The 72,089-nt window shown below is 36.9% G+C and overlaps 1 long non-coding RNA gene across 1 annotated transcript; it reads right to left on the bottom strand.

Annotated features, from left to right (window-relative positions):
- Window positions 1-37,648: 37,648 nt before the first annotated feature.
- On the bottom strand, window positions 37,649-62,854 carry LOC309671435. The gene is made up of 3 exons (XR_014269135.1): window positions 62,820-62,854; window positions 49,676-49,775; window positions 37,649-37,663 (listed from the first exon to the last, which is right to left on the bottom strand). It is a non-coding gene; the product is annotated as an uncharacterized lncRNA (long non-coding RNA).
- Window positions 62,855-72,089: the final 9,235 nt, after the last annotated feature.

Raw genomic sequence — 72,089 nt, 5'->3', positions numbered from 1 at the left:
ATACAAAACTCTTCATTACCTTTTCACTTCATTTTTACATAAATCTACACATCAGATACGGCAAATGATTTGCAAGACTTTTTGCGTTAGGTCCTGTATAAAGTCATTTCAGGAGTTGCTTGTCCTTACGATATAAACAAGACAGAAAATAAAAACATGAGCATGAGAAATCAAGTTTGGTGTCCAAGGTCACTGAAGCATATACCAGGGTCAATAGAAGAAGCTAGGTTTCCTGTGGCTCAACTTAATGCTCTATCATTGAATCATGATGATTTTACTTATTACAGTTTTTTTTTGTTTTAATAAATGCTTGCAATATGATATAAATAATTTTGTTTACAAGAACAGAATTCTCACCCTGTCACAACATCAACATGAAGACTATTCAGAACCTCTGCACCCTGACATTTCTATGAAACAATAAGGGAAGATGCATAAATCATTGGAAAGAAGGTCCCTAAAGCAGTTACATACCTGTCAAAACTTTCTCTTTTCCTAGAGAAAGAGCTCATGTCTTCAAATCTTGGCTGTCTTCAGAGCACTTGAGAATGATGTCAGTGTCCCAGCAGAGTATATGACATCTTTTCCCAATGACTTAAAGCCAACTAGTCACTGAATCAAACATTACGAGATGCCTCATGGATGATGTCTTTTAAGACTCAGTGTTGCAAATCTGAGTAGACTGGCCCTAGTATAGCAAAACACCTATTCATTTAAGTGGCCCTATTGTCTTCTAATTTTATTTTTTTCTTTTTTTTTTTTTTTTTTTGAGTTAGAAGGCTGTTGCAAGCACAACCTAAAAATATTTTTTTAGAATCTTAGAATCATACAATTATTTAGGTTGGAAAAGACCTTTAAGATCATAAAGTCCAACTGTTAACCTGGCACTGCCAAGTCCACCACTAAACATCGCCCATAAGCACCACATTTACCCATCAATACCTCCAGGGATGGTGACTCAACCATTCCCTTGAGCAACATGTTCCAATGCTTGATAACCGCTTCTGTGAAGAAATGTTTCGTAATATCCAATCGAAACCTCCCCTGGTGCCATTTGTGGCCATTTCCTCTTGTCCTACCACTTGTTACTTGGAGAAGAGACAAACCCCCACCTCACTACAGCCTCCTATCAAGCAGTTGTAGAAAGCGATAAGGTCTCCTCTCAGCCTCCTTTTCTCCAAACTAAACAACCTCCGTTCCCTCAGCCGCTCCTCATAAGACTTGTTCTTTAGACCCCTCACCAGCTTCGTTGCCCTTCTCTGGACACGCTCCAGAACCTCAATGTCTGTCTTGTAGTGAGGGGCCCAAACCTAAACACAGTATTCGAGGTGCGGCCTCACTAGTGCCGAGTACAGAGCGACGATCACTTCCCTAGTCCTGTGGTCACACTAAACCTGATACAGGCCAGGGTGCCGTTGGCCTTCTTGGTCACCTGGACACACTGCTGACTCATATTCAGCTGGCTGTCGACCAACACCCCCAGGTCCTTTTCTGTGGGGCATCTTTCCAGCCACTCTTCCCCAAGCCTGTACCACTGCACGGGGTTGTTGTGACCCAAGTCCAGGACCTGGCACTTGGCCTTGTTGAACCTCATACCATTGGCCACAGCCCATCAATCCAGCCTATCCAGATCCCTCTGTAGAGCCTTCCTACCCTCAAGCAGAATAATACTCCTGCCCAACTTAGTGTGATCTGCAAACTTACTGAGGGTGCACTCGATCCCCTTATCTAGATGGTTGATAAAGTTATTAAAGAGAACAGGCCCCAATATTGAGCCCTGGGGAACACCACTTGTCACTGGCCACCAACTGGATTTAATTCCATTCACCACAACTCGTTGGGCCTGGCCATCCAGGCAATTTTTTACCCAGTGAAGTCTATACCTGTCCAAGCCATGAGCAGATAGTTTCTCCAGGAGTATGCTGTGGGAAATGGTGTCAAAGTCTTTACTAAAGTCTAGGTAGACAACACCCACAACCTTTTCCTCATCCACTATGTGGGTCACTTTGTCATGGACCCGCCTTTCATGAACCCATGCTGACAGGTCCTGATCACCTTGCTGTCCTGCATGTGCCTTGTGATTGCACTCAGGATGATCTGCTCCATAACCTTCCCTGGCACCAAGGTCAGACTGACAGGCTTGTAGTTCCCTGGATCCTCTTTGCAGATCTTCTTGTAGATGAGCGTCACATTTGTTAGCCTGCAGTCAATTGGGACCTCTCCAGTTAGTCAGGACTGCCAATAAATGATGAAAAGTGGCTTGGTGAGCACTTCTGCAAGATCCGTCAGTACCCTTGAGTGGATCCCACCCAGCCTCATATATTTCTGTAAGTATAAGTGGTGTAGCAGGTCACTAATCATTTCCTTTTTTAATGTTTTGTTCACATCTTCACCCTGGTTTGCTTTGCAAACCGAAATTTCTAGAGGACAATCTGAACTTCTGGACTTAGTATCTTTGGAAAACTCTTCAGGTTCCTCAGTTTTTATTTTTCATTTTTCTTCTTTCTTTTTTTTAGACCTATATTCAGAAAGTCATGTCTATTAATAACTCAATTATCATTGTTAATTAGTTGGCATCAGAGAAGTTATTATACATTACAATTGTGCATTGTTGACCTTTCTTAAGGTTTCAATTTTCAATGTGAATTCTTTGAAAAGCAGTAAGTACTTTTGTGAGTGGGGACTAAAAAAAACACTTTCAAGACTGGAAAACAGTGCCTGGACCCTGATTTTGTAGCAAAGAAAAAAATAACAATAATGAGGAAAAAAAAGAAAACAAAAAAAATCTGCAGTCATTTCAATGGTTTAAAAGCTGGAGTGATCATCAGAGTAACTGGGTTAGGAGCTCTAACACCAGCTAAATGTGTTTGATATAGATTTTAAATATTCATGACCAGATCCAGTTATTGATCCAAAAATACCAAAAAAACCTACAAGAAAAAAAGTTGTTTTTCATAAATACTACTGGCTAAATGTGACTCTTAATGGCTGGAAATGGTTTACAGATCTCGGTTATGAAGGTCTATACTATTTTATTTATTTATAGATATATGCTTGGGAAGACTGGAAAATCATGGAAAAATGTTAATTAAAATCAATAAAGAAAGAAAATAGCAATCTGGAAAATATGGCAAACAAGAAAATTTAAGAACATTGATAAAGTGTCAACATCAATCAACATCAACATCAAGTCTTCACAAAGTTACAGTGTCCTTATTTTGGTTGATTTAGGTTAAATCCCTTTCGGATTAACCCAAAGACATTCTGACTTAATTGACTTAAAATGACTCAAAGGCAAACACTGAATGAAGTTTTAATCTATGATCTTTTTGTCCATAATGAGCTGCAGTATCGTTTGAGTAAAAAAGATTTTTTTCAGAATTGTTATGCATTCTTTTCAAAAGGATTTTAGAAATATGACTCTAATTTCTACTAGTTTTCAACTCCCTTCTCAACTTCTTTAAAAAAATGTCTTTATTACCCTTCAATTAACTTGTTTTTTGTTTGTTTGTTTGTTTGTTTGTTTGTTTTTTAATATATATATATATTTCAAACGTGTGTTTAGGATTCCCTACCAAGTTTTCACTGATTTAACTAAGTTTCACTAACCCTTTGATACTAAATATATCCCTCACTGATTTTTTTGGTCATTTTTTCCAGCAATAAAATAGTTGCCTGCTAGAATACTAAATCGTTTTCCCAGGAGACATCCCAATTATCCACTTGTCCCAGACCTATGTCAGCTATGTATACCCAGTAATATTTTAGAATTGTTTAATCATTTTCTTTGTTTTACACGTATGACATCAGTGCAGATGCATATGACAAAGTGTATTATAGGACACAATATAGACTTGACTTTACAGATCTTTTCAGAAAAGGAGTGTGTGCATCAAGCTGCAGGAAATTCAGCTTATGTACCTTGAATATATAAAGTTGAAGGATTCAGCTAAACCTGGCTAGATTTGATCCTGTGGGCTCCAGGGAGATTAAAGATTTCAAGGTACTTGCTCACACTGCTAAGCCATCACCCTCCAGAAAAGGCTAAATATTCCACTGTTGTTATATCTGTCTGTTCACTCAGTTCTCTTTAAACTCACTTTTACCCCTGAAGAAAAATCTTTCTGCTAATCATTACAAGTATCCTAGTCTTTTCAATCCTCCTTGGTTTGAGTCAGTAAGAATCTCCCATTACTTTGCATTCTCTGACAGAGGTTAAAATGAGAATAAAGAGAAGGGCATGTAACCCCTACCTCTGTTCTTCAAGATATTAAATTTATGGCATGAATTATGATTACATAGTACTATATACTTACATAAAATTATATACTTATCTGTAACTGTTGATTAAAAGTTGTGATAAAAAGAATGGTTTAAATCTGACAGACAAGAAAATAAGATTGTGTACTGATTTCCTCAAAAAACATTTATGATGAACTTATACAGTCAAGCAGCCTCAAAACTTTCAATGCTCATTTCCCAACTCTTGTCTACTCTAGAGGAAATATATTTGTATATATGTTTATTGCAGAATTTCTCACTGGCGTAATTTAAAGTCCTGATGGCTAAAAGACAAATGCCCTTCTTTTCCCCTACATCTATGTTGAAACCCACCCAGAAAAATAAGTAAAATGTAACAGTAACTGTTAATATTAATAATGCCTTGTCATGTTTAGAATTTATCTCCTTCATTATTTTAAAGAAAAAATGGTGTTAAAAAGAAAGGATAAAATAAAATTCCCACGTAAATGTTTCCAAGATTAAACAACATAGAAATTATCAAAATTTGCATGACTTATAAGAAAATTAATTAGATGGGTAAACATAGAGTTAATGTTAATTGATGACTAAAATTATAATAGCAAAATTATGACAGAGACTGAATTTTGTGGAAAGAACTCACAATATAATAGAACATTTAAAGTAAAAATTCTCAAAGAGGTAAGTGCTACCCAGTCTATTCTAGTTATTCATGAAGGCTTTTATGAATAGATAATACAAGAGTGTTTTGGAATAAATCTAGGGAATAACGCAAAAGGCAGTAAAAAAACATCAAGAACCCTGTAATGTCTACAGCATTATGATCCTTGAATACCATAAGATCATTGTCTTAAATATACTGTAATTTTAAGCAATATTGCTACTGATTTTAAACCATAGTTTTCTTATTTTGTCCCTTGAAATAAGTTAATAAAATAGTTTAAAGCAATAAAGACAGAAAAGAGAAACAAAATCCAACAATATTTTGGTTAAAAAAAACCCAGTTGGCTAATTAGTGAAAATCCAACTAATATATTTGTGAAACTTTTAACAACTTTATTCTTCACAGTTTTCCTTGAACATTATGATAAGTGTTACAATTATTTTAAAAAGTGACAATATAGTAATGTCTATTACCACACTGTGCCTGTATTTGCTCATTTCAAAAAAAGCAAAAAAGATAGACTTGAATACTTAATTTATTAGATTAAGAAAAGATGGTTCATAAATCTGTATTATATGTACAGAATAAACCCTAAAACTAAAATAACAACAAATAAAGTAACAGTTATGTAACAATTAAATTTTTGCTTACGACGCTGCTTCTACTGGAATTTGCTCTTCTACAAGATAACAAAAAAGAATTGAAACTTAATTTCTCTTGCACTGTTTCCTGTATTCCCTGACCACAAAGCTTTGGGATACACTGAAGCTTCATAAATCTCTCAGGATCTCCTCTAATAGCTACCACATTTGATGAAATTTATCAGACTTAAGATTTTCAAAGGGATCATAAGCATTTATTTTTCCTAGCCACCAGGATATAGAATTACACATATACTGTAGCTCTGTCTTAGTATCTAAATAAATATAAACCAGAAGATGACAGCAGGAAAGATTAAGAGAACATCAGCTCATAAAAGCTACAATCTGAAGGTTAGAAAACTCCTTTGAAAAATAGGAAGCTGAAGCTCAAAATTTCTGTCCAAAACCAAGAAAGGTTTTTTGAATCCTCCACATTCAAACAAAAATTTCAGCCAAAAGGGTTAGAAGTGGGCTTACTTCTTTGTGCTAAACCAGAATCAAACCAGAAAAGCAGAAATATCAATACAATAGTAGAAAAGATATTTAATATTATCTGATCCAGAGGAATACAATCTATAATATATAAATATTTTTAACTACTTTTGATCATAGAATGCCACACAATATATGCAATACTTAATTTTGGGTAATTGCCTACTTACATAATGGTTTTCTATTATTTTAAGAGAAGCAAAAATTTGCTTCCTTTCAGTAACTGTTGAGTATTGGTGGTTAGTGTTAAACTAGTTAAGCTGTACCTGAGTTAGGCAGTTAATCCTGGCTAATATCAGGATTAAAGAGCCAAATGTTATCTATCTGGACTTCCATAATTCCAAAGAGTTACAATCAGTGACTCAATGTCCAAGTGGAAACAAGTAATGACTGGTGTCCCTCAAGGGTCTGTACTTGGACCAATAGTGTTTAATATCTTCAACAATGGCAAAGACAGTGGGATTGAGTGCACCCTCAGCAAGCTTGCAGATGATATCAAGCTGAGTGGTCCAGTTGATACACTGGAGGGAAGGGATGCCATCCAGACAGACCTTGACAGGCTGGAGAAGTGGGCCCATGAGAATGTCACAAAGTTCAACACAGCCAAGTGCAAGGCCCTGCACCTGGATTGGGGCAATCCACAGTATCAGTACTCAGTAATGAAGGGACTGAGGGCAGCCCTGTGGAGAAAGACTTGGGGATACTGGTGAATGAAAAATTGGATATGAATTGGCAACGTGCCCTTGCAGCCCAGAAAGCCAACCACATCCTGGGCTGCTTCAAAAAAGGTGTGGCCAACAGGTCCAGGGAGTTGATTCTGCCCCTCTTCTCCACTCTTGTGAGACTCCACCTGGAGTACTGCATGCAGCTCTGAGGTCCCCAGCACAGAAAAGACATGGACCTGTTGGAGTGGGTCTAGAGGAGGGCCACAAAGATGATCAGAGGGATGGAGTTCCTCTCCTATGAAAACAGGTTGAGAGAGTTGGGGTTGTTCAGCCTGGAGCAGAGAAGCTTGCAGGGAGACCTGATTGTGACCTTTCAATGTACAAAGGGAGTTTACAAGAAAGATAGAGAAAGCTTTTTACTGAGGCCTGTAATAACAGAAAAAGGGACAACAGTTTTAAATTGAAAGAGGGTAGATTTAGATTATATATAATGAAGGATTTTTTTATTATGAGGTTGGTAAGACACTGAAACAGGTTGCCTAGAGAAGTTGTGGATGTCTCATCATTGTATGTGTTCAAGGTCAGGTTGGGTGGGGCTTTGAGCAATCTGATCTAGTGGAATATTGGGTTGGAACTATATGTCCTTTGAAAGTCCCTTCCAATCCAAACCATTCTATGGTTCTACAATTCCATATTTACGTGTTTTTAATAAAAGGTATACTATTCCTTAAAGAACCTAAAAATGATTTCCAAGTAAATAACGTTTCCAGTTAGTCTAAACACTGATCTTTCTGCTGTTGGACCCTTAGCTTACTTGCACTATATTTATTTCTTTCTATGGCCCATTGAAGCCAATCTACAACTGTCTGAAGTCCTAAAAGTCCAGTGTTATTTAAAGTGATACAAAAAATAAAAAAAATTTGCAGTCCTGGCCTTTAATCTCTAGAGGAACAGAGAGAATTTTCCCCCTTTCTGCTTGATCTGGTAATAGTTTTGCCAGTAAATAAGAACTGTTTATTTTTTGGAAGCATATGGGATAATTGTTCCATGCTGTTAATTTATAGCAGCTATTCTTTTCTTGGAGCTTCTTAAAGCAAATTTGTTTGAACCCTTTGAACCCTAGCTTGTTTTATTTATTTGTCTTGAAAGATTTCTCATCTATTTCTTGAAATCATGATGCTTGGATTTAAAAAAAAAAAAAGAAAAAAAAAGAGAGCCAGGGATAGGCATTGCAAAATTACTCAGATTAACAGAGCCAACTTTCCTATTTATAAACTCAATAATCAGCTTTGTACTTTATAATCATACTTCACAGGTACGTCAATTACTCCATTACTACTTCTGGAGACAAGAAAGCAAGTATATTAAAAAGCCACAAAACACCACAATAAATATCCCTTCCAAACAGCCTTATTTCTATTCGCTAAAATAGTATGAAAATGAACATGAAAAACAAACTAGATTAACTTCAAACAAACAAACTGGCAAGGACAAAAGATGCAGCCACACTACCCTTGACGCAGAATGCAAAGACGAGGATTGGGAAAATGGAGAACCGCCCACTGTAGATGAAGATCAAGTGTGAGACCACCCGAGGAATCTGAAGGTGCACAAGTCCATGGGACCTGATGAGATACATCTGCGGGTCCTGAGGGAACTGGCAGATCAAGTCACTAAGCCACTAGCCATCATATTTGAGAAGTCGTGGCGGTCTGGCAAGGTTCCTGCCGACTGGAAAAGGAGAAACATAACATCGATTTTCAAAAAGGAAAAGAAGGAAGACCCAGGGAACTACAGGCCAGTCAGTCTCTCTCACCTCTGTGCCTGGCAAGATCATGGAGCAGATCCTCCTGGAAACTCTGCTGAGGCACGTAGAAAACAAGGAGGTGATTGGTGATAGCCAGCATGGCTTCACCAAGGGCGAGTCATGCCTGACAAACTTGGTGGCCTTCTACGAAGGGGTTACAGTGGCAGTGGACAAGGGAAGACCAACTGATGTCATCTACTTGGATTTGTGCAAAGCGTTTGACACCGTCCCACACGATATCCTGGTCTCTAAATTGGAGAGACATGGATTCGACAAATGGACCACTTGGCGGATAAAGAACTGGCTGGACGGTCGCACACAAAGAGTTGTGGTCAACAGCTCGATGTCCAAGTGGAGAGCAGTGACAAGTGGCGTTCCTCAGGGGTCGATACTGGGGTCTGTACTGTTCAACGTCTTTGTCAGCGACATGGACAGTGGGGTTGAGTGCACCCTCAGCAAGTTTGCCGATGATACCAAGCTGTCACGCTGGAGGGGAGGGAGGCCATCTAGAGGGACCTGGACAGGCTGGAGAGGTGGGCCCAAGACAACTTCATGGAGTTCAACGCGGCCAAGTGCAGGGTCTTGCATCTGGGTCAGGGCAATCCCAAGCACAAATACAGGCTGGGCGGGGAATGGCTGGAGAGCAGCCCTGAGGAGAAGGACCTGGGGGTGCTGATTGACAAGAAGCTCAACTCTAGTCGGCAATGTGCGATCACAGCCCAGAAGGCCAACCATATCCTGGACTGCATCAAAAGAAGTGTGGCCAGCAGGTCAAAGGAGGTAATTCTGCCCCTCCACTCTCGTGAGACCCCACCTGGAGTACTGCATCCATCTCTGGAATCCCCAACATAAGAAGGACATGGACCTGCTGGAGCGTGTCCAGAGGAGAGCAACAAGGATGATCCGAGGGCTGGAGCACCTCTCCTATGAGGAGAGGCTGAAAGAGTTGGGGCTGTTCAGCCTGGAGAAGAGAAGGGTCCGGGGAGACTTTATTGCGGCCTTCCAGTACCTAAAGGGGACCTACAGGAGAGCTGGTGAAGGACTTTTTACTAGGGCATGTAGCAATAGGATGAGGGGGAATGGCTTTAAACTAGAAAAAGGCAGGTTCAGATTGAACCTTAGGAAGAAGTTTTTCACTTTGAGGGTGGTGAGGCACTGGCACAGGTTGCCCAGAGAGGTTGTTGAGGCTCCATCCCTGGAGGTGTTCAAGGCCAGGCTGGACGTGGCCTTGGGCAACCTGGTATGGTGGGAGGTGTCCCTGTCTATGACAGGGTGGTTGGAACTTGATGATCTTCAAGGTCCTTTCCAACCTAAACCATTCTATGATTCTATGAAATTAAGCAAAATATTTTTTTATTCTTTTGAATAAGTTAATCTGGGTATGTAATTACTGCAAACTGAACTCACTCAATTCTTACAGAAGACAAAAACCATACAGCTCAATCCTTCCTCATCTCATATGACACTGTATGGTAGGGAGAGTCCCTTCATTAAATGTCAGATTTTGTTCATGTCATCATGCAGTATTTCTCTTACTTTTCCTTTAGGCATATAAAGCTGCAGAGACAAACTGGATCAAGGGTAAACTACACCAAACCATTCTTCCCCACGGGCCAGGCATAGGTATGTTGCATTTCATACCAGAAATGTTCAAAAATACTATCCATTCTCTTCAGAGAATGTACTGATTGACCTAATTGAAATAATTTTCCCTCATTTTTCTTTGTGGGTTGCTGCTTCTATGCTGGTTGTGTATGCTTGAAGTTCTGACCCTGTTAAAGTGAGTGTGAACTTCTTTAAATGCTGCTTAGCTTTATACAGATGCACCGTGTTTCCAAGGATAGCAGCCTTTGTTCCATGTTCTTTTGTGATACAAAGTGAATGATAACTAAAGAGAAAAGATGATGCAGGTGGTATTGGTGCTAAAAGAGCAGCATTCCCAGAAACAGAGGGGCAGAGCAAAGAGGGAAAATTCAAAACAAAACCAAAACAAATCTCCCAAATCTCCCCCCCCTCCCACCCTCCCAGCAACACAGAAGGCTTGGAAAGGCTAGTATATGGTGAATTATTTTTTTAAAGCATCAAAAAGCGTGACAAGAAAGACAAGAAAGGTTATAAAAAAGAATATGTGGTAATGGGGAAGAAACACGTTTGTACTACACGTTACTCATTTCACAGTTTGTGGTTTCATGTTTTAGCACAGTTTTACGGACATTTCTGAAGTGCACCACTTGAAACATATTTCCCTGTCTTCTATTTCTGTTTAATGCTGCTGCAGTTCTAGAGGAGCCTAAAGTCCCGAAATGAAAATTATTACCAGTGTTACTAATTTAGCAGATCCAATTTTTGTTAGGAAACTAAAAGCTCTTTGCTCACCTACAGTCAGGGGAAAAATGGATAAAGAGTCGTATCTATGCTTTCACGCAAGTATAAATAGAATTCAGACATCACGCATTAGCAGATTTTCCCTTGTTAAAACATAATGTTCTCGCCGTTTGACCAGAGTGCCATTCTCAGCCTGCCATCTGAAGGGCAGCTGCTTTAATAATTACTCTTTGAATGTAAGTTCAGAATTGAAAACAAAGTTCACTAGCTGAGTTTGAACTACATACATAGGCCATTTTTAACATCTTTGAAAACAGTCTATGCAGATATTGTTTCCTTCTCTGTTTATTTGAGAGTCTGAAGTGCTGGTCTCTTTCACTAAGGGTTAATTGAATATACCATATGGGAAATAACTGAATTAGAGATCCATTAAAATTGTTAATTGTGCAGAAGTTAATTGTTCAAAATTATGACTTTGTTTTGACACCAAGTTTTCATCATTTTATACTAGGTGAAATGACTATTACTTGTCTCATGGGACTTGCTATTTGTAGTATTCTCCTGCGGTTGAAAAGAAACCTGGTGGCAGAAAGAAAACAACTTTGCATTCAGAGTCTGAGTTCAGATTCTTTTTTTGATGTGGATCAGGGATAAATTTTACACAACCTGGGAAAAGACTCAGAGAACTTAAAATTATCTTAGTGGGATTTTTCCTGTCCTCAGGATATAGGAAGATAGGAGGATATGACAAAATCCAGAAGATAACAAATGGCTGACAAAACAAAGCTACCCCTTTTTTCCCCCCCAGGAGTTTACCCTTAAGACATGATTTTTACCAAGTACTGAACTCCAATTGAGTAGCCAGAAGCAATATCCTCAGGAATAAATATAGTAGGGGGAAAAGAAAAAAAAAAATAAAAAGAAAAAAAATAGGCTTTAAACTAGTGAAAAAAAAAGGTCTAAGCTTTAAAGTGAAGAATGGCTGGAGTAATTCAGAGAATTTTCAGATCTGATATAAATATGCAGGAAGTAAATGACAACATTGCCATGGAGAATTTTAAGGGAAAGAACTGAAATTGATCAACACAAATCAGGAAGATATTTCATCCAGTAAATTGGCAAGGGGAGATTAGAAACAACTACAATGTATATATACTATTTTGAGAAGCCTTGGAAATAAAACAGAGAATTATTAATTCTGATTCAAGCCATGAAATCAAACTTTACAGAAAACACTAATAACAGCCATTACACTTGGACCAGAGTTACTGAAGGCTCAACTGTTTAGGAACAAAAGAAACAGGGGGAAAAGTAGTTGAATAATACCATACATGAAAGAAGGGTTTCAGCATTAAAGAAAAAAAAAGGTAACAAGAATAGAATAGAAACTCTGCGAAGCACCTATTAGTGATAGTAAAAATGGATCATTTCCAAGACAGGAAACCTTCTCTAGATCTCTGGTATAGGCTACCAGTAATGATATCTATGGGGCAAAGAAGCAAAAATAAAAAATATGTGGCAATAGGGAACTTTAATTTCCTAGATATAAACAGAAAAGACACCATCTAATTTATAGATAGTTCCGGAAAACAATTATAAAATAATCAACACGTCAACTGCAAGGATTACTAATTTAATCTTAGTAGTGAGTATCCTATCAAAGAACTACTCACATACACAAAAGCTGAAAAAAGTAGTTCTTGTTATCATATTGAACTTCTCGTTTTAGTCTAAAACAAATCTATAATTTATTGCTTATATTCATAATGTTGCAGAAAGAAAAACTTAGATTACTTGAGGAAACATGTAGTGAAGTTGATAGAAATGGAGACTGAGTAATATGATCCCTTTAGGAGAGTGTAGACCAGGGCAAACTGAGCTTCAAAAACTGCTGCTTGCAAACAAAAATGCTTGCAAAAATTGTCAAAAGTTCAAAAATTTTTCAATTTAAATGGGATCTGGCCTTAGAGTTTTTGGTACATTATACATTAATCATGCTTTTTTTCCTCTCAAATTCTTTCAATTATTTTTTCTGTCTTAATCTTGTCAAAATGCATACCTGCTTCCTCTGACATGTATGATAGTATTTCAGCATAAAGGAAGAAGGATAAATTGTTTCTTTGTATCAGTAAAAATGTTCAGGAGTTTAGTGATAAATCTTCCTTTAGTTTTCATCAGTTACAAGCACCAGAAAGAACTATAACATTGCCGTACCTTAGATTAGATAAAATTGCTATAGATTAAAAATAAAAATAAAAAAATGTGGATTGAAACAAGGTAAGAAAAGTAGACTTCTTACTTTCTAGAATCCTCCAGATATAATTTTTGGAAATTCCCTATAAATTTAGAATACTATGACACTAAGGAAAACATGACTTTTTTTTTGTTTGTTTGTTTTTAATCTTTTATCTTTAAAAAATCTCCTTGTGGCTTATAGTTTTGGATACTCTGTGGTCTCTTCCATTATGTAGGTTAAAAACTATTAGTTATTTGTTTGTGATTCCACAGAACTTGGCTTCATAACCCAGATGGCCTCTGTTAATCTCATGTTGTACATTAATAAAAAGTTAATATGTTGAAAAACATAAGACAGTTCTCAAAATAGTACACTCTTTATGAAAAAATGTTGCGCTTTATATTTGACAGTAATTTGTTAGTTACATGAAAAATTCCTGAGTTTAAGTCATCAGTAGATATAAAAGAAATTAATTTAAGAAAGAGGAGTTGGTGTTTTAATTCAGGTGTTACTTCATGTTATTTTGAGATGTTATTTTAAAATTATTTAACAGAAAGGCCAGGAAAACTTCCTGTTTCAGATGAAGCAGGAAGACCAAATGCTGCAAAGGAATTGTTCACCCAATACCATCAAAATGTAGATAACATTGAAAGGTGAATCTTATGAAAATGCAGAGCAATTTTATTTTAGAACTTAAAAAGAGTGCCAGGCATGCATAAACCATGATTCTTATAACATATTTAAATATTAAAAAGTCGAAATCCTTCATTTGACAGTCTGACCTTTAAGCTGATCTGCTCCTAAAATACATTTTACCTATCAAGCAAAACTTTAATCACTTTCTCATTTCAGATATTGAAAGAAAGATTCCATTTAAATCAAGCAAAGGTCATCTTTCTTTCAAATATAGATTACTTACCTGCACTTTTTAAAGAAGTGAAGACTGGAGAACAAACTCAGGAGAAGCAGCTCTCTCTCCGCATTGACAAAGCACTGAGTCAGCAGTGGAAAGGATTAAACATAATTATGCATAATTCCCAGAGACTGTAAGGTCCAGCCCAGAAACGAAATGTAATTCAGTTTCACTTCATGTAGTAAAAAAGAAATGAAATGAAATTCTATATTCTTCAGTCTTTTTGAACTACTTCTTAAACTGCAGTTAGGTTAAAATGGCACCAGAAGCATCAAGAGATAAGAACAAATGGGTAATTCGTCTGAGACCACTTGGGATTAAGACAAAGTTTTCCAACCTCTGTTTGATTACTTAGATGTTGAGTAAATGATCAGTTTCTCTTAATTTTTATATACACATTTATTTTACTAGAATATTGTATTACATTTTAATGCTTGCCCCCAAATATTAGCAAAATTCCAACATATCTTCATATGTGTAGGCTTTGGTGTTTCAGATAAAAGAATATCTCTCTCCTGATTTCCAGGAGAAGACATGCGTGTTGTTACTTTGTATGTTGAACTAAGAGTTCTAGCTTTAAAGACTGTTGGTGGCAGCATGATTACAACCTCTATAAATGATCATATACAAAGTAAAAAACAAAATAATAAAAAATATATACAAAAATGGTTGAAAGATAGAAATCTTAAATGACTTTCTGTTGTTTTTATGATGTTTTTCCTGTTCAGGCTAAACCTCTGGTAAAACCTTTGATGATGTTGTCCTCATCTCTATTATTGTTACAGAAAGTATAAATTACATTTGAGGTTTTGAGTCAGCATAGGTAGTTCATTAAAATTCATTAAATAAAATATGTCTGTGTACTATTAAACTCTCCAAGTACCACAGGTAAAAAAAAATCAGTGCAGAAATCTCTTTAAAATGAATAAAGCCATCAGCAATAGACTATTAATACAAGAATGGACAATTTTAGCAGCTGTTGTTTCATTGCTGTTAAAGTTCCCCGAACTATAAGCAATACAAAACAACATCACCTTGGTCTAACTTCCATAGACTAAATCAGTACACATAAAAACTTTCTCAGTTTTTAAGGCTCAGTTTAGCCAACAAAAATACGTATTTCCACAGAAAGGTTTATCTTTTCTATTGTAATTAATAGTTTCTCCTACTGTTGCCCTCCAGTAAGGATGACTTGAAATTTATGCTACATATAAGTTAGAGTTAATCCTTTTCTATCTAAGCATATTCACATTATTTTTGTATTGCTATCTAACATTTATCAGACCAAACATCTGTTTAGATTCCGTGGCCATAAACTAAACTCATCACACTTCAGCATTGGGGATGATCTAAGAACTGAATATATGTATCGCTGGTAAATCTGAACACTCTAAGGTTTCCCAGCCTCGGTCCAAATTGGTTGATCACCATGTTAATACTGGAATTTGATCAACCAGGACTCTGCTGTCAGTGATCAGATGCTGTACATACATGCACAGAGTTTTGGAGATAAAGACTGAATATTATATTCCATTATTTGAGTATGAATAGCTTGTCATTTAATTATGGACTAGTCAGGAAACCAATGATTTCTAGTTTGTATATGTAACATTAATTTTGTCATTTTATATCTTTTGAATGTCAAGCTATACAAGCTATTGTTTTATTAGCATATTGTTTTAATAAGATGTAAATAAGGAAAAAGGTAAATGTTGGATGCATGTATTATTTCAGCTTGCAAATTGTCCAATTTTTCATCATCCAAAATGCATAAGAAATATGCAAATATTTAGTAAATAGAACCATTAAATTAAAGGAAAACAAATCTTTATCACACCATGGAGCTCATGAAGTTCGCAGTATGTAGAATTCCTCTGTTAATACTGATACATTTTGGAATACTAATACATCTGGTACAGGGGGATTTTAGTCAATCACAGCAGGTGAGCCAAAAAGTATTTTGCAATTATATTGGTGAAGTTTCTTTCTGATGGCTTCACCAGTTTATCATCCTTTTCTTTAACTTCAAAGAATATAATTATTTAAAAATAAGAAATGCTTTTGCCTTTCTCAGCAAAACATGAAATTTTCCCTACTTGTGAAGAGTTTCCTGCAGTTACAACTCATAAAGTATCCTGATTTTTAAAAAGTACATGAGCTACTCTAAGTAGCTACTCTAAGAAGTGTAACTCCATAGTTATGAAGGTAAAGATGTAGTCTGGTCTAGGTCTATGTCACTCGTGTAAAACGCCCAAGTATAAGCACAGCTATATAAACACGAAAGTAGCTCACACAGGGAAAGTATAAACCGTGTGTTGCTGATGTAAGTGAAAGTGTGACTCAACTTCACCTTCAATAGCGACATAGCTATTGCTATGATTAACTAAAGGGTTGAAAATAATGTGTGTGTGTACACTGGCTGCAGTGGGTTGACTCCAACCAACAGCCGAACTTCCACCCAGCTACTTGCTCGCTCCCCTGTTCTGCAGGTTGAGGAGAAAATGCTGAGGACAGCAAAAAGAATTGTGGATTGCAATAAAGACAATTTGATAACAAAGGAAATGTTGTGTGCACAAGCAAAGCAAAAAGAGGAATTCCTTCATTACTTCCCATCAGCAGGCAGATGTGCCACTTCCTGGAAAGCAGGGCCACAGCATGCATGACAGTTGCTTGGGAAGAAAAATGCCATAACCATAAATGTCCCCCCTTCCTCCTTCTTTCCCTGAGATTTCATTGCTGAGCATGACATCACGTAGTATGGAATACCGCTTTGGTCAGTTTGGATGAGTTGTCCTGGCTACATTTCCTTCCAACCTCTTTCCTGCCCCAGCCTACTCACTGAAAAGAGTGGTGTAGTGGAAAGCCAACACTGTGAATACACTCTTCAGCAATGGCAAAAGCACGCTATTTTAGCCACAGATCCAAAGCACAACACTGTAAGTGCCGCTACGTAGAAAGCCAACTCCATCCCAGACAGACCCAGTACATGAGTGAGTGAGGTAAAAATGGGGAAGAACATTTTTCCCTGTATACTTCAAGTTGGTGTTCTGTGTCAAGTTTCAAGGGAGCTAATAAACAGATTACTCACATAGGGCTTTAGCTACCTCAATCTGTCAGTCAGCTTTGGTTATCAAATGAGTAATGCTCAGTACACCGTGCTCCAGCCATGGCTTACCACCCTAAATGTAAAGAATGATGAATTAGCTGGCTTCATGTCCTGGTTTGAGGTAAAACAGAAACAATGTTCTATTCAGTAAGTTCAATTTTTAGCTAGGCCCCTTCTACCTACTGAAATTAACTGCATATTGTTCAGACAATGTTCACTCTCTCAGAGAGATAAGACCAATGTTTATAGCTGATGCCCAGGCATGGGATGCAGAGAGGCTCCTGCTTATACTTATTGCTATAGCCCCCAAGGCCAACCAACTGTGTTATTTGCCCCGTTGGAGGGTTGGAAGCGAAAAAGCATAGTGGGGTCCCACCTGCAGGGAGGAGTGGACAGGACAGGTGACCCAAAACTGACCAACAGGGAATTCCATCCCATCTGCCTCATGCTCATTATAAAAGCTGAGGGATCAAAGGGTCAGCTCTCTCTTTCTTCAATGGCCGACGTCTGAGGAGGACTCTGTTCGTCTGCCTGTGATCCCGGTCCTGAATACATATCTGGAATCCAGTTCCTGTCCGTCACTGAGTCCAGCCTGGGACTGCCCCAGTGCCAGCCGGTGTCGTGATTGTCATCTTGGGAGCTTGATACAGTTTTGTATATATTTCATTATTTCCTTTTTATTTTATTATTGATATTTCATTAAAGTAGTTTCGTTCCTTCTAAACTCATAAGTCTCTTTCTCACTCTTGCTTCTCTCTTCCAAGAGAGAAACATGGGGGGAGCATCTGTCACTCACCCAGTGGCTGGTCTGGCCCAAACCATGACACTTCATAAACATTTTACCAGGCAGAGGTACAAAATTTCAGCAAAATGTTTTATATAAGCATGTCAAATAGACTGATAAAAAATAAACAATCTAGTCCCATGACAAATTAGAAAGTGTTAGTAATATACTTGAGAGTCAGGAAATCTGAGTTCTGATTATACTATAACTTTATAAGACTAATCTTCTGTATCATCGGCCAAGGCATTCAATTTTCTTAGAATCCAAATTCCTGGAATACCTCATAAAATGTTTAACATTGTAGTAAGAAAATTATGACTTATAGAAGTCAAAATTATAACTATCCAAGTTATCCATTTTTTATATTATATCAACATCTTTGGTATAATATTAAAATTTGGGTACCCTGGATAATTATTTTAGATACATATTACATTAGATATATAATATATATTGTATGTTATACATATTATATATGATAAATAATAAAATATAATTTACTTATTAATAAATCAATTACTTATAATACGATTAATTAAGTTATCATGGATTGTATATATATAAACCAAATATATATATATATATGTATAATCAGTGCTTCATAAGATTATCAGTGAATTCACTCAGAGTCTTACTTTCTAAGAACTGTTATACTCAACCTAAGGTATCCTGCAAAGAAAATAAATAAACATCCTTTAACAGTTCTGAAATACACATCCATATTTCTCTTTTTCCATTTGCACACATGAGCATCTCTGAGATTTGTTTTATCACAATTTTGTATTTGTAATTCCATTTATATTTTATTTGGTAATGAAAGGTGATATAAGAATTCCAATAGACAGTGTGTTTCTATTTTTATATTAGTGCATATAAATAATGTTGTGTAATTGTCAATGTAAATAGGATAGATCTGTAAAAGAGGTTACAAACCACTTAGACAATATGTTTTTATGAGGAAAAAAAAGGAAAAAACTGTAATAAACAAAGGAGCACGCTTGATTCTTTACAAAATCTTTGTGAATTCTCTAACAGCAATAGAGAGCACAAATATCAGAGGGATGAAGTTTTGTTCAGTGATTACATTTATTCAACATGCGCTCTTCCATACTTCCCCCTTACCCCCCCTCCACTGAGAAATCCTGTGTAAAAACCAGTCTCTATTCATGGAGTTTCACTTAATTTAATTTATGGCCTGTTAAGCAAACTTTTCACTTCTTTTTTGGATATTGAAGGGAAAAGGGTCATTTAAACAAATACTTAAGGACATGCCTTTCTTCCCCTTCCCCCAGGCTCAGCTCAGTGCAGTACATCTCCTCCACCCTTCCTCATCCAAACTCCTCTTATTTTCATCACATCTTATGTTCGGTTCCTCTCAGCTACTTTCATGAACAATGGGAGGTGCAGAAGGTTGATATTGCACTCTAGTGGTTTCTTCCAACTGCTCCTCACTACTTACTTCTTTTCCTCAACTGCTTTCTTCTTACTGCTCCTCTTCTCTGGCATGGGTCTCCTATGGGCTGCACTCCTCCATCAGGAAGATAAAGTAGAAGAGGCCTTCTTCAAACAACTGGAAAAAGCCTCACATTCACAGGCTGTGGTCCTCATTGGGGACCTTAACCACCCTGATATCTGATGGAAGGAAAACATAGAATAGAATAGAATAGAATAGAATAGAATAGAATAGAATAGAATAGAATACAATAGAATACAATACAATACAATACAATACAATACAATACAATACAATACAATACAATATAATACAACATTTTGGGTTGGAAGTGACCCTTAAGGGTCATCTACTCCAACCCCTCTGCAATAAGCAGGGATGTCTTCAACTAGATCGGTTGATTGATACCGAGGGTTAACAGAACAAGATATTAAGAAGGAATTTTTCACTTTAAGGGTGGTGAGACACTGGATCAGGTTGCACAGAGAAGTTCTGGATGTCCCATACCTGGAGGTGTTCAAGGGCAGGTTGGATGGGTCTTTCTCCCTGGTCTAGGGGGAAGTGTCCCTACCCATGGCAGAGGGGTTGGAAATAGAAGATCTTTAAGGTCCCTTCCAACCTAAAACATTCTATGATTCTATGAACTCCGGCCTCTATGTATCCTCTGTTACCAAGGCACCCACCTCATTCAACAGCTGGCCTACATTTTCCCTAGTCTTCCTTTTGCTACTGATGTACTTGAAGAAGCCCTTCTTATTGTCCTTGACATCCCTTACCAGATTTAATTCCAAACCGACCTTTGCCTTTCTTGTTGCACCTATGCATACTCTGACAATGTTTCTATATTCCTCCTAAGTGGCTAGTCCCTTTTTCTTCATTCTGTAAACTTCCTTCTTCCCTTTGAGGTTTTCCACAAACTCCTTGCTCATTCATGCAGGTGGCCTGCCTCCTTTACTTCTTTTCTTACTTTTAGGGATGCACCAACCTCGAGCTTGGAGGAAGTGGTGCTTGTATATTAACCAGCTCTTTTGGACCCCCCTTCTTTCTAAAGCCCTAACCCATGGGATTCCCCAAGTAGGTCTTTGAAGAGGCCAAAGTTAGCTCTCGGTATATAATGCGTTCCACATATATAGTAGTATATATTACCCTCTTGAGAGTAGCATGCTAACTGGTTGTTTTCCATATCAAATATGAGGTGAATTATTTTCCTTGCACATTCTAAAGATGGCAGTGTGGTTCCCACTTTGAGATACAACACACACAAATGATATATATGGTGTGTCAGCATGAGAAAGAGACACCCTGAAACCAAACAGAGACTGTATTTGGTATCCTGACTCACTCAGTGGCTTTAACACTGAGATTAAAATGTGCTGAAATTTTTAGCTACAGAATGAAGATTCCCAAGAGTGTATCATTACAGTGAGTTGTCTTGATTCTTTGTTATTAGTTTGATCTTGCAAGTGAGTATATTTAGCCTATGTATGTTATTCTAAAACTCAAACCTACAATATTTAGTATTTGTTCTGAGTTTAGGTGACTATCTATAGATGTCACTATATATGTATTTTGTCCACTTTCACAGATGGATATTGCAATGTAGTCTTAAAATATCATGAAGTAGGAGCTGATTGGAATGCAGTCTCTCTATCTCCCACTTCCATCTGAGTTATTTATCTTCTTTTTTTTTTAATTACTTTCTGTTCACGAGTATTGAATAGAAACCTGAAAATAATAGCAGTGCAGTTAATACGAACATAAAAAGGAATCATTCATCGCTTTTTAATCCATTATTTCAAAAAGCAGTCAATCCAATATTGCATTTGTGACAACCATTGCAGACATCTACTTTTTTCCTGTCTTAGCAACTGATGACTGCACAGTCAGTGAAAGTTTCAGAATACAGACTGAAGAATGGTCCTGCTACAAGTGAAATAGATTTACTCTTCTAGCAAATACAGAGGTCTTTATCAATCAGCATGTGCACATCAAAAACGGTTTACCCTTCCAAACAGAATTTGTTGCCTAACATCTGAAAAATTCTCCAAACTAATTAGAAGTTCAGCTACATAATCTAATTTTCTTAGTTTAGAATCAAAATAAATAACAAATGAACATAATTGGCAGAACTGGGGGGGTTGTTCTATAGTTGTTAATATTCTAAACTCCTTTTGCTTTGAGTAACACGTAACCTTGTTGCTGGACCTTTTCTGTTGCCTGTGTCTTTTCTCACCTTGTTTAGAAAATAGAAAGTTTCTCAGTGTCTTTATTCAAAGTACTGGGAATACAAATCTCTATGTTTCACAAATCGCACACTTTAATATTTATTACAAAACCAGATAAGGGGCTCAGAAAAACACAATTGGAAGAAAACTAACTTCTGCAGCCAAGTTTCTAGAGGACTACAAATCAAAGTGCAGACCAGTCAAAAAATTTGAGGGCAGGGCTGCCATCCAAAGGGACCTACGCTGGCTGGAGGAACAAGCCACCAGTACTGCAAGCTGATTACAAGCTGGGCATGAACCAGCAGTGTGCCCTGGCAGTAAAGAAGGCCAAGAGAAACCCAGGCTGTGGTAACAGGAACATGGGCATTAGATCGAGGGGAGGGGTCATTTCTCTCTCCTCAGCACTTGTGAGACCACATTTAGGTTTCTGCATCCAGTTTTGGGGGGCCCTGACAGAGAGAAAGATGCTGATCAACATGGGTGATTTCAGTGGAGGGCCACCAAGCTGGGTAGAGACCGGAGCATTTGCCTAGTGAGGAGAGGCTGATGGCGCTGAGCTTGTTCAGCCTGGAGAAAAGATAGTTTTGGGTGGATCTAACAGCAGCCCTCCAGCTGGGGAGGACGTTTAAAGAATATCTTATAATGAAGACAGAGAGAGGCCCTCTACATTAGTGCATCGTGAGAGGATGAGAAATAACAGTCATGAATTGAAATGAGAGAAATTGACACTGGGTACAAAGAGAAACTTTTTCTCTATGAGTACAGATAGGCACTAGAACAGGCTTCTAAAACATTTGTGCACTCTCCATCACTGAAGGTTTTTGAGATCCAGTCAGATCAAATCCTAAGCAGGATCTGACCTCACAGATTACTTTTTTGGGAACCCTGAGGTCCCTCCCAACTTGAATTTTCCTACAAGCCTATGGTTTTTCCAGTATTTTGCCTCAGAATGCACTGAAGGAACAGAGCCTCCTAGCGCTATTTTAGCAGGAAAAGGAAGTAGGATTGAGAATGATTGTATGCTTCCTCTCAGTGAGATGAATTGCGATATATGCTGCAGAATAAACTGCAGCAGTTCATCATGTTTCTGAGGTCCAAGATTGTACGAGAGAACTAAACTATAGATGAATGTGAAACATAGAGCCTGGATAAAATTCTAGCATGCTGAAAGGTGATGGCAACCCCCACACCGACTTCAATGGAATAATTTTCTATTTTCCACCTCTGAATTATCATAATTCAGATAGAGTCCAACTGAGAAACCTAGATATGAAAACAATTCTAACCTGTATTTCCCCACAGTTTATATACGCATAGTGTTAGAGTTCATTACAAATGACATTATAAAAGGTTAAGCGTATTGTGTTCTTAATGGAAGTAGAACTTTAGAACAGCAATTATTTAAATACAGGTTTGTAGGGCATGTGAACAGGTCACTTCCTTCACTCCTGTCTTCCCATAAAATTACAGAACTGCTCTCTCTTCTATTTTTATAAAAATACCACAATTAACACACAGAGAAAATATATTTTAAGTCTCATTTTTGAAATCAAGTGGTTTGAGAAAGTCTGTGTAAGATTTTAGGCACTATGTTTTTGAAGGTAAATTCACAATAAGATAATCCCCAAATTCTATGTTAAATGTTTTTTGGAAGAAAAACCCTCCAAACAAACAAACAAACAGCAAAAATTCCACACTGTCTCTCCCCTTATCCTCTTCTTGCACATGTTTACATTTTTATTTGCTGTCTGATCTCATCGACAGGACCCAATGATCTGATTCCTGATACCAGCAAAAAAGATACAAAAGTCTCCTTTTGTGCCCATCAGTGCAGTGAATGTTCTTGTATTAAATGATGCACTTGCTAGCTATGCAGTGTCTTCATTCAGATAAACGTTGCATCTGTCCCAAGATGTAGTAGATGATTGAATTATTTTCGCTTTACATTGTTTTGTGCCATACATATAATACAAGTCTATTTTTGATAGCAGTTCTTCCAAATATTGTGATACCACAAATATCCTGTAATCCAAATACACATCATCATAGTTCACTAAAATCACATCAAAGTTTTCTGTGAATTTACAGTAGAAAGATACCATAAAAGAAAAAAAGATAAATACACCCCCCCACCCCCCCACCCTCTTCCTGGTAATACAAAGAAAAGAAGCACGTTGGTTGACTTTAGTAGTTCTTACACTGAAAATCTGCAGGGTATTCTTCATCTCTTTCCTTTTTATGACTCTTTTGCCCAGCACTCTACCAGGTAATTATGACTCCAGAGGACTGATGTTATTTTAGGACTCAGTTCTTAAGAAAGTATTCTAAGGATTTATGGATCTTTAAACAGCAGTAGGCTATAGATAAGATACCTGATTCATAAAGAAGAAAAGCACAAACTGAAATTCAGAAATGAAATCTGAGAACAAGAAAACAAAACAATGAAAATATTCTATGTTAGTTTTAGACCATTGGTATTATCTATAACATAAATTTGTGATCATGTAAAGAATTAAATACAGAAAGCATGCACAAATTTTCAGGATTTAAAAAAAAAAAAATCTGTACTATTTTCAAGTCCATAAGCCTTAAACTGATAATAAAAGATGTGTAAACAAAAATAAAGAAAATCGTACACCAAGGTATGATCTGCCTCACACCAAGGTATAATCCACTCTAGCAGTCTAACAGTTAGACATCCAGTTTAGCCAAGGCTGTGGGTGACCATCCTGTGGTCTGTTTTTTGTCTGCATTTGGTGAAAAAGGGAGTGAAGAGAGAAGAATATGCTCTCAAAGAGTCATCTCAGCTTCCTGAGATGCAGATCTTAGGATATGATAAATGATGTAAAAATTTTTTTTTTTATCATGATGCATTGCATATGCAACATACATACATAGAGTTCAGCATTCCATTTCTAATACTAGGAAAACTTCTATTTCACAGCTGGAGACTGACAGCATATGCAGACATCATATTCTTTTGATTTCTCTTACATGGCTGGCATATGTAGGCTTTTTGCTGTAAAAAGGCATTCTCCGTAGATGCCCGCTATATTATCATCTCCAGACGGCATCAGGTACAAAGACACACATAAGCAAACAGATCTCTCCATTTTCCCCCAGACCAATGGTCTGACTTGCACCTCCTGGCCGCTCCAGAGCCAACTCCCAGACTCTGTTCTCTCCAGTATCCAGCCCAGATTTATAGCCACTTCAATACGATGGTCCCTAAGTCTCCTACCCTACTTTCCAGCTACTCCAGCCTGATTTTTGCTTCTGACTACGCATTAACATCTATACAGTATGCATGTACTCTGGTCTCTGGCACCACAGACACGCAGGCCCTCTGACCTGTGGTCTGTCTCCGTACATGCATGTGCCTACACAAAAGAGATCCCCTCATCCAGGAAAACTGTTAATGATAGAAGACAGACTATGATGAAATGCGCAGGCACAGCCTGACAAGCATTCTGATCAGCAACATTTACACGCAACCCAGCCTCTTTTCTTTTTTTCTCTTTATCTACCCATTTCACCATGTGTGTTCCTCCCCAAACCACTTTGACCCCTCCTTTTCCCCACCTTTCCCACCTTTGGTTCATCCTCTAAACACCCCATAATAAGTTTTGTGCAACACCAAGAGGTTTTTCCTTTGTATCTCCTAAAAAGTCCCACACTGCCAGGCAGGGATCCTCCTCAATTTGACAGGACATCCTGAGAGCTGCTCCCCTTGATTCACTTGGTGGGTCTCACTTCTAACCCAGGGGGCTCATGGCTCCAGTGTGACACCTCAAATGCTTTGATTAGGTTTTTGGGTTTCTCCCACCTGCCATTGTTCTTTTCTGGGTGGGTTTTTTTTGTGGGTTTGGGGTTTTGGGGTTTTTTGTTCATGTGTGCAAGTCTTTAATCACATAACCAAAGAGAAACATTTTATTTTATAAGCATTTTTTTTTTTTGTATAAGCATATTGAGGTAGTTTCCTTTCTAAGCAATAAAGTTTTGATCACAAGTATCATACATATATGCTTTTCAATATAAATAGAATTTGGGTTAGAGAAAAACACCTCTTTGGAGGTGTATTATAGTTTCTTTGTTCTTCTTTTTTATTGTTGAAAGAACAAAAAAAACCCAAAATCAACACTTTAGATGCTGAGCTGTAGAATAATACTGTTAAACAAATTACAACATGAAAATGCCAACAGTAAACAATAGATTTAGGCATGTAAATAGTAACAATGTAAGTAGTACTTACTAATACATTTAAGTAAAGTGCATTTGTCTTCTAGTGCGTTTTTTTAGTACATTGTTGAATATTTTTCCAATGTGTCACATCACATGTGATTTCTTTACTGGCCATATAGATTCATAAATCTCTGAAAGGTTAAACAGCAAGATTGAGTCCCATATATTTTAGATCATTAATACACAAAAAACATTATAATTATTATATGCTATATCTACAGAAGATAGTGTCCTTTAAAATCACATTTGATGCCCACACAGAATCTGCAAAAAGTCTTAATTATGAACAAAGAAGGCCACCAATGTCAAAGACCATTCAAAAGATATTTCGTCTTTTATAAAGGCATTTATCTGGGTTCTCCTTTCATTAATGCAAGAGTCTTGAAAATTAAAGTTTGACGATATGTTTTCCTCCTTTTTTTCCCTAGTCATCTTCAAGGAAACAAACAGCTCTAACAATGCAGAAAACAAAACAATATTGACAACACACAGGCACAAGAAAGGTCACCGTACCAAATGCAATATTAGCTAAATTAAATAGAAACTGACAGGTCAATATTAAGACAGTAAGGAGTAAACTGGTACATTTCTTATTGTTGACTCACTTTTTTATTCCATATTGAGTCATACTTCTTTGAAACCCCTTTTTATTTGCACATTGTGGTTCATGCTCTATTTTTTGATTCCTACATGATCCTTTCCCCTGGAGTTGGTGTGAAGCTACTGCTCTCTTAAGTGTAAGGCTGGTCCTGGTGTAGCCCAGGGGACCTGATTTTTTCCACTACCGGGAAAAGCCACAGGCTTTGCAGTCACCTGACAATGCCGGCAGAAAGACTGAAGAAGCCAGAGAAACATTTGCAAGGAAGATTCCACAGAGTTAGTAAGAAGCTTTAGGTAATTAGAAGCCTTAGAAAGAAATAACTTTAAATATTTTTCCATTAGAAATTTTGGGTGCCACACAGAGAAATTCTGAAACTCCAGAGCATCTACCAAGTGGATGTATCAAAAATCAAGTTGCAGAGGAATCTTCCCCCGTTACTGCTGTTAACTAGCAGCTCACTTTCCTTATGTTTCTTTCAAGCATGACTGAGTATCTGTATCCATCTCAATCACCTTTTTTTTTTTTTTTTCTCCTTTGGAATTACGACTGCCTCTTTTCCATTCCTTTAGTCACACAACTGTAATCAAAGCATTCCATCACATAGCAACCTGCGCATTAGAGGAGGTTTTGAATCTGAAGACTCATATATGAGTTCATATTTGGGCCATACTTTTCCATTTTATAGCTATCTCCACTCTCTCCCTGCCAAACCAACAGAAAAACAAACCAACAAAACAACACCTTTTAAAAAATTTCTGTCCATTCATTTAATCTTGATGAAAAGTACTAACTATGGGCAGTACCATTCCGTGCAATGATTCTGTTGTTCAACTTTCAGCACAGCAATAGAGTCTTTAATTGACAGGAGGAAAGTATATCAGCATAATTACTAGTGCCATTTAAAAATGTCAAGCTAGTCTGAGAACTGAACGCAGCTGAACAAAACGTTTTTTATATGGTTAAAAACTTAAATTATTACAGTTATTTGTTTTTACCAAAAAATCCCTTTTCACTTAGAGCCCTAACATCGTTATAGGATAGCATGTAAAGAGCAAAATGGTAAGATAATTGTGGAAGGCTGCATAAAGAAATAAAGGTATATGTTTAGTAAAATATTTCTATTCCTTCCCAACCTGTTGTATTTGTTATTTATAATAATAGGTAAAATTCACTATTTTTTAAAAAGCTGTTTTCTTGTTTGCTAGCTACTGAGTTACAAATTTTCTACTACCTTTTATCATCTTTACTGTCTTTGTGTGGCATCGTATATTTTTTTTTTCCTTCAGCAGACCTACCAACATTGTGGCAGAGAATTACAAAAATTTACCTATGACCTCACTTTGTAGAAAAAGGCAGCAAGCGGTCAAATGACAGTTGTTGAGGAGGAAACATCTTAAAATGTACACTGGGACAGAATTTTCCTACAGCAGCATGTACTTCAGAATCTCCTTTATAGAACACTACCCAGAACAGAAAATGATTTTCTTTTCCCATTGATCAGAATGCAACATGCCACATTTCAAATGCAGTGGACCTCAATAGTTGAGGAAACCCCAAGCTGGTATTAAGTGGCTGAATCCAGTCCAAGACCGGGTTTCTCCTCTATTGACCTCAGTCATTGAACTATGCAAAACTGAAATATTTGAGCTGTCCAGTGGGAACATTTGTGAGTGCTTTTCTATCCTGAAGGAACAAACGTAAAACGTAATTGACTCCAAAAGCAAATTGCAAAATAACTCGGCAAACAGTTTTAGAACATAAATGTGATATACAGTTCAAAAAGTGATTTTATTTTTGTTTTTCCTGTTGTGGTTTTGTTTTATTGCTAGTAGAAGGCCTAAAAACATACAGGTTTTCCTGGTTGAAGTTCTGCTATTTCTGTAAAACAACAAACATAGCAGAGCACTAATATGTCTTAGAACTGAAATGTGAGATAAAATGTAGCATTGGCAGATGTTACTCACAGTCTTTATATAAAAACTAACAGCATATACTAGTTTATACTTGAAAAACCATTCGCTTAGCAAGGCTCTCTGCCAGTAGCTGTTATTTTATGTTCTGAATGATTGAGGTTTATAATAATAAAAGATGACATGTCATAGTTTTGTCAGTACAGCTCTTATTTTGTTTCCTCCATTTGCATAACTACTAGGTTTGTAAGGAAAGAAAAAAAATAACAAAACCAGGACACAGAGCAACAGCTAATTATTTCTAACAGAAAATTGCTTGTAGACATAGATAATTTCAGAAACTGAAGCAGTCCTTGACCAGTGTCATGTAAAGTTTTCTTACAGAAGGTATGGTATACAGTGAAGACAGGTGCACTATAAGGGAAAAGCAAACAAAACCAAACAAACGAATCTCAAAGAAACAAACAAACAACAAAAAGTAAAGGAAAAATAAAGGTTTGAATTCTCTGAGTTGTAAACTGCCACACTGGGATCTGGAATTGCAGATTATACTCTGCTAATCTCACAGTATTCTGTTTATCATAACCATATACTATAATAAAAGGATAATTACCATTATTCTCTGTATTAGTGGCCTACAAAAATATAGGAGATCATGACTACTGAAAATTCTTAAAGAGTACTGATCACTTTGTTGTAGTTTTTACATATCTCAGTAAAAGGTTTCTTAGAAGGACATGCTTATCAGAAGAAATTAGGACATTTTTTAATGTTAAAATGATTAGCCAAAAACTGAGGCACTTCACAATATTGATCATATTAATTTAGTAGATATAGTATCAGTTAGTTGTAAAAAAAAATGGATTTTTATTTTTATGTCTTAAATGGAACATAGACATAGCTACATTGTTCCAATCCCTCACTCTTTCAAGTATTTTTATACAGCCAAGAACTGAAGATTCTTGCTTGTGTCCCATCCTAAATTAGAGGTTCTTTTTCTGTTTATTTTTTTTTAAGCATTCTGTTATGCCTATGATTTATCTCCCAGTGTCTCTCTTCTATTCCAATTAAAATTTCTGCACATTAATATTTCATTTGTCCATGGGCTTGTTTTATTTGTGGGGCAAGTGGGTTATGCAAAGAAAAATAGTCAGATAGGTTTTCCAGTATCTGGATGGGAGCTTTTTCAGATTGTTTTTATTATTACTCATTTGACTCCTCAATACCTGTTGTCCCCTTTCAAAACTTTCTTCAGATTATCAGACCTGTTGAGCACATGACTGGATACAAGACCCCTGCAAAACAGAAAACAAATTTGATTCCTGACTTTCAGAGCTTTTCATTGCTTTCTTATTTATATATTCTGTACCTCCTTACTTGGGGAAAAGAAAAAAAAAATAATCTGAAAACCACCACAATGGTAGCAAATTTCATTAAAGATTATTGTTTTCAGAGACATGCATCAGAATAATTTAAGATGGATTTTAAACCACTATAAGTTTAAGCCACTGATTTGAAGGAAAATGTGTACCCCATATTTCAGTATGGGTTAACTGCTTGTAAGTCAGAAACAATAATAAAAAAATCCTATTCAAATGAGAACTATCTACCTAGCTAAACTCGATGAACCAAACTGGTTTTAAGCAGATACGAGTTAACATTACGCAATTTCTCAATACAAACAACATTGAGAGGAGAAATTGACATAACAACATTAAGAAATGCTAAAGCTGATATTGCACATTCAGAACTCCTAAGACAAGCTGCAACTTAGGTAATTTAATTATATTGTTTTAATACATCCTCTCAAATTTTTACAGCTTCTGTGCATATTTCACGTTATTTCATCATTTGCAGTTGTAATGGATAAATGTTTACACTGTTGTAACCTGTGACTGGGCTTGTATGTTATAGGAAATACTATACCAGGATCCATTCAAACCAAAGGAAGATGAGCCTTGCAAGACACCAGGCAAGTACAGTGATGACCCAACCTGAGCTGTCTTCAGCACCCAACAACTCAGCACAGTATGAGGTTTCTCCTATCCTGAGTGATCACCATAACAGATGGAGCCCAAGACATGGACTAAATGAACTCATGGGCTTTTATGGACATTTGATGGCCATTCATTTGATGGAGGTAGCCCACAAAGGGAATGATACCACATCGAAGGACAGGGAAGGAGGTGGTGGTTCATGTATTGGATAGTGCAGGACATACGAATGATACCAATGGTATGGAATAAAGGATGGAGATTGTACTGGTTCTGACTGGGATGGAGTCAGATTTCTTCTTAGCAATGTATATGGTGCTGTGTTTTGGATTTGTTAATAAAAGTGTTGGTAACAAACTAATGTTTTGATGATTGTTGAGCGCTTTGCTCCCCCAGTCCCCCCCCCCACACACACCCCACTCCACTAAGTAGGCTGGAGGTGAGCAAGAACTGGGAATAGAAACAGCCAGGACAGCTGACCTGAACTGACAAAAGGGATATTTCATATCATATCATATGTTATGCTCAGCAGTAAAAGCTTGAGAAAGCAAGGAGTAAGTGGGGACATTCTCAGTTATCATGTTTGTCTTCCCAATTAACTGTTACATGTACTCTGATCCTTCTTTCCAGGAAGGACCTGAGATCTGTCTGCTGAAGGGAAGTGGTGAATAAATTCCTTCATTGCTTTGCTTGCACATGCAGCTTTTACTTCACCTTTTAAACTGCCTTTATGTGAATCCATGAGTCTTCTTGCCTTCTTCCTATTTTCTTTTCAAAAGAAAGAAAGGAAAGGAGAGCGAGTGAGTCATTCTGTGGATGTTTGGGTGCTGGGTGAAGACAATCCACCACAGCAGTTTAGTAGCAACAGTAGCAATTACTTTAAATATAGGAATATGGGATTTTATAAATTGCATTTTCTAGTATAGAGAGACCTGAACACGAGAAAGTATAGGGAGGAATGAGTGCTTTTTTTGCATTTATTCATGCAAAAGTACCATTAAATATTGCTGAACATTAGTCTTTGCAAGAATTGAACGAACACAGTTGACTCCTCTGGGTACCTCTACAGCAACGATGATGTCAAATTATTAAAATAGAGCTCTACTACAGTCCCTGATATAGTTACAGGACAAGGCAAGATACCAAGTTACCACAGGCAAATTTTTTAACAAGTCAGATTCTGTAATTGTCTTCTGTCCTCAAGAAAGCAGGACTTTTTACATTATTACATTTTTTTTTAAGGTTGATTAGGTTTTCTATTAGAAAATAACAGTTAAAGACAATTCTTTTCAAGTTTCTAATAATAGCCTGGGTAAGACTGGACTGTTCTATCCTAGTGAAGGAATAACCTTGTAAAAGATCTGCTATGGCCATACTGAAAAAATGCGTGACCCAGGTACCAGATAGGAGACCTTCTTTTCTTGTTCTCAGAATTTTTTTCATGTATTAATCTATTTAAGCAATGTGTCATTATGCTACCAGTAACATTACATGATCCAATCATGTTTTGGTCTTCAAGTACAAAACTTAAAGAGAAGCCGATGCACTTAGCAGAAAGCTGGTCTTCAAGGAAACATTGGTTATTAGTATGTTTTGAGATTTGTGAATTCTTCTTATCTGACTGCAGCTGCTTTGGAGCAGGCCCTGAAAGATTTCTTTATGATCACTTTCCTTCCATATAATAAAGTCTGAGAAAATATCATCGTTTAAAATACTGAAATACCCAGATACTCAATGTTATTTTTTTAGAGTGAACACTTAAAGCAACTAGTCTAACATAAACCTGTGTTATTTTTGTCTATGAAAGCAGTGGGAACAAATTGTAAAGATCTGGATATTCGTATTCAAAATGCAGATAAAACTTACAAGAGTAACTACCCAGATACTCTTTTTTAATTTCAGGCTGGAGGTTGAATCAGATGGCTTCTGAGATTCCTTCCAAACAATGTTGCTGTGAGTCTATGAAGTGCAGGAAACCAAAAGCAAAACAAAGAGCCATGGATGGACAACTTAGTTGTAAATCAAAACAAAGGAGGCCTCCTTCCTTGTACTGACCCAACAGTGCAGAGTCTCAGGGATGGTCTGGGCTTCCCTTGTTCTGAGCCGTTTTTACATTGTTTGAACAGCTGGCTGGTGGCCAAGTCACCAGTGAGGCATCACCTGCTTCAGCTGAAATTCTGTGAATGCCAACCATGATAAAGACTTGGCCAATCTTTATGTCAGTCTAGCTGAGAGATGGTAAGAAGGAAGCAGATTGATGAGAAAATACATAAAATAACTTCAAGTGGACCCCAGGACTAAGGGTGAAGAAACGTGCTCCATAAACATCCTCCTCCTCTTCCAGTGAAGAATGTAAAAGAGATGATAGCAATTTATTGCAAGGGCTGGCTACTCCTCATGAGAAGGTGAGCTGAGTGCCAAGAGTCACAGCAAGACAGGACGGAGAAGTGAAGTCACCTGCAAGGATCCAGGATAAGGAGCCAGAAAGTCAGAGTCAGGATCAGGTCTGGCTGGCAACAGAGTTCATAAATTCCTGATTCTGCACCAAGACAATGAAGTCTGCCATTATCTGTATTTTCTGATATTTTTTATTTTTTTAAAGTTTTTATATTTAATTACATTTTAATATGTCATGATAATAACTACAATTACAAATTATAAGGCTATATACTTATAAATTCTTAAAATTATAATTCAGATACAGAAATATTCCAGACTAAGATTTCTATGACACAGTGCCGAAACACTGCAAACATTTGAATGGATCATTTGTCATTTAATTACACATATGTGGTTGGTTGACCTTGACTGGAGCTTGTCTTTGGTTCCCACAAAGGCTACTCTATCATTCCTCTCCTCAGCTGGGCAGAGAAAAGAAAATACAACAAAAGGCTCGTGGGTTGAGACAAGGACAGGGAGATCACTCAGCAATTACTGACACGGACAAAACAAATTCAACTTGGGGAAAATAAATTTAATTTATTACCAGAGTAGGATAATGAAAAATAAAAACATATCTCAAAACACCTTCCCCCCACCCCTCCCTTCTTCCTGGGCTTTACTTTACTCCCAAATTCTCTACTTCCTCTCCCCCAGGCAGCAGAGGAGGACAGGGAATGGGTGTTGTCATCAGTTGGTCAGCTGATCACACCATCACACGTTGTCTCTGCTGTTCCTTCCTCCTCACTGTTTTCCCCTGCTCCAGCGTGGGGTCCCTCCCACAGGGTGCAGTTCTTCAGGAACAGACTGCTCCAGCGTGGGTCCCCCACAGGGTCACAAGTCCTGCCAGCAAACCTGCTCCAGAGTGGGCTCCTCTCTCCATGGGTCCACAGGTCCTGCCAGGAGCCTGCTCCAGCACAAGCTCTCCATGGGGTTCCAGATTCCTTCAGGTGCATCCTCCTGCTCTGATGTGGGGTCCTCCACAGGCTGCTGGTGGATATCTGCTCCCCTGTTAACCTCCATGGGCTGCAGGTGGACAGCCTGCCTCACCGTATTCCTCACCGTGGGCTGCAGGGGAATCTCTGTTCGGGTGCTTGGAGTACCTCCTCCCCCTCCTTCTTCACTGACCTTGGTGTCAGCAGAGTTGTTTGGCTACAGTTGTGCAGCAGTTTTTTTCCCCTTCTTAATTATGTTATCACAGAGGTGCCACCACTGTCTCTAATTGGCTCAGCCTTAGCCAGCGGTGGGTCTGTCTTGGAGCCAGCTGGCATTGGCTCAATCAGACGTGGGAGAAGCTTCTGACATCTTCTCACAGAAGCCACCCATGTAGCCCCCCAGCTACCAAACCCTTGCTATCCAAATCCAATACAGCATAGTATCAAATGAAAAAACAATACTCCAAATGTGGAAAGACAAAGCGATAAGAAACTTATTCAAATACCAGCATCCTGGAAACTATCTTTATAATCTTATGGATATTACAGATCCTCAGAATTACAGTGTGAAATTTATGTGCTAAGTATGAGATAACATCACTGTTGTTGTAAGAGTGACCAAATGAAATACATCCAAATCCTAAAATTCTGGATTACAGAGGCATAACTAATATAATAATTCTGGTTTCTCTTAATAGATAACTGTATTTTCTTGGTCCTGTGGTTCTGAAAAATTCTGAGAACTTCAAAATAAAATTAATTCTGAGATAATGGTACTTAGCATTGTATTTGATCTTGCAAAATTAAACTCCTAGTGATATCTTTCTTAGGAAAAGGGTGAAAAAAGATATGTAAGTAAAAAAACAAGTCAAGCGACATCATGCAGGAGTTCTGCAGTTTCTATAGTATCTGTGTTGAGACAGTATCTTTATTTTCTATAGTTAGCATTAACTACAAGTAACATTTCTTTTTTTTTTTAATTTGAAGGAATTAATGTTCCATTTGCATATTTATAAAATTCCTAAGAATATTTAAGAATATATGAAACTATTACCTCCAACACTGAAAAGCAATGATTCATATGCCTGAGAGTTTCTTAACCTTCACCTTGCAAATATGAAGCTATAATAAAATCTAAAATAGAATCTTCCCTGAGTCCATAGGCCTAAGGAGTATCCTTATTGCAAATGAGATTCAGAATATCACGCTCCACTCATTGCTGCAAGAGATTTCTATTTTTAGAAATCCAAGAATTTAAGACATTAATTTTAAGAAAAAAAAATCTCTGACAAATTAAGAAATATTTCCCTCTACCTTTTTCCATATGAAACTTTGAAACAACTTATTGCTTTTTCTTTTTTTTACTAACATTTTCTTCCAACTTCTTGCTATTAATCAATAAATATTTTTAGCAGAACCAACTTTGTAAGAAGCATAATCAGTCTTGATAACAGTATCATTTACTGTGCCACTGTATAATAACAAAAAGCAGACATTACAGTACTGCAATTCAAAACAATATCTAAATGGTGTTTTCTTTTTATTTTTGAGGGATTTTAGCAAACATTTATTAATATAGCAGTATGCTGTGTGGCACTTTTGAAATGTCATGCTATTAAACTTTTGTGAACTGCTGCAGAGTTTTGTACAAAATCCTGAAGACGTAAGTCATAGAATCAGAACCACAGAATAGTTTGGGTTGGAAGGGACCTTTAAAGGCCATCCAGTCCAATCCCCCTGCAATGAGCAGGGACGTTTTCAACTAGATCAGGTTGCTCAGAGCCCAGTCCAACCTGACCTTGAATGTTTCCAAGAATGGGGCATCTACCACCTCTCTGGGCAACCTGTGCTAGTTTCACCACCTTCATTGTAAAAAAATTCTTCCTTCTACCTAGTCTAAATCTTCCCTCTTTTAGCTTAAAACCATTACCTCTTGTCTTATCACAACAGGCCCTACTAAGACCTTTGTCCTCATCTTCCTTATAAGCCCCCTTTAAGTACTGAAAGGCCACAGTAAGATAACCCCACAGACTTCTTCAGGCTGAACGACCCCACCTCTCTCAGCCTGTCCTCATAGGAGAGGTTCTCTAGCCCTCTGATCATTTTTGTGGCACTCCTCTGGACTTGCTTCAACAAGTCCATGTCTTTCCTGTGCTGAGGGCTCCAGAGCTGGCCACAGTACTGCAGGTGGGGTCTCACCAGAGTAGAGTAGAGTGGCAGAATCCCCTCCCTTGACCTGCTGGCCACACCTCTTTTGATGCAGCCCAGGATACGGTTCGCCTTCTGGGCTGTGAGCGCACATTGTCAGCTCATGTCCAGCTTTCCATCCACCAGTATCCCCAAGTCTTTCTCCACAGGGCTGCTCTCAATCCCTTCGTCCTCCTCCCCCCTTTATTGATACTGAGGGTTGCCCCGACTCAGGTGCAGGACCTTGCACTTGGCCTTGTTGAGATTCACATGGGCCCACTTCTCAAGATTTTCCAGGTCTCTCTGGATGGCATCCCATCCCTCAGATATGTCAACTTCACCACTCAGCTTGCTGTCATCCAGAAATTTGCTGAGGATGTATTTGATCCTATAGTTTATGCCATGGATGAAGACATTAAACAGTCCTGATACCAATATGGACTGCTGAGGGACACCACTCTTTCCTTGTCCACTGATGTAGTCATTCCATCATAGAAGGCCACTAGGTTGGTCAGGCAGGACTTGCCCTTGGTGAAGCCATGCTGGCTGCCTTAAATCACCTACCTGTCCTCCATATGCCTTAGCATAGCTTCTATGAGGATCTGTTCCATGATCTTCCCAGACACAGAGATGAGGCTGACAAGTCGGTAGTTCCCAAAGTCCTCCTTTCTGTCTTTTTTGAAAGAGTGCAATGTTTCCCTTTTTCCAGTCACCGTGGACTTCACCTGAGTGCCATCACTTTTCAAATATCACAAAGAGTGGCTTGGCAACTACATCAGCCAATTTCCTCCGGACTCTGGGATGCATCTCAGCAGGTCTCACAGACTTCCGTATCGTCAGATTCCTCAGGTGGTCATGTACCTCATCTTCTTTTACAGCGGGAGGGACTTTTCTCCCCCAGTCCCTGCCTTGCAGTCCATGCACTTGAGAGGTGTGTGGAGAGAGGTTGCCAGTGGAGACTGAGGCAAAAATGTTTTTGAGTACCTCACCCTTCTCCTTATCTGTTGTTACCAGTTTGCCAGTCTTACTCGTCAGTGGGGGTACATTTTCTTTGACCTTCCTTTTTTGGCTGACATACCTGTAAGAAGCCCTTCTTGTTTTTCTTTGCATTCCTTGCCAAGTTTAGCTCCTTGGCCTTACTGACCCCATCCGCACACACAGGCAGCATCCCTATACCCTTCCCAGGATATCTGTCCCTGCTTCCACTGCCTTTGCATTTCCTTCTTGCCCTTTAGTTTTACCAGTAGGTCTTGAATCAGGCATGCAGGTGTCTTGCCTTCCTTTCCTGATTTCTTACACCTGGGGACTGAGAGCTATTGTGCTCTAAGGGAAGCATCCTGAAAGATCTGCCAGTTCTGTTCTGCTCCCTCATCCCTGAAGGCAGTTTCCCAGGGGGCCTTATTGACTAACTCCTTGAAGACCTGAAAGTTTGCTTTCCTGAAATTCAAGGTCCTGACTTTACTCTTCTCCTGGCCCATATCCCTCAGGACTGCAAACTCCACATGGTGCATGATCACTGCAGCCCAGGCTGCCTCCAATCTTGACATCACCAATTAGCTCACTTGCGTTGGTGACCATCAGGTCCAGTATCACCCCTCCTCTGGTCAGGCTGTTTATTGCCTGGCTTAAGAAGTTACCCTCAGTGCATTTTAGGAGGCTCCTGGATTGCCTACAGCTCGCCGTGCTACTTTTCCAGCAGGTGTCAGGGTGGTTGAAGTCACCTAGCAGGATGAGAGCTTGGGAGCGCAAGTCCTCCTGGAGCTGGAGTAAGAAAATTTCAGCCACTGAAAAACAAGGGAAATGAAAGCTTAACTAAACACCAATATCTGGGCAACTATCAAATATGGTGTTTATTAGTAGTGTTTTGATTGTTTTGCAATGGAATTGTAAATCAGAAGAAAATAACTACAGGAAGTTAGAGACAATTTCAATACCATGTATCAAAGAAGTATAATTGTTCTGGACTATGTCCAGACTTTGGCAGTAAAACTGAATTTAGATGTTTTGAGGTAATGATGTTACAATAAAGATTCAACGTGATATTTATAAAAGAGATGCTACCTAGTTATTTTTTGTTGGATTGTAAAATATGATGAAGCTATTTGATATCATGACTTTATAATGATATTTTACAGAAAAAACCAGTACATTTATTGTAAGTATTATGAGCTCATACAATTATAAATAAGCTGTCTTGCTGAAAAACCTCTGCTAATTTCTTCAAGAATAGAAACATTCCATGGTTAAAGGTGTGATACATCTGTCTTAGTTAATGAAAAATATAAATGTTTACACAGCATTTTTCTACTGTGCTGGTGATGTCTAATTCAAACATACTTTAATATTAATAGAAATTATAAATATTTCTTCTAATGCAAAGCCTTAGTTTCTAGATGAAATTTTCACTGTTTCCACTGATTCCAGTGAAATATTTAGGACTTGGATCTCACTACCCTCTTAAGTCATGCAAAGAATCCCAGCTTGATCAAAAAGTTTTGAGGTGAGTCTTCATTTACAGAAGCAGAGATATCCCACTCAGATATGAAGGTTTTTGACAACTCTGGTGCACACAGGTAGAATTTATCCTAATGAATTTGCTAAAAATAAACATTAAAACGCGAAATTTTTCTGGGTAAGGAAATCAACAGCAACAGAACAATGCAATATATTCAGCTAAAAATGAAAACTGTATATTCAAAAACTTTTTTCTCACTGTTTATGTTCTAATAAATTATTCTACCTGGACCTATGAAAATAATAAAAAAATATTTTTTTATAATTTGAATTTTATAATCAACATCTAGACTACTGTGTGGTGGACATTAAATGGCTACAGACAAATGGGTTCTTTCATGTGTGATCTTACCCCAAGTGCCTGTAAGCAACATAGTTGAAGCTTACAAATGTGTTTATGTTATGAATCGTATTCTGTCCATGAACCTACTTAGAATCCCTTTGTTATTACACTGACTATTTACGTAGTCCACTCATTATATTCAGCTCAGTGGTGGCCAAATTAGAACCTTGATGTTCTGTAGGCAAATAAGTGTGACACTTTTAAAGGGTATTCTTTCTCTGTAATCTAGTAATCTTTTCCTACGTGTATATTTTCACATAGGAATGTCATTATAAAATATTAATTGCAAGGAATTTTTCTTTGTTATTAATTCTTTCACTGGTCCTCCTTTTCCATGCAAACTGAATTTTTATCTGTGCAAAACCATTACTGAACACACTGAAAATGTATTTTTTTACTTTATATTTTGAAGTGTGAGCAGCAGTAGTGGTGGAGTGATGTCTGCTGCTGAATATAGTATCTGGAGTCTTGACTCCCACTGAACCACTTCCATGAATAAAAAACAGGTAGAGAGCAAGCCTCCTTCCTCCTTCTCCCAAGTACTTTGTAGTGTTTTCAATAGATAATCAATGCAGATGTCAAAGGTATATGAAAGGCCTTTAATTATCGTCTTTTTTCTCTCTCTCAAATTGCCAATGATTTCACAACTACTTTGGTTTATTTCCACTGAAGGTAACCTTTATCACTGTAACTTGTATCTGGTGAAGCAAGAAAACTCCAGGCATCCATTCATTTATTCTTCTAATTCAAGATTACTAAATTGACCTTTTGGTTTCATTAGAAATGGACTCTTAAAATAAGCTTTAGAATAAAATTCTAATCATTGAATATCAATTGTTTCTAGATTAGGAATGAATGTATTTAGACCACCAGGGAAATTGATCCTATACATCTAATACAAACCAGTAACATTTTTACATTTATCTTGTTTAAAGTAGATGAGGATTTGACTAAACAGGTTGCTTTTATTACTGTATCTCTAGAATTGCTAATTATGTATTATATAGATGTGGTGTTTGTTCCAATATATTCTTCATTGTGATTATTCCCTACAGGCACCTAAACAAAGACATCTTCATCATTCTTATTTCTTTCTCACCTCATACAGCTTATTTCATTCATTTCTTTTTCACTTCTCCCACAAAATGCTTTGATCAGCTGAATGATAAGCGAGTTCATGAATGTCAGTCTCTTAGGAAAAAAGACAGTGCTTTCTAAAGTATTTGTATCATGTTAATAGTTTTAGGACTCAGTAAATAATTTAGGCTTTAGGATTTTTTGGCTACATCAAGAGATGATGACAGATCAATAAGAAATATGCACCTGAAGAAATTCTTCAAGGCTATTCTATTATGAAAGAAATTTTCCTTCTAGAGAGCTTTCAATTCAGTCTAGCTCCCTTATTACAACCCAAATCAAAATGGATAAAACAATGGGTGTGGAATTGGAGCACGTATAGCAACTATAATTCAGACATTGATGAGGATCTTTAAGCATCATGATATTACCAAAACTATAACAATAATTATATCCTTTGAGAATATTACTGATTGCAAGTGAATGCAGTATGTTCCAATTCAGCTCCTTTAATTTGAGACTTCAATACTTAAAAATATCTTTTAGGAACTATTGGGCTGGAGAAACTCAGTAGAAGGATATTGGGAGGAAAAACCCCATGCATGGAGACATGCTGGGTGATGACTGGCTGGAAAGCAACTTTGCTCAGACGGACCTGTGGGTCCTTGTGGACACCAAGTTGAAAATGATCCAGCAATGTGTCCTCGTGGCAAAGGTGGCCAACAGCTTCCCAGGCTAGATTAGGAGTCAGCCAACAGGTAGAGGTGGGTGATCCTTCCCCTCTACTCAGGACTAGTAAGGCCACACCTGGAGTGCTGTGTCCAGTTCTGGGCTCCCCAGAACAAGAGAGACATGGACATAATGGAGAGAGTCCAGCACAGGACCACTAAGATTTGGAAGGGCCTGCAGCATCTCTCATGTGAGGAAAGTCTGAGAGAGCTGGGACTGTTTAGCCTAGAGAAGAGAAGGCTGAGGGGGATCTTATCAAAGTGTACAAATACCTGATGGGAGGGAGCAAAGAAAATGGAGTCAGACCCTCCTCAATGGTATTCAGTGGCAGGTCAAGTCACAAACCAAAGCACAGTAAATTCCCCTTAAACATAAAAAATACCTTTTACACTTTATCACCCTTTATCAAGGGTGGTCAAACACTGGCACAGGTTTCCCTGTGGAGTCTCCGTTTGTGGAGATATTAAAAACCCAACTGGACACAGCCTGTGCTAGCTGACCCCACTTTGAGCTGGGGGTTTGTGCTATAGTACAAATGATGTCCAGAGACCCCTTCCTACCTCAATTAGCAACAAAGATGGTGAGGGGTCTAGAGAACAAGTCTTATGAGGAGTGGCTGAGGGAACTGGGGTCTTGTAGTCTGGAGAAAAGGAGGCTGAGGGGAGACCTTAATGCTCTCTACAACTACCTGAAAGGAGGTGGTAGACAGGTGGGGGTAGATCTCTTCTCCCAAGTAACAAGGGATAGAACAGGAGGAAATGGCCGCAGATTACATTTCTTCACCAAGATGGTTGTCAAGCATTGGAACAGGCTGCCCAGGGAAGTGGTGGAGTCACCATCCGTGGAGGTATTTAAAAGATGGGCAGACGTGGTGCTTAGGGACATGGTTTAATGGTGGTTTTGGCAGTGTTTTGTTGATGGTTGGACTTGATGATCTTAAAGATCCCTTCCAACCTATACGATTCTATGATTCTATGATTTTAATTCTATGATCCAATAAAATGATCTAACATGTTCATAATTTTTTTTTTTTGATAGTTCCAAGTAATTTTGTACTAAATTGAATTTACCGAAAATTATTAAAAAAAAATAATTTTTATTCTCAATGTCTATGATACTCATTTGAAGTGATAAAGCTTTGGGGTGGAATTTTCAAGGATTTAAGGATATTTACTTCATAAAGTCTGTTAAACTTATGAAGTAAAAAAGCTTCTGTTAAGTATTCTTTCTTGGGAAAAAATCTCAGGATACAAAAATAATTTTAATAATTAATTATTATTTTAGCCAATAAAACATCTTGATGGCATGTTTTCTATAACTGATGCACCTTGAAATTGAGTAATCTTGGATCAAGCCTTTAAGTTTAATTTCCTGAACAGGCACTCCTCTTTTATTTTTTTCCTGTTCAACTTTGAACTTAAGGTAGGGCTCATATATCATCTTGGGAGTCCACAGGACAGCTCGGTAACTCAGTGAAATACCACTAACAACCCTTCTTCCTAGCTCTAAAATCTTTCTAATGTCATTGTTATATATACTTTCCTCCAACACCATTTCATCCATCAAAGTGAATACCAAAGAAAGCCTTATTTGGGGATTTTGGACCCACCTCCATAGAGGACATAAGAGGAAAGTTCCTATACACTGTATACGCATAGGAAGCTAACCTGATTCTCATACTGTCTCAGTAGCTGATCTGGGTAGTTCCTGTATCTATATAGTACAATATAGCCACTTTGCCGCCTGGTGCTTACTAACGGTGTACATCTTAAAGTGCAGATGAGATTCAAGAGGTGTATCCAAGTAAGCAAAGGATGCAAAAGCCTAGTATTTTCTGCTACTTGGAAAAACTGCAAACAAACATCCTTAACTATCTCCTCCAAATCATGAAAAGAAACTGTTCCACTGGGAATATATTCCTTGATATGCCACTTCCACAGTCTTGCAAAAATATCACTAAAAATCATACAAGGAGGGACTTTCAGAAACATATCCACCTAATTCATTGTCGTCAAATTTCTATTGCAAGTTCTTTTAAAAATTTTAATTTTTGATTACGCAGATTAAAAATCTGTTAAAACAAAGTTATTTTTTGGCTTTGGAGATTAGTTGTTTTCAGTACGTTTTTATTTATATTTCTTACTCACCAATCTAGCATACTTATGCAAATAAATCTGCTTCTTATTGCAACACTTGTATATATTAATTTCTCATTTACCTCAGGGTTCTTCACAGTGCTAATAAATATTACTTTATAATTTCCATGTTCAATAACACTGTCAATTGAGCTGTTAAGCTGCTTCATGCTTATCCTAGCAAAAGAAGTCAGTAAGCAGCTTTGAAACTTTTGGTAAAGCTGCAGGAAGATTTCTCGCCCAGCATTAGCCCCCTACCTCTTTCTATCCCCTGTTATTTTGTGTCATAATGCTTCATTACAGACTGATGTTTGCTTCTGTACAAGTCAGCAAAAAAGAAATTGCATAGCCCACACTGGCCTCTTTTCTTTACATTAACTCTGTCAGTTTTGATTTGTTCTTTTTCAGAATGTTTCAAGCATTCCCAGCTTGAGGGATTTTACCTTTACAGAAAAAAAAAAATTCTTTAATTTGGGGGGTGGAGGTATTAAATTTTTATTATTACTTCCACACAAGTGAAAAAACAGATTAATACTGCAATCTTGATCTTTATCAATAATGGTTTATACAAGATACTGTAAGATAGCATGTGCTGTGTTTGTAATAAAGGTTTTTCATGAGTCTATATTCAGCTTTTCTTATTATTGATTTAAGACCAGTGTTTCTCTGTTTGTTTTCAAATAAATATTAGAAAATACTTAGACAGAATGTTAGCAGACTGAAATATATTTAGTAAAAAACCCCCTGAGATACACAGTACACACATATGACATTTAATTTAGTCATATTAATAAATATGGCTGTGTATGAGGCTATTTTTTGGATTTGTGCTGAAAATAGTATTCATAACACAATGATGTTTTAGTTATTGTTGAACTTTGCTTACACACTGTTAAGGTATTTTCTGCTTCTCACACTGACCCACCAGTGAGTAGTCTGAACCTGCACAAGAAGTTGGGAGGGGACACAGCTGGGAATGTTGACCCTAACTGACCAAAGGTATGTCTCATACCATGTGACATCTTACTCAGCAATAAAAGCTGGGGGTAGAAGGAGAAAGGGGGTCACATTCAGAGTTGTACAATTATAGAATCATTTAAGTTGGAAAAAACCTTTAAGATCACCGAGTCCAGCCATTGACCTAACACTGCCAAGTCCACCACTAAACCATGTCCCTAAGCATGTTATGGCATTTGTCTTCCCCAGTAACTGCTACATGTGATAAAGCCCTGCTTTCCTGGACTTGGTTGAACACCTGTCTACCAATGGGAAGTATTTAATAAATTCCTTATTTTGCTTTGCTTACGCAGTGTTTGCTTTACCTATTAAACTGTCTATATCTCAACCCACAAATTTTCTCACTTTTACGCTTCCAACTTTCTCTCCCATTCTACTTAGGGGAAGTAAGCGAGCAGCTGTGTTGTGCTTGGCTGCCTACTGGGGTTAAACACAACCTCTGTTCACAATGGTGCCTAGGTATAAGTATCTAACTAGGTAAGGTAGGACTGGGGTAAGGTAGGACTGGCAGAGAAAATACTGGACCTTTTCTCTTTTTTTCTGGACAAAAAAGATCCTTCGTATTTTTTTTTTCCTTTGTGAGAATTTACTATTTTTTGCTCTGTGAGTGTGGAATAAAGAATGAATTTTTATTAAAATAACAAATTGGATAGATTATCTCAAGGCACATTTATAAAAAAGTTGAAGATTATCAAGTTACACCTTGCAATACAGCAATTTCAATAATTCTAACAAAAAGTAGGTTTGGAGCAAACTAATGGAGGGACCATTAGTGAGAATCAAAGGAAAGGCCTCTTACGGGAGAAGAACAGGGGAATAAATCCCCCTTACTGCTCTTGCTGAATCTACCATGATGGAACATAGTCATTAGTGTTGCAGTGAAGCTCAAAGTACCTCACAGACTGAAGCAGAGTTAGTTGGGCTTCTAATTGACACACAAGAAACATTTGACATTAATACTCCAGAAGAGCGAAAGCTTCCTAGAGACACTGAACTTCTAAAGACTAGCCAAACAAACCAACAAATTAATCGCATGGACCAACACATAGAGAAAATGATGATGTACCTAAGGGCAAAGACTGAGGACTGTGGAAAGGCACTAAAGATGGGTGCCCACTGCAGTCATTGGTCTTAGGTGTTTCATAACAGCTTGACAAAGTAAGATGACGGTAGAAACAGATGTCTTTTAAGTTTTGACAAAACTTGTAATGCTTTAGAGACATTGTCAATTGAGCACTCCCTAGAGGAACCATTTTCAATGACTTTAAATTTGCCAATCCCTAATTTATTTTTTTTTTTGTGGTACAGAGTCCATTTTTGATCTGACACATATAGATGGCTGTGAACTCTAACCAAAAAGAAAAAGACTTTTATGTTTTGTTTATTTACAATTTTGTCCTTTGCTTCTAATTGGATGGGTTACACTGTGTTTTTCTGAACAAAACATGAAGAATTTTCCTTCAGCATCAAGTGTCTACTTACAGAATTATATTAATTACATTAATACAAGAGATTTCTTTGAAGAGAAATATTCATATAAGTTCATAGATAGCTTACAGCTATTCAGATTGTGGAGGTATTTTCTTTTCCAGTTCACGCTATGCTTTTTTTCCTCTTAATAGGATCAAACAAGATCCTGTCTAGAATTCATATTTCAGCCAATGATATTCATAATTCATATTTCAGCTGGGTGATTCAGAAAACTTCTCTGTTTTCTTCACCATTAGAATCAAAGTTATCATCTTCTGGCAATGAGATCTGAACATAGTGCTTCAATACTCATCTTTTCATAATGAGCAAGGAGAGATATAAAAAGTGCCTGTTTCCTTTTTTGTGTCTCCACTACATGTCAATTCAATTTTGTCAAAATTATTTTCTCTTATGAAACATATTTGCAGTTAAACCTTCTCAATAGAGGCTTTCCCCCCAGCCCTTTTTTCCCTTCTTCTATGTATATTGACCATTGTCTCCTATTTCTTAGGGTTTTAAATTGTGTTTGTGATGTCATGATAAATTATTTAAGTAACAATGCAGCAAAGACGGATTGTGATTTCAAGGTGACACTCTTTCAAAGAGATATGAAAGATGGGGGTGAGGGGGGGAAATCCAACTTTGCTGAACTAACCAGACAGATCATTAGTAGTGCTTTGAAAGAGAGAATGAGTTTACAAAGACAAGTGTCCATCATCTCCTGTTCATTGCCACTTTCTTAGCTGTAAGTACTTTCAATGACTATTGCTCGAGTTGTATGTTAATGGTTGCTTTATAAACATGTATAAAGCTTCTTGTCACTAAAAGTGTACTACCTGAATGTAGCTCAATACACTTTCTCAAGTATTTATCCTTTCCCTATTGAAAATCGTCAAATATGCAGAGTATCTTTTCTATGCATTTTGGAGTTGCTAAATGATGAGAAACGTTTTGGTGAGAGAAGCATCTTCCAACAGCAGATAAAAGTTATAGAAGCACCTGATTAGATCTGTACACTGATTCTTTGATTTTGGTGCACCACAACAGTGTTTGAATAAGGTGTTCAATGAACTTGCTCAGCTGCATTTTACTCAGTATCTCCGCAATCCTGTCTTTTGCTATAGATAGAAACAGCAGCTCTATGACTGTGTAAAGCTTTTCAGTCTTGCAATTTGGTGGCTCACATCAAAAGATATTCAATCATTTTATTATTCACAGTGGCAGTCGAATGGCAAATTTTATTTCTTGATGTCAGTTCCCTCATTTCATGCTTGAAGTACTCTATACTTTTATCTTTAAAATGATGGTGCTATGCTTGGAGGAAACAACACAGGCTGAGTGGTTTCAAACTCACTAGTTAAGACTTTTGCTTATATATATATTTAAAACTGGTAGCTACTGCCTAATGCAGTACAAGGGAAGTCCACCTAGATCTAAATCAGGTATAAATGCCGTTACAAGGTTCACTTTTTGTTTCCAGCCAAATGGACAGGCTATATAGTCATTTTTTACTAACTGCTTGTGCTGAGCTCATTTTGAGACTCTGTCCGTTCATTCAAATGAACAATTTTGTCACATAATAAGTTTGAACTGAGACTTCATGTTTCCTGACTAAAGCCACTGACCCATGGGTGAATAGAGAGCAAACAAGATCCTCAGTAAGTAGGAAAGGGAGTAGCAAATGTAATTATAACAATGCTTTTCTTACCTTTGTAATGATTAACCTAGTAAGCAAGAATCAGTGCCGAAGGGATGCAATGAGTGGTGCTAAATTGCCAGGAAAAAGTGAAATTCATTAAAAACAAAAGATAGTCCTGTTGGATTTTACAGAAGTTAATCATTTTAACTATAGTGCTACACCATTGTGCATTCTGTAACTGCCAGTGCAGACGAGAGAGCCTGTGTCTGAAAATCAATGCCTACAACCCAGCACGGATACAGAATAGATACTGCTGTTACTTGCTTTTCTCCATCACCTTTTGGGGATTTGAAAGAAATAGTCCAAGGACCTTAGAAGTTTATAGATAATTTAAGATTTAAGACATTTTGCAATTTGAAAAATATATAACTAACTTTAACCCCCTTCAGCTTCTAAGACTGAAAAATTTTAATTGGATATTTAAAAGTAATGTGAATTGAAAGATGATCCAATGGAATTGAAATATTTTAGAAAAATATATGCCCAAGTGTTATACTAATTCTTTTGATATATGATAGAACAAAAAAAAAAAACCCCAGATTTTCCCCCGTTGCTGTAATACAAATGAAAAAATAATAATTTCTGTGTAAGCCCCGTCAAAATAGTTTTTCTTATCTTGCTGCTATAACAGTATAGTTGTCAAAAGAAATTACGTATCAAAGTCTTTCACTTCTCAGCATAGCTTTTGGTTTGTTTTTTTTTTTTTTCTTTTTGCTCTCTACACAAAAACTAAAATGGAATAACATACTTTAATGAACTCTATCTTAAATGACTGCCCTAGGCAAAATGCAATTTAAGTACAAAGAATAAAATGAAACCTTAATATGTGTCACTAATCAAGAATGTACAAATGAATCCTGATTTTTGACAAGAGCTGGTACAAACAGCCTGTTGCCTCAGGAAGATAGCACTATAACCTAAATTATTATAGATAATTCTAGTGTCATCAGCATGACTATTTTATACCATATGCATTTTCCTTCTGAACTCCAGAGGCTCAGTTCAGCAAAGGGTTATGCCGTCACATTTTCTCTGTTTTTTCCCCTCCAGAGTACTAGTGAAAAAAAGAAGTGGAAACATTACACTTCAGTATGCTTGCACACATGTTTATTATCACTTTCTCCCTCTTAATTAATTGCAGTTTCTCGTCTCTTCTTTTACACCAGAATATTTCAGTTTGGTGGAAGAAAACCCAGGGAAGGTAAAAAGAGAAAGCCCCTCACTCCTTTTAATGTAATGATAAAGATAAAAACAGACTAGCCTTGCTTTTGTAATACAGCATTACCAAATTACGCACTATGTGCATTGGTACTTAGCTACTGACCCAATTCCCCAGTATCCAGTGGGTCTTCATATCCAGACAGTTAGTGGTAAAACTATTTTTTTCTCCGTTTTTCTAAATATCTTGAGTTCCAAGAAGTTCTTACTCTTATGCAAAGCTGGGAATAAAACTGTATTAACATTCCATACTCTGTAGGTTATCACTGAAACATAGTAAAATTGTTTATTTTTTCCTCTTAGGATAACATACATTATGATTAATTTTTTATTAAAATGAATAATTCATCAGCTTTTTGTTAAATGACAGATAAATAAACCACTGATTTATATTCTTTTCTGCACTCTCTTACATTCCAAGCTCTTATGATTTGAAAGGTGTTTCAGTAGTATGAATACCATGTTACGTTATTTGCTTTTACAGAAGTAGTCTTACATAACTTATTTTTTATATGTCATAATTGATGTATTAGTGATTATACAAGAAATTCAAACAGTTTTTCCATGAAAGGAAGTATCCTGTTGCTCCAATGTCAGATAGTTATCTGCAAATGAGTTTAGTTGACTAATTTCATTTTACAGACAGAGTTACTGTTGGTCTTACAGAACCAAATGATGGCCCAATCTGTTTCTCTCTCTTTTGTTGTTAGAGTTGGGATGGAAGCAGATTTAGAGTTGGGATGTGCAGATTTTTTACTCCACTTATTCAGTTTGCTGCAAAGTATGAGTGACACAGCTGAAAAGCCTGAGAGACATACTTGCAGATTGACCCAAATCGTGCTGCAAAATGTTCCTTCCCAGCAAGAAAATTGCTAACGGAAGGGTTTATTTTTGTGAAGGTTTGAATCACAGACCATACATAGCAAGACTGCATCATCACTTATTCAGGGATCATGGCAAACTTACAGTTGAACTCAGGTTCAAAAAAGAACTTTAATTTTATGAGTTTTAATTCCTATTTTGTTGAATTATACATTATCATCTTAATTTTAGTGGGATTATTTACATTTTCATTCTATGGTTTCTATTTACCACCAATAGGAAAACAACAACAACAAAAATTTCCAAAAATAAAATCATATGAATTTTTTATGGATTTTCTTATACTTTTAACTATAGGTTCATATCCTTTTTAAGCAACAGTGTATGTGTTTACCTCTCACTCTGAGTAGCGTAAAAGTAATATCCTGGACTTTAAAGCAGAAAACTTGAACAGAATCCTTTGAGTTTTAAATGAAACAACAAGAATAAATGTAAAAAGCAAGTCTCAACCACATTAATGTCTCCTTTAGGTTAAAAAGATTCAGGATTTAATTACTCTCAAAGTCTGAGTACTACCGGGGTTTAGGTGCCTTAGCCTTATAAATTATAAAACGTAGCCTACGTATGGTTAAATCTCCAACCTGTCTTTTTCTGCCGTGCTTATACCCTACATATACTACACTTTTGTTTATTAAGTTGTTTTTTGTTTGTTTGTTTGTTTTTATCAAGTAAAAGAGAAATATCATTAAGTATAAAAAAGATTAATACTTACAGAATGTAGGGAAACTCGAACAATCATTATCCGTTAAACACAAAGAGGAAATAATGCCATGCTGCTCTCCACTTCAAACAATAGAAGCAGTGTCTTTATTCTGTGACAGGAGACCATTGAAAAAGTATCTGAATGACTGAATGCTCAGCAACATGAAATTTGTGAAACTTCACCTTTGCCAGTTATTTCAGTACCATTTGGTATATTTCCCATCTCAACATTACTCATTCACAAAATATAGTTTACTGAGGCTTGAATTATTTCTGCTAGTTAGTGGGTAATATTTAATCTGTGTTATTGATAAAAATACCTAAAGGCATTATAATGATGAAGAATGTAAATGTTGGTCTGATTCACGTAGTCAAATGCATAGCTTGTTATGATTTTTATGCTAAAACAACTTACCAGAAGAGAGGATACTAAGCAACTTCCAACACTACTTCAGTGAATATCTTCCTTAAAGTCTTATGGAAAATACAAGTGAAACATATTAAGCTATCAAGGAGATTATGTACGAAATATATCATTTATATGTCAAAACACAACAGGCTGAATGTCCTGAACAAAGATGAGAGACACTGTTTAACTGCTTACTTAATTTCAAATATCTATTTGAACATCTTCTTGGAACTAAATCTCTATCAAAATACTGTGTGCTTCCACATTCAATCATGGATACAGCTATGGATTATTTCATCGCCTTGAATTAGGATAGAGTTATATTTTGGGGTGACGTAATGATAATGACTCACTGCTTTAATTCTTTTTTTTTTTTCCCCCATGAGGTGTCATAGAATCACAGACTGGTTGCAGTAGGAAGGGAACTCTGGAGAGGTCCCATCTAGTTCAAATCCCACACTCAGAGTGTCAGCTAGGACAGGATGCTTAGGGTCAAGTCCAGTTGGGTTTTGAATATCTCCATAGATGGAGACTCCACATCCTCTCTGGGAAACCTGTGCCAGTGTTTGACTATACCTACAGTGAAAAAGTTCTTTTATGTTTTAGTGGATTTTTCTGTGTTTCAGTTTGTGCCCATTGCTTCTTGTCCTGCCACTGAACACCATTGAGAAGAGTCTGCCTCCATCTTCCTTACTCCCTCCCATTAGGGAGTCAATAGTTTGAAATACTCTCATGTTGCTTAGCAATGCAACACACATAATATAAAATGTATTAGAACCTTGAGGAAGCTATGTCTTTATTTTACTAATTTTTTATTCCTCCAGAAGTTAAATGCCTGTTCATAGAGAATATTATAACAACATTTTATGTATTTTTCTTCTTTTCACTTAATTTTCTTGGTGTTCTGTGTGGGTAGAATTGCTCTTGACATTTCTTATTGTTGTGAGGACTGCTGCACATTACTGGAGAGTATTAAAGATGTAACAATTAAGGATGCTCAATTACAACAGGCAATAGACTACTTGCCATTTTGGATTATGTGAAGGTGTGCTCGTATTTCAGTTACCAACTTTTACTTATTTTATATACATTCTAGACCTGGAAACATTTTTTAAGACATTCTCTTATTCATAATTCTGTAACTTACTAATAATTCTGTAGGAGCACTTACGTAGCTTAGCTGCTGGTAAATCAATGGATGCACTTATCTGACATAAATGACCGGGCCTAGTTATAATCACTTCTTGCAAAATTTGAACAAAATTTCTTAAATCCACTATCACTGGTATTAAAAGAGGAACAAACTTCACCATAAAGTTCAGATTGTTAATTTGTCCTAAAAAAGACTGCTACCTGTTTTCAATCTATGTAAACAACTCTATTTGATGTCAATGAAAGTTCTGCAGTTGGATAATACGCAAAAAGTGTTTGGAATCATAACTGGATGTCCTGGTTTGAGGTAAAACAAAACCAATTTTGTTCAGTAACTTTGCTTCTTAGCTGGACCTCTTCTAACTACTGAAATTAACTGCATATTGTGCAGACAGTGTTCACTCTCTCAGAGCGATAAGACCAATGTTTATAGCTGATGCCCAGGCGTGGGATGCAGAGAGGCTCCTGCTTACACTTATTGCTATAACCCCCGAGGCCAACCAACTTTGTTATTTGCCACGTTGGAGGGTCGGAACCAGAAAAGCATAGTGGGGTCCCACCTGAGGGGAGGAGCAGACAGGACAGGTGACCCAAAACTGACCAACAGGGTATTCCATCCCATCTGCCTCATGCTCAGTATAAAAGCTGAGGGATCAAAGGGTCAGTGCTCTTCCTTCAATGGCCGACATTTGAGGAGGACTCTGTTCGCTGCCTGTGATCCCGATCCTGAATCCACATCCAGAATCCAGTTCCCGTCCGTCACTGAGTCCAGCCTGGGACTGCCCCAGTGCCAGCCTTGTCATCTTGGGAGCTTGATACGGTTTTGTATACATTTTTCATTATTTCCTTTTATTTTATTATTAATATTTCATTAAAGTAGTTTAGTTCCTTCTAAACTCTTAAGTCTCTTTTTCCTCCTCTGCCTCTCTCTTTGTAGAGGGGTAGAGGGGAGCATCTGTCGGTCCCGTTTGGGATCCCCCAGGTCCCCAGTAGTGGATTTTGGCCTAAACCACGACACTGGAATATAAGCTAAATGAGCTGTCATTTTTGTTGAAAAGCATCAATAGACTTAAAACAAAATAGTGCAGAAGCCAGTGTCCCTGATATAGTATTTGTCTAAGATTTATCCAGACTATCCAGACATCTGAGCATAAGTTTTTGAATAGACTGGTTTAAAAATAGATCAAGACTAGAGGGAGATACCACAGGGCAGGATCAAAAAGCTTGGTGAGGGGGAAAAGATCACTGGATTTTGTGAAAAATGATTATGAAAAAGAAATAGAAGTGAGGCTAGAGAGGCCTGAGAAGGTACTGGATTCTTGTTCAAGAGCCCTGTCTCTGCAGAAAAGACTTTAAAGAGCTGAAATCTTAGCTAACATTAGCAAACAAAAGCCCAGCACCCAGGTTGTTTTTTTTTTTTTTCCTGGATTTGGTGTAAAAAAATGTTATTTGAAGACACTGATGGGTAGCATTTGAGAGCTAATCAGGGCTTTGTTTTTGAGAAACAAAGGAAATATTGTTAATCTCAAAGATTCAACTTTGCTAAAAAAGCATTATACACCTGGTAAAAGAATTTTGATATAATGGCATGGAAAACAGAGGAAGGAAGGACAGAAGGAAGGATATCCAGGAATAATTCTTTCTGTATGAGCACAGCAGACAGGAAGACGTTTTAGTATAGTCAGATATTTTAATCGAAGAGAAATTGCTACTATATTATATTAGCAAAACCAATACTGTTTTGTTACGTTTATAATCTTCATGATGCTCTCTAAATGGCTTATTGACACTACAAAATAATTCTCGCCTTGGATAAACACACGAAAGGTCACACATAATATGAACATCTTATGCTTAATTAAAATATCCAAAGCCCAAGAAAATTGTGTTGACACAGATCAAATACATCTTGTAACATATCAACAAGGTCTAGCAGTTAGTTTATTCTAAAAATATGTTTCTGCCAGTGCATCTAATGATCATTTCTCTCATCCTAGTTCACAGAGGAAAATAGTTTGAAAGTAAGAATGGACATTATTCTATTTCTACAAGTAATATTTCTCAATCAGCATTTTTGGTCAATAAGATCATTATGGAAAAATTATTGTCATATACTTAACTTTGAAACAGGAATATCTTTCAGGAATATCACAACAAATTATTATTCACAATGTGATCTGTTTAAAATACTTGCTTCCACACTTCAGCTTGATTGTTTTAAAGAAACATAAGGTAAAATGTTAGGAAAAAAAAAAAAACCAAACACAAAATGTGGTTCCATTTCTATGTAGAATATACCATTCTATGTAAATAATATATAGAAGACATTTCCTGAGATATATTCTGATAATGAATATACAAAATTCAACAAAGGTACATGTAAAGTGCCTTTATCTGGGATGGACTAAACCTTTGAAACAGTATGGGCCTGGAGACGAATAACTGGAAAGCAATGATGCGGAAAAAGGTCTGAAGATTGTTGTGAACATGTCGAATATGAATCGGCAGGATGTCCCTGCAGCCAATCACATAATGGCCTAGTTGATAAAAAGTGTATTCCTCTCTGTTCATCACTTGTGAAACTCTGTGCTGAGTGCTGTGTTGACTTTTGTCCTCACCAATACAGGAAAGACACTAACAAACCGGAGCAAGTTCAGTGGTGGACCACCGAGGTGGTCAGAGGACTGGACCACAGGACGAACAAACCTAGAAACAAGGCTTGGAATATGAGAAAATCTAGGTCAGAAGAAAAAAGATCTACTATGATAGTGGTCACACATGGGAACAGGTTTCCTGGAGTGGTTGTGAATCTCCACCCTGGGACATTTTCAGAACTTGACTGGACATTGCTTTGAGAGCCACGTGTTCCAACTGGATGTGCTTTGTGCTAGAGGTAAAACTAGGTAACTGCTGTCTTTCCTTTTAAACTACGTGATTCTATGATCTAATATGGTAGGAATTAAACCTGGAAGGTCAGATTTATCCCTGGTATCACTGCATTTAAAAAATCATTGAAATGAATTTGAAAAGAGGTATTTAGGTCCACTGCAAGCTTACACTAATTAAAAGTGCTAGCTAGATGCACACTCCAAATGTGCTCTACCAGGTAAGGCCTCCCTGTGGGGACTCTAACTTCTGCTGTAATATAGTTTATTGGTTCTGTTGCTTTCTTTAGAAGAGACACGAGGGAAACATTTCATATGTATAGCTTTTATTAGTTTGCCTCCCTTTAAAGAAACCCTGTAGAAACTGGAAGAGTTTAAAGATTAATTTGCACAATTTGGGGTAGGTGAAATGGATGAGAAAATCCTTATATTAAATGAACTAGTTTTCAGTATGCTGCAGGTAACTTCCAAAAAAAATTGCCCAGCAGAATGATGTTTTCTTAGACCTAAAAGGAATAACATTCAAAGTTTCTATTGACCTTGGGCATAGCAGAACTTAATCAGGAGTAAGATTTAAAATCCATTTTCCTTACTTCTTCATGCAATGATTAATGTAACTTTTTTTTTCCTATCTTTTTACAAAGACCTGCCTTGCTGCAGGTTAGATCTTGCAACAGCCCTATCAGAGGAGTGAAGAAATATTTTAAGTTCGGTCAGTGAGGTTATGCTGCGGACCAGTGCTCAGGTACAATGAGCTTGATTAAATAATTCGCACAAGCCCCTAAACTTTAGGTCTTGTTCTCGAGTAGCCAAAATGCATCTTACTCTAAGGCTTGTTCTTGGGCTTTCCTAGTTGCCATCAACCTGTATCCCCAACACTGGCACCTGTAATATTCCACAGAAAGTAATTTACATGGCAAAATAATGCATTTGTAATCTCCCTAGAATTATATAAAGAAAAAAAAAAAAGGGAATTTGCATAGAATTTCAGTTTGCCTCAACTATTCAAATCTACTTAGAAGTAAAAGACATTGTGGGTGATACTGGCTGGAAAGGCTTGAAGTTATTGCCTTAAACCTACAAGGCTAGTGTCCCAAGTAGATAGACTCAATACACCGATTTATGTGAAAACCAATTAAAGGCTTCAAATTAGAAATAAGTTCAAGTTAGAATAAGGGCTTTTATTTTCCTTGAATATCAACCAGAGTAAAAATGAATGAGACACTTTGCAGGGGCACCCAGTATATATTTTTTTTTTCCTTCCTTTTGGAACTTAGACATTACTTTATACTACTGTAAGTGTTATGATTACTGCAATGGCTGAAAATAATTGAATTTCTTACATTTAAATATTATTTTCAGTCAATTGAATTTAAGCACGGAAGAGAAAGTACTCTGTCACTTTAGTTCAGGAAGATTGTAATTAATTATTTATTAGAATAATATAGATAAAAGATACAGTTCTGACAACATATTGTAAAAAGAGATTTTACTATAATATACCTAGTTTATCATTCCAAAAATAGTCTCACTGAATAAATAATGTCTCTGATAGAAGAACAGCTGAAAATACCACAATATATTTACTTAGGCTCCAGGTATGATTCTGGAAGTGAAAGAAGGATAGAGCAGATACATGCCAGAAAATACATGAGAAAAAAGGGATGAAGAATGGAAGGAACGTAGGACTACTACATAAAAATAGAAAAAGATAAAATGTCACTAGAATAATAGTTTACTAACTTAAAGTAATACCACATATTTTCATTTTGAAAAAGCTATTAAGAGATACCAGGAAAAAAATTTAAATACATTGTAACAGAATTCCAAATGAATAAAGACAGGAGGAAAAGAAAAAAGTTTTTCTCTTGCCATCTATGTGGGTCATTTCTTTATGGGAAGCAGACTCAGCTACTTCCCTCCATGAGTAAGCATAGGCATACAGAAACAGTTTTCTTGCATTTTCATAATATTTAAGGATATTCTGCTGATCTAAATTTTATTAAGTTATTAGTGGTTTACAATACCTCATATTTTCAGGTGTATTTATGGAAGTACTCTTAACTTGGAGACTTTATCCTAGATAAAGGTTAGCCAAAATCACCAATCACCTTCTGTACTCAATATGAAAAGGGTATAAGTCAGTGACAAATCTCAGTTTAAGACTCAGCACAGGAAACATTAATGTATTGTTTTAATTCTGGAGATTGCCACATCCAGTTCTAGATGTGTTAGCCACCACTAGGGGAACTGAAACTATTAACATATATTATATGTAACTTCTCTGAATATTAATTGGCAATAAATTAAGTTATGTTTCTCCAAGTCAAGACTGTTTTGCCCTCCACGGTAACTGGTAAGTGATCTCCCCATCTTTATCTCTATCCACAAGTTTTCTCATCCGTAGTCCTCTTACTCTCTCTCCTTTCCAGCTGAGGTGAGCAGAATGAGCAAGCCATGGGGTGAGTGCTTCACTGCCAGACAGGATCAACCCACCAAAGTTGCAAGTTCAGCTCCCTCCAAAGAGGTGATACCATGGAAATTTATGAAATCCACAATGTCATTAGTAAATAAAAAATGTTTACAGGAAAAGTAACTAAATAATGAGAAGTGGTAATCTGTAAATGCAGAAAAGCTAATCATAGCTACTCCAGCAGCTGTTCACCTGTGATTTCAATATTATGCGTCTACTAAGGTTTATCACAAACCATTGAAGGACAACAACTTAGGACTGTACTTATCCAACATGCTTCGCAAAAACAATTTAAAAAAAAAAATTTTTTTTTCATGGAGCTAATAGGTTTTTACTATGAAATAAAATAGTCAGTACTTAGGGCAGCATTTTTGAATTAATTTTGATGCCCAAGAACACAATGTAGCAATCTTTTTTTTTTTTCCTGTAAACTCACTGACTTCAATGAAATTACTCCTGGTTTACTGTCATGTGAAATTCAGACCCTTATTACATTTTTTTTAAAAAATTAATTTCCATCAGTAATATATTGAAGCGTATTTAGCACACTTAAGTAATTGATGTAAGTATAGTCACGTGCTTTGAAAATGACGGCATGTAGGCTTGGCTGAATATGAGCCGTCAGTGTGCCCAGGTGGCCAAGAAGACCGATAGCATCCTGGCTCGTATCAGGATTAGTGTGGCCAGCAGGACTAGGGAAGTGATTGTTCCCCTGTACTTAGCACTGGTGAGGCCTCACCTCGAGTACTATGATCAGTTTTGGGCCCCTCACTACAAGAAAGACATTGAGGTGTTGGAGCGTATCCAGAGAAACAAAGCTGGTGAAGGGTCTGGAGCACAAGTCTTATGAGGAGCGGCTGAGGGAACTGGGGTTGTTTAGCCTGGAGGAAAGGAGGCTGAGGGGAGACCTTATTGCTCTCTACAACTGCCTGAAAGGAGGTTGTAGCAAGGTGCATGTTGCTCTTTTCTCCAGAGTAACAGGTGATAGGTCAAGGGGAAATGGCCTCAAGTTGCACCAGGGGAGGTTTTGATCAGATATTAGGAAAAATTTCTTCACCCAAAGATTTATCAAGCTGTCCTGGTTTGAGGTAAAACAGGACAAATTCTGTTCGATAACTTTACTTTTTAGCTAGGCCTCTTCTAACTACTGAAATTAGCAGCATATTGTACAGAAACTCTTTGCTCTCCGAGTGATAAGACCTATGTTTATAGTTGATGCTGAGGCATGGTATGCAGAGAGGCTCTTGCTTATACTTATTGCTATAGCACTCAAGGCAGCTAACTCTGTTACTTGCCCCGTTGGAGGGTTCGAATTGATACATTTTTCTAGATGGTCAAAGAGTGAATTCATAGACATATTCCTTTATCAGGAAGCAAGTTGTTAAAACTAGACAGCATATTTGGGTATTAATATAGTGCATTCTTTGCAATATATTTATTGCAAAGAGAGATCCATCTTTTTCAATAAGCAATGCATCTGATCTCAGAGACAACATATATAGAACAGCGAATATGTCTATATCAAAAAAAGCGAAGCACCAGTTTCAATAAGCGACACTTCTAATTTGATAAGAAATTACTTTTGTTTGCTGGTTGATACACAGTATCTATCTCAATATGAACTCTTTCTTATTGGCACGTTTGAGCAGATAATGCATGTAGCATATGTTCTGATAGTCACACATGTGTCTCAATAAGAAATATAACTGATTCAAGAGGAAGACAACCTCATGTCATAGATAATTTATGAATGTCTTTCAAAAGTTGATATATCTATGACCTATATCAAATTTACCAAACATCGCACTTTTTCAATGTGAAAGAGTTTCTCAATCTCAGTAATTCATGTTTTATATTCCTGCTAGTATTCTAACATATCCATATCACTTGTATTTTTTCAAGTTAACAAAAAATGGATGTTATAAAAAATGAAACAACTCATTACATCTGCAACAAATTCAATCTCATCTCCATTTCCAAATCAACTGTGTGTTGCAGAGGTTTACAAAATCAAATTAGACAGATGACAAACTCAAAATAAACTTTATTCTAACCAAAATTATTTAGCAGAGAACCAACTAACAATGAGATTTATCAAAGTAATTCAACACTCCAATAATATTAGTAAACCACAGGTTCAGGATATATGAGGAATTAGTACTGCACAACTGACTCAAGAATTCTTAAGCTTTAGAAATCAGGATCCAAAATGTGTACAATCACTCACCTATAAGATGAGGGCTCTCAACCTGAAGGAGTTTCCTTTGGTGGCATCCTGACCCAAGGGGGGGGAGACTCACCGACTACAAACCTGCTGCTCCAAGGAGGACCAACTCAATTTGCCCTCCTGGGGGCTCCATTTATACCCTAGTCAAATCTGATCTGTGACCATATTCGGTCATGGTAGTTGCCATTGGCTGAGGGCCATAACTTCCTTATCCCTCGACCAAGGTGTATACATAACCACAGTCACCGAACCAACGTATATGTACATGATGGTCAGCACTCACCCAAGGGGGAGTTCATGACTATACCGTAAAGGAACAAAAAGTAAGGGCATGAAAAGTAAGGATAGGATGCAGCAGTCCTAAACCCCCGGTCTTTTATTAGAGCAGGTGCACTTGCCACACTGTGATACTCCAATCTCTCAATTAACATCACAGCATTGTACTACCTGAGTAAAAGCAGTATAAGTATTCTTTCAGCTTAAACATTTGAAGTTTCTACTTGATTTTTAAGGTAAAGTTTACATTAACAAATAATTTTGAGAAATAAGGAAAATAAAGGTATAACTTCTTAAAAGTATACATGCTCACATTAAATCTACCTAATCCAGCATACTTTTGTTCATGTTTTCAAAGCAGCCTTAGGCAGTTAAAAGTCTTTCTTCTACATTAAACTTGAACTTTCACGAGGTTATCATCTATTCGATAATTTTTTGAGTTTGCAAAATTCCAATTAATTAAGTTTGATCTTATTCCCACTGCTGTACATATCTACATACATGTCATTTCTCCTCTGTTTTCTGACATTTCCTGTATGTATCTCAGGAAAGCTTATTTGAGTTTGCGGTACTTAGAAACAGTAAATAAATCCTCATTTTTATTTCAGTTTTAACTGATGTATTTCAGCAAATTAAACAGTACTTTTTTGTAGAAAATTTAATTTTCTTTTTCTATGTGTAATAGTAATAGAAATACATTAGTAATTCTCTTAAATTGTGCTTCTGTAATATTCTAATTTTAATTTGAAATGAAATATGTAGAGTAACATTATGTAAAAGTGATAAACTTCCTACTGTAATTCAAGTAAGTATATGTGTTGTTTCCTATTCATATTATGAGGAATATTTTAACTATTGCAGATGAGATAAATATTGAAAAGTATGGTTTCATGTTTGTGTAAGAAATAGCTTGTTGTTTGTTTAATGAGCCCTGAAACAATTTGGCCGATTTAGTCAACAGGCCAACTCATTGATTGCATTACAGTCTGGAGGATTTCTAGTCATGTGGCATGGGAAAAAAACATGCAAAAAACTAGAAAAGATGTCATATTGTGTCAAATATGTTGTACTTCTTGCTGTTATTCTGCCTGTGATGGTGGCAGATGTTCTTTAGGAAGAACATGCAATCCTATCCATTAATTGAGGTCTGTTCCCCCCATTACCACTCTCTCCACTCCCTCCCCCAACAGCACACAACAGCTGAACTAAAGCAAATTATCTTCCTTATTTTCTTCTAGACCTTTTGTTTATAAATTTGACTAATCCCTTTTTCCACATGCAGATACTATCTGTTTCCACAGTCTCCTGCAGCAACAGATTCAAAAAATTTGCTAAATGCTACGTAAAAACGTGTTATCTTAACTGTTTTAAACTGATCTTGAACTGTTTTAATGACTGTCTCCTAGCTGCAGTATTGTGGGATTGTGTTCTAAACTCAGCTTGTCTATCACTGGTTTGATTCTGTTAACCTAAATCATATCCTCACCCTATCTTTCCCTTCGTTGCATTGAATAGTCACAAACCTATTAGTGTCTCCTTATAGAGCAGATACTGCATTCACTTTTTCAATTGCCTTTCTCTGGACAATCTTGGATTCTACTACTTCTTTCTTCAGATGCAGAGACCAGAACTTTTTATAGTAATTGAGGATGTGAGTATGCCAAGGCTTTCTACAGAAAAATGTGATTTTCCTTGTTCTCAATTCCCTTCCCAATGATGCTCAGTATTTTGCTGGCTTAGTTTGAGCTTTTTGGCTTTTGCCAGGTACAGAAGTAACATTTTTAGATACATGTCAGCAATGACACAAAGATTTATTTCCTGATCTATTCCCACCAATTCCCTGTTCGGCATCACACATATGTGGTTTCTATTATTTTTCCTGGATGTGTTAATTTGCATTTATTTACTTTGAAGCTTGCTTACCACTTGTTTGCCCACTGAATCAACACTATCAGGTCTTGTGAGAATTCCTGGTCAATGACATCATATTTGACCATCAAAATATCTTAGTTTCATCACAAACTTAGAAATTTCAGTGTACACTCCCTCCCCAGGTAATAAAAAATAAAATGTTCTCCAACCTCTGTAAAAACATGTTTGTCCACCCAGAAAGATACATATGTCTGGTTTAGCACCTTACAGAGTCAGGTAAAAGGTTACATTGCAATTTACAAGGGGGTCTCAGAGGAAAACAGATACTAGCCTGTTATCAAACTCTTTGGAAGACTAATGTTAAGTGAATTGTGATATTAACTGAAGAAACCCTATTCAAATTTTAAAATCCTTAAAAATCAGTTTCATTTTTTTCAAAACTGTAAGTAGAATAAATTGTGTTAAAAAAATCATACCTACTCTCGTTCAGGAGCAACACAACTTTAACTGTTTTGTGTCTGAACAATGTCTTAAAAGTGGTTCAGCAGATTACAGGAAATTTAAGATTAAACTTGTCGGAAATAATTTTTTCTTTTCTTTTTCTTTTTTTTTTTTTTTTTCTTTTCTGACTGCCACGAACTAGATAACTCAGAACAGGATGTGATCGCTACAATGTAACACAGCATACTGTGAGATTTTTGGCAGCCTGCAATGGACCTTTTAAAGATGAGGAGTACTTATTCATCAGAAACAAATCTGAAATTTAGGAGAGAGTAGTGTTTCTGTGTATACCCTCTAAAGCAGATTTCTTTTAAGCTTTTCAGATAGTTTATTATATACATATTACCTTGAGGAAAGACATGGATTGTTTCTATAAGCATACATTTTTTGTAGATATTGAATAATAATAAAAATATATGGCATGTAATACTGATACTTTATGGTTCATGAAAATTATTCATTTCAGTTATACTGGTATTTTTTCAAAGTCAAAATATAAAAGTATAGACAGTAAAACTTTAAACTCTTAAATATGATTTCAAAGACTACCAATAATTTCTGATTTACTACCATTTAAGAGGCTTGAGAGAATGCAGAGACCCATTATCGTTTTGAGTTGAAACCCAGCATTATCTTTCTAAAGAGAGATCAACACTTTCTACTATCATCTCCTTTGCATAAATGTACACAAACTGAAAAGAAGAGAAGATGGCAAATGGATCACTACTCAAGCAGGTGAGGTACACTGCCAGATTAAATCTCAGTTCAGAGCAAAGCTTTTTTAATAATTCATAGAACAGCTTTTATGATCCTGCATATTAGAACAATGGTATTAATCAGTCATTTTAAAATTTGTCTTGGAGAATATTAGCTAGGTATTTATAGGAATATTTCAACTCTAAAGTTAAAGAAGATGAACTCCAGCCCTTGGAGGGTGATTTTGACCTTGCTTACTGAAGTAATAGTTTTGCTCCCACTGAAGTTGAGTGCAATGAGAGGACGTTCTGGTTCTGAATTTAAATGACAAATAATTTCTGGTGACGTTTGAAAACATCCTCAGCATGTAGATTCAGTCTGTGCAAACACTGGGTTGTCAGAAATTGTCAGGGCACTATTCATAGCCTTACACTCAGAGTAAAAGGCAGACAGATTTTTACAGTCACAGTTTGCGTAGAACAGCCCCAATTTTAAGGAAAACTGAGCAGTCACAGAAGGGTACAAATACCATATGACCTGAAAGGAAGTCAAAGTTGGAAGCTCTTAAAGTAACACCTGAGCCTTCTTCCTCTTTTTATTTATTTTACTTGTTTCTCTTAGGAAGAAGAAATATCCAAATATCAAAAGAAACACTAAACTCACATGATATTCATTGTGGTGATTTGGCAGGCTGTTCCTTCCGAGTCTCTGTTCCAGATGCCTGAATGTTTTCCAAGTGAGAGGTCTGGTCACTGATTCTGTTCACAATGGGACCTTATTGTTCAACCAACCATTCCGGACTGGGTATCTGGATTACCTCTGCAATTTTGAGCAGTCTCAACAGGTTAAACAGATCTTGGAGTTTCCTTGAAGCATCTAAAGAAACAGTACACATGTGGGGGCATTATGAAACAATGGATGAGCAGGTGAATAGCAGCAAGAATAATCCAAGCCATCTGTTCTAAATAATAATAATAATAATCCTTCTAAATGGTAAGGAAAGAAAAAAGGTAGATAGACCTCAAGGAAAACAAATCTTAACCATTTGAGGGTGGAAGGAGAAATAATTTCTTAGAGGTTCATTATGCTGATGAAAAAAGCCAAGAAGAGTGATAAATGTTTCAGAAAAAGAAAGAAACTTGCTTTTCTTGGAAATGCTGGCTTGATTGAGAACTAAGATAATTTATTAGGAAATATAAAGCTAAAAACTATTTATGATTATAGTAGAAATTCTAATGTAAAATCATAGTTTTTCTTATCTGTTTCTTCTCTTTCTTACTTGTCTTGTGATCTTTATATTTTAGCTCCCCAGACAAGAGGAATGACAAAACTTCCCCTTGTTTAACACTAAGACTTATGAAATCTTCCATGAATTAACACTTATGTTGTTAATTTGCCACTGTTCCATCTTAGGCAGTGATTAACCTTACTTCTGAATATCAAACATCGTTACTGCTCAATTTCTGGAAACGCTGGCTGACTAGATACTGAAGACTCCCTGTTGACAGGTTTCTGTTTATCGGTATGTGTGCAAAAGCTGAAGAGAGGAATGTAAGTAGAAAGCTGCCTATATATCTTATGTTTTATCTATACCTGAATTCATTTTTTAGTGGTGACACTTCTGGTTATTATACTGAGTGTTGACGTGGGGCTAGTGAGGTTTTCTAAAGTGTCTATAAAAAAAAAAACTGAACAGCATTAAAAGGTTCTCTTTTTCACAATTTTTTATTAATGGATAAACTTTCAAAACATTAGCTGACCTTACTAAGGCGGGGGAATTCTTGGGAATAATTTTCCTTCAAAGGGTAGTTTACTGTAAAAAATGTTTAGTATTAGGTAGTTTTAATAGTACTTGAGAAGAAAGGTTGAAAACAAACATTCAAGCATACTCCATTTTTAAAGGTTTGTCATGCATTTCCATCCCTAAGAAACAGCAATAAGAAATAATATGACAAGTGATTTTAGCAAAGTGCAACAAGAAAATGTAATAATAATTTGTAAAATATTTTAAACTCTAAAATTTAAAATAAATAGACTGTCTTATTCAGAAGACAATGAAGATAATTAGTTCTAAACCAGAATACACATTTAAGTATGTGTGTTATGCTGTCTTACATAATGAAGAAGTCTCTTTGCCATCACAGTTTAACTATATGACTTTTGTAAGATTTAGCTCATTGAATTTTCCTTAAAGGACTGTGTTCTACTTTTGTTTTCTGGATAATAACCTGGATGATGAAAAATGAAAAGACTCTATAAAGGAAAAGCAAAGTTGACTGCCAACAATTTAAAATAATCTTATACTCAGGAATAAAAATAAAAAGTAAAATGCAATTCCTTATTATCCCCAAAACTGTTGTAAGCTTTGTAGGACAATTACCTAACAAAAAAAAAAAAAAAAAAAATTAATTCAGACAGTCAACTAAAGCCAGTATTAAACCATGAATAAGTTATAACAATATCCTCAAGCATCTTACATATTTTTTTTTGTTGTTTCCTTGTTTGTTTCCATTAGGATACCATGAATTTCTGTAAAAACAGGTAACAAGCACATAATTCACCTAGTTTTTGTTTATAATTCAGACTTGAAATCCATTGTCTCAATATATAAAACAACAAACAAAACTTGAAGTATAGAGGAAATCCCCTCCAGTTTCTGTTAAATATCAGCTGAGAGACAAAATGTCAGGGGCCTGAAGGCACTGCCAGCCCTGACTGTCCCTGCCCAGGCTCCAGGGCTCCCCATACCCTGCCCACAGGCCAGAACCCCATTTCAGCCTGCCCAGGACCATCAGTCCCTGCCCAGTGATGTCACAGCAGGGCTGGTCTCCAGTTCCCCAGAGGCCTGACCTGCCTGTCCATGGGCCCTTCCGAGATGGGCCCACCCGTGAGCCGGCATCCCAGCCCAGCCTTGGCCAGTTCCCATGGCCCTGCCCAGTCATCCTGGGGCTGCGTCTGACCCTGGTTCCCGTCACCAAGCCTGATCCTGACCCCCACCTGTGGACTGATGTTCCACCCGACCTTGGCCCAACCTCGTCATGATCTTTGAGGATCTCACAATAACGATTCTTCTATCCCAGTACTTTCCCATTCAGTACTAGCTATTGTGAGGTCTCTCTGATCAGGTCCTTAAAGTTCCTGCTTGTCTCATTCTTGTCATCACCTTTGAGTTTCCCCTGCCATTTATCAAGTGTTTACTAAGATTCTGAGACATAACTGACTCTTTTCTAGAAAATCATTCCCCACTTTTCCTGGGCATGGTCAAGCCTTGGCAAATGCCTTCTATATTTTATTATTTTTTTCCTTTTACTTACGCAGATTGCATTGGGCAACCCATGTTCTGCTTCCTTGTAGCCCTTGTATTGCCATTGCTAGTAACAGTCCATAACCTTAACATCGAGTTTGCAACACCTCAGGACTGATACTTGTCAGGCTCGCTCTGACTGGGCTTTTCTTGATGTGCCTGCAGCTTGAATTTACTCGATGTAGCTGTAGCAGCATTTTTTAGAATTACATATTCTACTCTAAAATTTCTTTGTATTTTTGAAATGTTTTTTCATATCAAACACAGATTCATTGGAAATCGAACTCCTGTTTCAGTCTTCATCAGCTGTTTAGAAATCAAGTCTACTCAAACTTATGTGTGCTTTTAGTACTGTTAAATCTCAACTTTCCTTTCTTCATTACTATTCACTTTCCAAGTCAATGTGCAAATGGCACAAAACTGCTGTGTTGTGTCTATAGTTTAACTATATAAGAAGTAAGAGTTGAAGTCAAATTTAAATCCATTTACTGATGACTGAGATTGAAAAATGAGTAGGTTAAAATGTAGTTTTTTGATGGTTAATGAAATGAGTATTTAAAGAAAATTGTTTTGTAACTACATGTAAAAGAAAATCATTTGTGACCAGGGTACAAACACAAAATTGCAAGAGCATAGATATGAAAAGTAATTATTCAGAATACCTTTAAGCAAGCAATCAACAGTGTTTTCCTAGAAATGCAGGGAGAGAAAAAAAAACACCACCAACAACAAAAAAAAACCCAAACCCAACCCGAACAAAACAAACCAACAATGAAAACTAGATAACAATATGAGATGGGTTTTCCTATAAACTGTTGTACAAGTTCTCATGTGTACATGAATATCAAATCATTATCAAGGATGAAATAAATCACATTCTCCCCAACCTTTCTTCAACAACAGTCATTAACACTGTCTCTCAGCCATCTCAAAAAAGTGCTAGAAATTGCCTAATTGTAGCATGTCAATTATAACTGCTGGCACATTAGGCAAAGCAATGCCACTACATCTGAATGTAATATATAATCAGCCTCATTGAGATATGATATTTGATCAATTATAATCAAGAATAATCAGACAATTTTCATAGAGGTGAAAGCATTAACTGAGGTGACACAAAATAGGTGAAAACTACTAAAAGAAGAAAATGGAGAATAATTTATTAGTTGAGATTTCACTCCTTCTACACATACACAGCGCACACACATACACTTCTGCAGCAAGTAGATCTTGCTGGAGTTCATGGTAAATAACTGAAGAATCATCTCCAAATCACCAAATACTTAGTGCTCTTGGAAGGAATGTCTTTTCCTTTTGAAAATTATCGACTTTACATGAAATATTTAAATTATACTGGTCCACATCAAGAAACACCATGAAAGAGAGAAAGAACATAAACCTCTTCCTCTTAGTGGCTAAAGTATTTGTCAGAAGAGGACTTTGTGACTCTTGGTGTGATCTTACTCCACTTTTTAGGATAGCTTATTGAATTGCGCTAGCACAGTTACAAAAAACACCGGTGATGCCTGCCTGCTTCTGAACTCATATCTATGTTCATTTGTGCAGCAATGTCCATTTTAATAATTTATTTCTGTGCAAAAAATTTACATGAAGGTGAAATATGGAGAACTTTCTGCGGTATAATTAGGGGTAAAACATAGGAGAAGCTAAATTAGGTCAGACCAAAGATCTGCATAGCTGAGTACAGTCATCCATTGTCTGGCAGTGTCCTTGGAGAAATGCCAAGGCAGCTATAGGATAATGAAAAACCATACTGGGTTCTTTCCCAAACCCTAGTAGGTTACAGTTCAGATATTTTCCACGTCAGAGGTTGTATGCTTGCCTTTAATAGTCCCTGAGAGAGTTTTCTTTTGTTAATTTATCCAGTAGATTTCTGAATATAAGCAATCTTTTGCATTCACAGTATCCTATGGTATATTACAGCATAGTAAGCCTATGTTAATACCTCAAGCTGTTTCACAGCCTCACACTTTATGTGATGGATCACCTTTCTTTGTGGTTGTTTTTTTTTTTTTTTCTGAACCTGTCTCCTTATAATTTAATTTTATGTTTCAAAATTCTGTATTGGAAGAGACTTCTTCCTGTAAAAAAGGTTTCATTCTTGCAGTTTTTCCCTCTAGCACCACTGTAATGAGAAAGAGTAGTCTTATGTTGTTCCCCTTTTTGAGATTAAACATCACAATAGTGAAGAGAAACATAGCTTTCCCAGTTCGGGTAAATAAGAACATCAAAAGAGTAATGATGGATCTCAGTGGCTATGACCACTTCGCAGAGTATAGCCGCACCAGGTGCCCTGAGGGTTGCCTCCTGTGTTTGCAATTTACTACTTTTATTTGCACATCTGGAAGGAGTTATAGGTACATATCTTCCGCTTCATGTCATTGCATTTACTTTGGAAAGACAACTAGATGTGCAGGCAGACAGGGAGTCAAATATTTCCCAACGAGACAACTAGGGGATTGGGACAGTGTACACATTACAGATGGTACCTGCTCTGCAGTACAGAAAAGTACTGCTGGTGGCTTGAACTTCCAGATGCCCACCTATCTCCGTCACCCAGCTCTCTCACTCCCCACCTCAACAACATGGGGAGGAATAAATATGGAAAAGCAAATGAGTCAAGATAAAGACAGGGAGATCACTTACCAATCACCATCACAGGCAAAACAAACTCAACTCGGCGAAAATACGTTTAATTTATTGCAAAATAAAACCAGGCCAAAATGGTGAGAAACAAAGGCAAAACTCCAACACCTTTCCCCCACCCACCCTTCATCCCAGACTCAACTTCATTCCTTCATTCGCAACCTTATACCTCCTCCCCTGCCCCATGCCATGCAGGGGAAAGAAGAACGATAGATTGCAGACAATCCATAACAGTGGAAGCGAAATATTTCTCTGCTGGTCTACTAAGGTTGGAAAATGTGTGAGGCAGACAACGATGTACTCTGAAAGTACGCTGATATCTGACCCTTTTGTCATGGACTACAATAGGTACATATTGTGCTCCATGATGCTGTACCTGAGATTGCTTGTAGATCATGAAAATCTAGATGCTTCATAAGCAGTTACAGCATGATATAAGTGATATAACCTACATCATATCAACAAAAAAACCCCATACAGTATCCAGTATTGGGAAGTGTGGAGGGAGGAAGAAGTAGACACAATTATAAAACAAAATAAAAAGGACTCAAATGCTTCAGAACTGTCCATTTCTCTCTATGACTTCTGTGAATGTATGTTAAAGTTGGGACCACTTCAAATAACAGTCTGACCTGCTTGAGGGTTGTTTTTGTTTATCTGGTTTTACAAAATTCCCACACGGGCTTTTCCCTTACTAAAGAAAGAATGGCTACCCAGGAGGTAAACGGAAGATTAAATACAGACTCTGTCACAAAATACAAAAGATAATTTTGATATAGAAAATAAAATTGAATAGGAATCAAATACTTGGTGTAAAATAGCCGCTAGCTAAATAGAAATCCTGCTACTGCTATACTGACTACATAAGAAATCTTATTTATGGACAACCTGAGGTGTTAATTCAGATTTCATAATTATTATGGTGTCAGCAAGGGCTTACCAGCCAAGGAGAAAAAAGGATGAATTCAAGATGTAAGGGCTCTCCTACAATGTCTCCTTCATAAAGCAAAACAGAAAAGCAGATGAACGTGCAGCCTTTGTTCATCTAAGCTATTTTTCCCTTTGTGATTTTTTTTATTTTGTTTGAATAGGCCTGTTGATTCTGAGATTTTGCCCATCCTGTAGTTTAACTTGTTCCATGAACAAGTTTGGGGTTTTTAAGTCAAGTTGTTTGTCTCATGTCCCCCAAATCACCTTTTATGCAACCTCTCTGCATTAACTGCGTTTACATAAGATGTTTCTGCCAGCACTGCCACATCAATGAAAGATGTAGGTATTTAAAATCATGATCACCACAGCTATGCTGCAGAGTAGAGCTAGGTGTCTGTTCATTGTGTCACCTCTGATGAATGGGGATACAATTGGTTTGATAGATTGAACTAATTACTTGTTTATGCATTCACACAAAAACCCATCCTGCACTTTTTCTCATAAATTATGCAAGATTATCGTCTTGACATGACTTTCCCTGTATGAAACACCCAACCTTTAATCTTTCTCCACTGCATGGCATTGACTCACATTTCATAGGTCTGAAATAAAAAGCTCAGTCTACTTTGTGAATTAGGATTCCAATTTCTTGTATTAGTCAACGGTGTATCACTGTGCAACCCCTCCCCCCATAAATGGAAATAGAATGCATGAAACCAGGCAACAGAATCTGTACTTGGCTGAAAACAGTGAAAATGACTGGAAATGTTCAATTTGGGACTGTGAAGTCCTAAAAAGAACATTCAAAATGTTTTGAAGTGACACAACAGGAATCTGTTAAATTCTTGATCATATAGCTAAAGTGAGGATGTGCTATTGTAGAAAAAGTAATTGGACTTGCTATCTTTTTTCAGTTTAAGCAAAAGAGAGTTTAAATGCCTTTTAGTTCTGGTAAAAACAGAAAAAAATATAATCTAAGGAGTTAGGTTACTTAGATAATTTTTTCAAAATTAATTATGCAGTCTAAAATCTCCATAAACACCAAGTCACATGAAAGAAATAAAGGCAATTATTTGGTCTATAGCTATATAAGAAATTTGTAAAAGGAAAAAAACCAATAAAATTTTGCAAAAAACTTGGTTGTGTATGGACACACATCATTAATGATGTTTCACTGTGCAGCTTGAAAACATGTCGCAAGGGAAGAATAGGGGTACATTTTTCTTTGAAGCCCTTTAGGATGGGTAATCCAAATTAAAGACATAGAACTGCAACATATCTAGCTGTCTTTTATACTTCCCTTCCCTTCCTTTTCAACTTTAGAACCGCAGCATGCAATTTAAATGTGCCTTTTAACAGGCAATAATTTAATTTGGGATTAAATCTATTTTAGTGGTAATACCTTTCCTAAAATAATATTTTAAATCTTTTAGTAAAGTTATTTGAGAAGAGGGAGAGGTGGAAAACTAATAAAAGTATTATATCAAATACTTTATAGATTGAGGTAAAGACAGTTTAATAAGTGAGGGAAAAAGAAAAAAAAAAGTGATGCAAAGGTAGTTAATGAATACCTCCCACAAGCAGACTGATGCCCAGGCAGTCTTCAAACAGTGGCTACTTTGGAAAGACTACCCCCAGTTCTCTAGCTGAGCTGAGCATGACTTTATATGGTATGGAATACTCTTTGGTCGACTTGGGTCTGCTGCCCCCGCTACATTCTCTCCCACCCTCTTACCCACTCCCAGCATACTCACTGGGGAGGCAGTGAGAAAGGGAGAAGAGCTTGGTCCTGTGCAGGCACCACTTAGGAACAGCTAAAACATTGCTGTATTATCAGTGCTGTTTTGTTCACAAATCCAAAACATAGTACCTTATAGCCTACTGCGAAGAAAATTAACTCCATCCCAGGCAGAATCTGTACACTTATATGATAAAATCTGTATTTAAATTGGCAGTTCTAAAACAATTTAATAAATAAACCTGAAAAACAAATCACAATTAACCTAGTTGCCTTCTGATCCAGTATCTCTATCACTTTGAATAAATATATTCTTTTGGTCATTTCTAATGACCTTCTAGCTATGACATGTATGAAAAATAAATAGAAGTGTCACAAAACCATTTAATCTAAGAAAGGTTTTTTTTTGTTTGTCTCCACACCAATAAAGGTATCCTAAAAAAATCTGTATTGTGAGGCATGTTCACTGAACTGTGCTTCTAACATCATAGCTTATGTCTAGCATGATTATATTCTTCTAGCTCTTTGGACAATTTGCTGCCAAAACCTCCCTTGTTCCTGTTTCTGACAAACGCTGTGACAGCATATGTAATTTGACCTTTCCACTGATGTCACGTACAATAGTCCTTAAAGTATAACTACTAAAAAGAACCCCAAACCCCCACAAAACAATATGTTTAAGTGGAAATCAAAGCTAATTCTCCAAGTTCCTTTTGCTAGATGTGGATGTTTTAACAGTCATAAGAAACTTCTGTTTTTGTTGTGGAAAGCTTTTGTGGAAGAAGAAGGCATGAATAAGAGCTAGTCTACCAAATTCTGTTCTCTTAGTTTAGTCAACTCAGGATAGATGAGGATAGCTCTTTGTTATCAAAGTATGAATGTCCTAATGGCAGTAGCAGAATGAAATGAGGCAATTTAAATTAGAGAAATATATAGAGGTGGATTTTTGACATTCTGACTCTAAATGCCATCCAGGAAACAATCTTCAAACAAGATGAACAGAGTCTGTCCTTTAAATGGTGAGAAAAAATAAGTGAGAAAACTCATAGACAATATGATGTACCATATATTTTGAGCTTGGATACAGTGAAACTCTCTTACTGGTTTTAGAATTGTATATTGTGGAAACTGTTTTCTGCAATATCATGTTCCCATGCTTAGAACAATGGTTTTGCAGAAGACAGGATTTAGTTATTTTTTAAGATTTTTGCTCAACCAAAACTTCACTTGCTTAACAGCAATGATACTCTTCTTGGTCATGATCAAAATTCAGTGTCAGCCCATTTCCTTACAT

Source organism: Vanellus vanellus (assembly GCF_965231255.1).
Source record: "Vanellus vanellus genome assembly, chromosome: 4".
NCBI classification, from domain to species: domain Eukaryota; kingdom Metazoa; phylum Chordata; class Aves; order Charadriiformes; family Charadriidae; genus Vanellus; species Vanellus vanellus.
Note: the sequence above shows the minus strand (reverse complement) of the source record. Positions and strands in the feature narration are given on the sequence as shown.